Raw genomic sequence first — 72,089 nt, 5'->3', positions numbered from 1 at the left:
TTTCTGACTTTCAGCTACAAGGAAATTCAGGTTTTTCATGTATGTAGGAAAGTGTCACCTAGACTAAAATTTCTAAAGAACTGAAGAACTCTGAAGCACATTTAGGGCAGAAATCTGTGAACAGGAATTTACTGTCAAGAATAGGGGGAAAATACACATGACCTGGAAATTTGTGTCCAAGTCTCAAGTTTGTGGGTACGAGGTCATGTTTAGAGCACTAAATTTATTTGGTAACAGAAAACAGAGTCTCCTTTCGGTGTTCCTTACTCAGAAATTTATCCAGGAAACATCTCTTTTGACTTAAAAAGAGAAAGCGGGACTGTCCTCCTAGGATTGATTCTGGGCAGGGGCTACCATAGCACTGTTCACCTGCACACTCTTCCTCAGAAATCAGTTCTCCTCTTCTAAAGTTGATATATTCCTGTTAAAGAAGAACGCAAATTAAGGAAGGAATTGTGTATCCACATTGACACCTACTCAGATCTTCAAAGCCGAAGACAAGTACATTGTGGAGTTGATGGTAATGGTATTGCTGGTGGTAGTGGGATTGTTTGCAAGATTCAAAACTGTGCTAGTGATATTAAGGGATAATGGGAAATCTTTATATTCCATCTTTGTTTCCCCAATCTTGGTATATAGGTGGACCGTTAGCCATCAAATGAAAAGTCACATTTGGAGAAGTAAAACTCTACTTGAACAACATCTGTAGCAGTTATTTTTTCCCGTCATCAATACTAAAGACATATTTTACTCGTACATTTCAAAAGATGAATTAAACATGCCTCAGTTGCATGTTATACAACCATATAGAGAGGTGAAATAACATTTGTAGAAAATCAATTTCATGAGCTAGGCACTACATTATACGATTCATACATATTCTTTTCTTTAATCCTCACAGCAATCCTATGAGGTTGGAATTATTGTCCTCGCGTCACTGAAATAAAGGTTACAGGTGGGTCACTGAGGGTTCCAGGTGTTAGCAACTTAGCTGTCAGGTATGACACTCAGCCACTAGCTGCAGAGCTGGAATTCAAACCAGATTTGTCTGAGTTAAAGTCTGTGCCTATTTCAAAATCTAAGCAAAAGAATTTCTGAATTTTAACTATGAAACAGAATTCAGTCACCCAGTGTAATTATTTATTTGATGCTTGAATTGCTTCTAAAATAATCATTTTAATTACGCATCAACTGGTGTTTAAAGATTGCTAATGATGAGAACTTTTAAGATCTACTATCTTAGCAACTTTCAAATACCATACAGTATTATTCACTATAGTCACTGTGCTGTACATTGCATCCCCAGGACTTGTTCATTTTATGTTGTGGTGATCATTTCACAATATATACAAATATTAAATCATTATGTGTATACCTGAAACTAATACAATGTTAGATGTCCGTTTATCTCAATCAGAAATAAAAATAAATACAAAATAAATGGGGGACTAAACTTAAAAAAATAAAAGATTGCTAGTAATGAGAAAGTGAGGCCAATTTATTTAGCTCAAAAATTTCTATAGTTGTCCTATCCAACATCTTAGAAGCTAGCCACAGGTGGCTACTTAAATTAAAATTAAATAAAACTAAACTTTAGTTCCTCAGTCACATTGGCCACATTTTAAGTGCTGATTAGCCTCATGTGGCCAATGGCTACCATATTGGACAGGATACACACACACACACACACACACACACACACACACACACTATACTTACCGTAAACAAATTCAAGAGGAACTGTTGCAGTTAGGATCTGCTCTACAGAAGTTATTATCAACATCATTATACTTTTTATTTATAATTATGGAATGTCAGAGGTGGAATGGAGTCCAAGATCACGTTATTCAGTTACCTCATTTTGCCAAAGAGCAGACTGAGGTGCAGTCAGGTGAAGACGTCATCACACTTCAAACTTAACACTTCACTTGTTTTCCCTGTTTGCTTATGCTAAATTCACATTTGCTATACACAGGGGAAAATAAACTGGTGTTCCTTAATTGAAGTGCATGGACTCAGTTAAAAGGAAACAGATCCGCTGAAGTTGCATGTATTATTTTTGTAATTTATGGTACATTATCAAGGGGAATGATCCATAGATCCACATAGAGTTCATCAGACTCTGAAAGCATTTTTGTCATACAACAGCAAGACGAATATGACCCAAATAGTACGTGCAACATAAATTTCCTGCAGAATGATTGCATTTCAGGCTTAAAGGAATTGCCATGTGGTACATATTGAGACCAAAAATACGCAACGGGCAAGCATTAGAATTGACTCCTAAGACAGTTTACTCCTGCAGGAAACTCTTAATTGAATTGGAAACACCACATTAAACTAAATATTTGTGTATTTGATAAAGAGACTAGACATTTTGTTGTAAACACTGTAGAGTACATATAGTTGAGAACTATTTTTAGCATTTAGGAAATAGAATTCATTCTCTTTACTTGCTTAAAATAAAAGCAAAAAGAGAATTGGAAATCCTAAAGCAATTCTTGGCAACGATCAGAAATGTTCTCGAACTTTGATTCTGATGTTGTACGAAGCTCAGAGAACAAAGGATGTTGTGTGAAAAATATGTAAAATGACCTTCATTTTAATCCCCACCGTTGTGGCTATGTAGTAATTCTTTTCATGATTTTCAAGCTTAATTGTTCATAGTTTGTTATTTTGATTTTTGTAATATTTTGTGAAACTTTGAAATATTGATACAACAAAAATGTTATGCCAATATAAAAATTTTCATTATTTCTAACGTCATTTAGATCATGGCCATGTATTTCATGTCAAAAGATTGAAACCTGTTTAATGATTGCTGGATTCTTTCAGTGTTTAGATAATTACCATTTTGAGCTATTATCCTCTGCAGGAATTAAATGCTCTTTACAGTGCACTTCATGTTTTGTTTTGTTTTTCTTCTAAAATGCTGCTTGAAATAAGTTCTCATTATATGAATGGTCTTGAAACAAAAACTAGAACTGCTAAAGCGCAGAAAGGGACATGTCTGACCTGATGTCTTACATGAAACTTTGTGTCTAGCAATGCAGCACCATCAGCAAACCCATAATAAGCACACTGGTCCTGCAGGATACTTGCCTCATAGCCCAAGAGAAAATGCTGCCAAGTGATGAGCATCCAGAACTGTTAATGCACTGCTTCCCGTTACAGGAGGCTGTGAAGTGGCTTTCTCTCACCAAGAAAAACTAACGCAGTTATCAAATTCCCTTGAGACCCAGATGGGAGAAGATGTGAGTCTACACAGGATGATTAGCACACATTAAGTGAAGCAGAGAACTGACTTTGTAGTAGCTGGATGGAATTGGGGACCCTCTTGTATCTGGCAGAGATGGACGACTGAGAGTCCACAGGTCAGCAGCACAACAGTAATGGGACATGTATTCTTGGATAAAATCTGAGGTGAGGTTTGGGTATTTTATCCATCCCTCTAATTAATGATTTATATAAGCTGATTATACCGCAGAAATAGGTGTGAGTGTGTGTTTATACAAACTAAATTTTGCTTATATATTACAAACTTGCCCTAAATAAATGACTGGAATTTTTTTTTTTTCTAAAGAGATTAAAAAGATTTATTGTTTTTAGATAGGTTTAAATACCGTTTCTGAGGGCCACTTGTTGGGTTGAAAACCACTTTGCTCTTCTACACATCCTACTGAATCTCTCACTCTGACACTTAGAGAAATGTTAATAAAGACATCAAATTGTGCAGTAGCATACCTCCAAGGGACATAGAGGCCGGCCACAAAGTGGGCAAAGTTTTTGTTTACTGTCTCACAGTCTTATAATGGCTGTTGTTCTTCAGTGACGTCTGGTTACATAAAATATTCAAAAGAGCTACTACACGCAGTGGAGTTTTCCTTTTTCTGACATCCAGTTCTTTTTTCTTTTTGTTTTTAGTAACAAATGTTAAACCATATTAAATGTCACATGGACTGTAAGAAATTTCTTGAATCAATATTTAATCAACAAATATATTTGACTTAAGGTTTCCTAAGCTTGATTTATAACTTTGTAAATTATGATAGCCCCCAAGATTCCCATTGGCTGCATAAGCCCCTCCCCTTGCATGCAAATGGCGGGGGAAGGGATTACGCCCTCCCCTCCATTATTCCCAGGTACTGGGAATATGATGAGACATCACTCCCTTGATAACATAAGTTATAGGGCGAAAGAGATTTTGCAGATGGAATTAAAGTTCCTAATCAGTTGACTTGAGTTCATCAAAAAAGATTATCATCGATGGGACCTAAACAGGTGAGTGCTTGAAAGACGTAAGACACAGAGGCAGACACTCCTGCGGGCCTTCAAGACAGCACAACCTTGTGAATTGCCTCTGGAAGGCTCCACTAGGGGGCCCCCAGGGCCTGTCCTGTTGGAGAACAGCTCACAACCATAAGAAAACGGAGACCTTCTGCACTATAAAGAACTGAATTCTGCCAATAACCTAAACCCGCTTGGGAGAGAACCCAGAATTCCAGGCGATATCACAGCCCTGGCCAAAACTTTGATTTCGGTCCTTGAAACCCTGAGTAGGAGACCCAGTTTTGTCTTGCCTGGGTTTCTGACCTACAGAAACTGGGCGATAATAAATGGTGGTTGTTTTAAGCTGTGAAATATGGGACAATGCAGTCATAGAAAATGACTACATTCTTATACTATGACTCCTACAAAATTTTACAGTCGTTTTCTAGGTCTTTTGTATTTTGCTCTTATGCTCTTATGGAGATATGCTTAGCTTTATGCCCTATATAGACTTTATCCCTTCCTATTCTGAAAATAAGGCAGGCAGAGCCTTTTGGGACATGAATGTACATACTTGAGTTCAGAAATACCCATCAAATTGCAAAGATATGTGGCCAACTTAGTACTAATGTTGAACCACAATTTGGTGGCACTTGGTAGCTAGTAATAATAGTAATGATAATAATACTGGTAACAGTGACGGCAAACAACTATGAGTATTTCACATGTACTATGTGACACACTGAATATGTAAAAATTCTTAAGCCTCACATGTTTTCATTGTTCTCATTTAACAGATGAGGAAATATCCTTAGAAAAATTGAGTGATTACCGTAGCTCACAGTCACTGAGTGGTGGAATCCAGGATTAAATCAGGGCTGCCTCACTCCAGAGACTAGCTTTTGATCAATGTCCCCACATTTTTTTTTTTTTAATGAAGGATCATTTTTTAAAGGGTGAAACCAGGAAGATTATTATATTTGGAATGCACAGAGTGAAATTCATCCAAGAACAACCAAATTTATTAATCTTAAATATTTGAGAACAAGGTACATTAACACTCAGCCAAAGGCAACTATTTATCAACCAGTTACCTAACCGTTTCACAGACACCAAACTGCCTCCAACCACAGGCCTGGAAATCCCAGTTCACAATGAAATTTTGTTTGAACTACGAACATAGTTAACTAGAAGTTCCACAGAGTAGAAAATTTAAATTAAGATCATCATTATGCAAATTAGAGATATGAATCTTAGAAGACAAAGTGACTTGCTCAAGGTTAAGTACTTTTCCTTCCCAATTACACTTCCTTCAAGAATCAAGAAAAAGCGTAAGAGCTATGGGAATAAAAACATGATACATGAAGCTCACTGATTGCCTCCTAACCACCTTTAGGTGCGCTTCTTGAAGATGGGACATATGTTATCTTCTCTACCCTGGGAAAATTGCAGGAAGTTGTAAAATCAGGTTCACGTGGGCAACAGACAGGCCATCTCCAGCAGAAGCTATGTAAAATCGGTAGGGTTAAAACAGAAACCAGGGACAAGCCAAAACAATTAGTTAGTTCCCAGAGCATAGAATGCAATACATTGTGGGATACAAGACAAGGGCTAAATCGAAAAGTCTGAGTTGTGGTTAGTGTTAAGTGAATATAAAGGTCTAGCTAAAGAAGAGGTAACTCTGAGTGAGCAGTTTTTGAGAGTTCCAGATATAGGGTATCTCTGCTTTCAAGATCTGAACTCCTAGGAAACATGAGGGAATTTCAGAATAATTCATAAAAATCTAATATTTGCTGAGAAATAGGAACTAGACTCTTATCATCTCATAAGCTTTTTCGGATCCTTACATGTTGAATTTTCAAACTTAGCCATATGCTCATTACTGCCTGTACTGTCATTACTTCTATGGTTGTCCCTAAGACTCCAGAAAGTCCCTTATACTCTAACGCTCTTAGTGTCTTGGGAATTTTCTTACAAATTCTAGAAACTTCCCTGATAATATTTCAGATACCATAGCTTCTGCTATATACACCTTGCAAGATACCCACACATGTTTGCACAATTTCCCTCCAGCCCCTCTGGAAAGCCATCAGAAAATAACCGGCAAGGACCGCTGATCTACCAGCCATTTCTGACATCCCCTCCACTGTATCTTGCTGCATGCTGTGTACTGTGACGGGTGTGCATAAAGTGCAATATTATGAATGCCTGTTCAATAGCTCAGGTATCGACTATAAGTCATAGCAAGCAAGTGCTAAATCCATCCCAATAATTTTCCTGCTCCAATCAATGGGCATTGGCTATTTAAAACAGGAATCAATAATAGTGACAGATTTCAATGCTATTGCGAGGAATCTATATTAATATAAACAGCACCCACATTACACTTGACCCTGTGACACAGAAGACAGAAAATCAATACTCTTCTATCCCTGCTTGGACTAAATTCTCTTCTTGGACTATGCTAATTAAAAGTCAACCATTATGCTAACATTTTCTGAATAATTAAGATAATTTTATAAAAGGCAAAATAAAGTATAATGTAGCAAGCACGTTTGTGGGAATTAGTCCCAAATTAAATAACACTCAAATAACCCAATTGTCAATAACATCCCTGATCACAGAAATTACTTATTGTAACCTACGAAGCCAAAAATGTAAGTCAATTTGTTCTCTGCTTTGTGTTGCTATTATCTATTAATAATGAAGTGGTGTGTGTGTGTGTGTGTGTGTGTGTGTGTGTGTTTTAAAATACACAAGCTGAAAATGTGGAAGATTGTGAGGTGTTTTTGTACCTGGATAATGTGTAGGTAGAAAAGCAATTTAAAGCAATAGAATGCATTATTTAATGTCAGTACAGCTTTCAGTGTGACTCAAACTTAATGATTTTTTGAGAGGAGAAATAAATGGGTTGAGCTTCATCGGATGTCTACTGAATTTCACACTGTAGACAGTGTTTTAAAAGAAAATTCACTATGGAAGTTGGAAAAGTAATTACTCTGCAACTACAGAACTACTGTCTTTTAAAAAATGCACGTATAATTTGACCTTGGCCTTAGAAAAGAACAGTCACGATATTGGGGGAAGGATCCACTAGTACAGAAATATCCAGATCTAGAAGAAATGGAAATGACAGACAATTAAGATATACTGAATGAAATACAAAATATCATCATAGGTGATTCAAGAAACCCAAGGAATTTGTGACATGAGTTAGAAATATATACAATCTATCCTAGTCTTTCTTGGATATTTCCAATTGTCAGATACCCTTGATGGGTCCGTTATTATTTTAAAAATATGCTCATTGACAAACAAAACTTTCCTCTCCCTTTCATTACTGTCCTGTTCTTTTACTACTTTGCCAGTGAGTTTCAAACAATGAACTCAATCCTTTGTTTTCAAGTAGTGTCTTCTTCTCTTAGCATAAGACTTAGAAGTGAAGGGCCATCTATTTGAAATGTATGTGCAACCTCTTATGTATGTGCTTAATGTATTAAGCATCCATCCTTAATCTCCTCTGAGTCACTCATCATTATTGTACATGTACCACTGTTTCGGCAATGGGTAAACAAAAAGGAAGCAAACAGCCAAGTGGTTTTTCTTGGAACTTATGTTCGACTGTTTGAGCAAATCTGTCCTTAACAAATTCTGCACCAGTTATCTTTATTCTTTATTAGAACAGACCGTATCTGAGAATCATTCTTGTCTTAAACTTCTGCTTCCGAAGTCTATAGTTTTCACTCTCCAAACACTATTGTTGTATGTAACTGAAGCTGCATGTATTTTGCTCTTGAAAATTTCCTGTGACTCAACCTTGTTTTTTTGTTTTTTTTTGCTTCCTTCAAAACAGCAATCTATACACAAATAAAATTGGTTCTGATGCATTCAACAAAATAAAGGTATTAAAGATCTAATAGTGCCATACACAATTCTAAGCAGTGCAGATAAGAATTGAACAAAATAGACAAACGTCCTTGTCTCAGAAAGCTAACAGATAGTTTGAGATGTATATACAATTTTCTTTGCCATTTGGATAATTACAACTGAAGTAAGATCGTGTGTCTGCGTCTAGAATATTTTCCCATACTCATTATGAAAGCATTGTCAGTGTAGACTCAGTCGTGCCAGGAAAATACATTCTATGTGATTTCAAATCACAAGATCACTAAATATAAAAGGTAAAATAAAAAATTCTAATCAGAGCCAAAATCTATGAATATAATCATGGTAAACTATTTTGAGTGACTTTAAAAATTAAATATTTACCTGGAAATTCTGAGACACAATTAAAAAGTGAATGTAAAAAAAATACTAGAAATAAGGTAGAAATCTACACAAAATTAAATGCACAAAAAAGATGCCATCACTGAATTCTTCCCTACATATTCTTTACAGATCTTTTTCTCCCTGGAGTTTTGGGAACTCCACTAAGATTCCTCTTATGTTTATCTCTCATAAGACAATTAATTATACTTTATTCTCAGTGCAATGCTTTTACGGTTCTCAAAATTAGATAAAAAGAGCTTTTATTGTTTAATATTTATAACTACCTATTCATGACTTTTCTTGACCAGTACTCATTCTATTCCCTACTATCAATTGGTTTTGAAATTCCAGGACAGGGGCATTGCAATGATCAGGGTCCTTTTTATTGTTTTTCAGTGATAATTCTATCTCGATATGTTACCCAATACTCATTTCTTTCCCTAGAATATAAAAATTTACATATTTATTAATTCATTCAACATATTAATTACCCAATGTATGCCATGTAATATGCTAGGCCTTAAGATGTATCAAATGATAAAAAGACCGTATATTAAGTGTTGAGAGCCTAGTGGAGGCCATGGACATAAAAACATGTGTAATACAATGTAATACATTTTAATAGAGATAACTAAGCAAGTAGAGAGCTGGCGGAAAGTGGTTTTAAGATGCAATATGAAAAATGAGGGTTTCAAAACTATTTCAATTAGCTTTATTTGAAAGCTTGGGAGGGCTGTATGGAAATAGATGCTGAAACACCAGTCTACACAATTTATCCCCAAATCAGTTATGCTACTTGGAAAACATGAGATGTCAATTTAGAGAATAAATTCCCATTTTATTGTCATCCCAAACTAGTTAAAAGGGAAGGAATATGAAAATTACAGTAACAGTAGAAAAGCTGGGCATTTTGCATATTTTAATGTGCTTTCTCAGGCTGCTAGTTAACCTGTTTCCTGGAAATGGTCGTGCAATTCATTCTGCTTGGACTTATCTTGCTGCTCTGGACGACCTTCCTGTTTGTAAGCTGTGAGGATGCTAGTTCTGTTTCACTAATATCTCCCAGTACAATACTGTCTCTAAAATGTAGCCTCTATTCTTTCTTTTCAACTCATATTGAATTGGCCAATCAGTCTGCCTGATTGATATGCTTCAGGCAAACCCATGAGTGCTATTTCTGAGAGTTGCTGTGGAAAGAGCTTCTCTGGTCAAAATCCCTGCAAGATCTTGGGTGGCCAGATTCACAGGATGCTCCTCCTTAGGACCTGTTTACCACAGTGATGGCCAGAGTGGAGAACTTTCAGAAAGGACATTCTTGTCAGGAGATTATTCAGTTTTTTCTGGGGTAGGGGCCATTTCTGATTTTGGGGGTGGTGAGGAAGCCTGAGGGTTTTGATAGAGACTTAGGCTACTGCTTCTGGGCTTTCCATTTTCACATTTTATTATGTGTCCCGTTGGCCTGAACTTATCCTTTGTTTGAATTCTTATGTCCCTTCTACCTTGTTTAGTCATTTCGCTAGCTGGGTCCACAATATTTGCTTTTTATCATGTATTACATGGTTATGTAATTGATTTCCACTAGTTATAACTTGTATAGTTTTCCACACCATTCTTTCGGGCTCTTCTTTAAAGTTCTATGCATCAAACATCATGACTTTGCTATTTAGTTGAAACTTTTAATTTTGTACACAAGGAACATAAGACCCACACTAAATGGGAACAAAGCCAACCCCAGGGGATGGAAACTCCCCAGGCTAACCCTCTCATTCCCACTGTACTGCCAGACAGAGGGGACTACACAGTCTCAGCCAGAATTCCTTCATGAACATTACTTAGGGATGAATGGAGAAAGTCTCAAGTTTCAGCAAGATAGAAAGGTCTGCATGACTTTCAACTGTGAAATAAGGATAGATTTGCCACACAATTTAAAGGCTGCTTATAAAATGTGTGTGTGTGTGTGGTCTTGACCCTGTTTTGATTTCTGCCTAGAGATCAGTCAGTTCTCCTTCCTATAGATTAAGTCTACACCCCTCAACCACCTCCCTTATGGCCCCAGGTACCAGACACCCAACTGGGGATAGCCCCTTTGCCCCAGAGCCTGGGACATTATTCAAATTAGCCAATCCTAAACCTGCGAGTCCTGCCCCGTCCTTTCTCTCCCACAGACACTACCAGAAAGACTCTTGTCCAGAGATCCCTCCTTCTCTGTCCCTTGTGACCCATCCCAGTGCTTCTCCTAAGTGGCCGTGCATGGTGTTCTTAGTTCTCCCCAGGGAGCTGGGGATACCCAAACTGTGAAACTCTCTCCTGGTCTCTGGTGCCGCTCTTGTGAACTTCAACTGGCTTAGGATCATCCCTCACCCACGGTAACGTGGTTAAAACAACTTAACATGTTGGAATTCTCGGTCATGTTTCATTTGAAAACGGTAAAAGAAACATCAAATATATGGGTAGAAATGTGGTTAAGGGATAGTTTTACTTCACTCCACACAAATAAAGGATGTTAAAATTTACAAGAGCTGTTACAAGAATATTTGATAGCCTGTGGACTAACATTGCCATCTGGTGGACAAATTAAATAAATGCAAGGAAAGTTTCTCACACACACATACACACACACTTATATCTGTGTTTTATATTAGGAAAGTAGTAAAGGGATTATAGCAAATTTTCACAGGTGAAGTCACAGTAAAATAAAATTTTCAACTGAACCTATAAAAAGATCAGCTCCTAGGAGCCATGATATCTAACCCCCTTCTTACATATATCTAACGAGGTCTACAAATAATTAGTATCAGATTCCTCATTTGTCATTTATGCAGGGTAAACTTGAGCAAATTGCTTAATTTCTCTGAGTCTCAGATAATTTACATCCATAAGATCAGTTAATTATCATAAGAGAACACTGCAAGGAGTGTATTAATATTCTAATTTTTTAACGTGAGAAATTAAATTCTGTGGCTAGAAACGAATTAGGCATTCCATAGCGGTTTATCCTCCTGCTCGTCAACCCTTTGAATACTATTTCAGTTATTAGAATTTTGATTAAATGGCACACAAAAACCCATGGTCTTCTGTTTCCGTAGAAATTTTTATAAATAGAAAACGATTTCTCTTCCCTTTGATTTTACATACACAAAACTATTTCTATAATCAAAGACATCACCGAATGGGGTATGACCTCGATTTGGAAATAGACTAGAATATGAAGCGAGTCTGAAAGACTCTGGAGAAAAGATGATACCTTGTTAAAAATAAAAACAATGGGAAACGTGGAAAACTGCTATTCGCTCTGGCTTGAGCAGGGCTTTCGAGACTATGTCAGTGGAACCTGTATTGTGGACTCTTTTCCTCTTTGTCCCTCAGGGAGTGGATTTCACTGCTCTGTGGGGAGGACAGATGCACCCAGTTGGAACGCCATGTACCATCCTCAGACCCCTCCATGAAGATTCAGCAATGAAGGAGGGTAACCCCCACTCTTCCGAGTGTTTCTCTTCATTATTTTTTACAACTCAGGCTTTTTGAGATATAATTCACACAAAGTGCAACTCGCCCCTATATATTTCTATCAGTTTTAAACAAGTGTATCAAACTCTATAACCACCATCACAACTGAGAAATAGAATACTTCTATTATCCCAAATTTTCCTTTCACCCCTCAATCAGTGCCCTCTGCTTGGCCCCCAGGCCCTGACAACCACTGCTATCGTTTTTGTTCCTATCAATTTTTTTTTCCTTTTCAAAAATGTCATATAAATAGAATCAAATAGCATGTCGCCTTTTGTGCATGGCTTCTTCGACTTATGATAATGCTTAACCGGCTCATTTGCCATGCTGCATGTATCAGTGGTTTTTATTTTCATTGTTAAATGGCATTCCATTATATAGATGTATCACAATTTATTTATCCAGTCATCACTTGGTGGACAGTTTATTGAAAATAGTATATGAATAAAGCTGTTATAAATATTTGCAAACATGCTTTTTGTGGACCTACATTCTCATTTGATTTGGATAGACATCTAGAGGTAGAATTGGTACGTCGTATCTCATATTTACAAATAGAAAATGCTGCCAAAATGTTTGTCAAAGTTATTGTTCAACTTTTTATGCCTTTGTGTCTTCTTTGCAACCTTTGAGAGTTCTTGCTCTTTGATGTCTTGATCAGCATTAGGCATTGTCAGTGTTTTGTGTGTGTTATTCTAATAGGTGTGTAGTGGTTTTCCGTCATGCCTTAATTTACATTTTCCAAAGGACTAAAGATGGTGATATCTTTTCATGTGTCTATTTGCCATCCACGTATCTTCTTCTGGCATGGAGGATCCCTCTCAGGTAATTTAAATCAAATGGTGGTAATGTGCTTAAGTCTTCCTTATCCTTATTGATAGTCTGTCTACTTGTCGTATAAATTACTGAGAGGAAATTGAAATTTTAGACTCAAATTGCATCATTGTATATGGGTTTAATTCTTCTTCAAATCTTATCAGTTTTGATTGTATTTTGTAGGTCCACTGTTAGATGAATACACATAGAGGAAAGTTATGTTTTCCTGGTGAATGACCAATTTATCATTTTTCACTTCTCGCCTCCTTTTTGCAAAAAACTTTCAACCTATCCATGTCTTTATATTTAAAATGGAACATCTCTTTAATTCAGTCTCACAAGCTGTCTTTTAGTTGAGGCTTTGGAGGTCGTCAAGAATCAGTTCAAGACTCTTGTTTTTCCCATTCATCTTAATTTTGAAAATTTTCAAACCTACTGTAAAGAAGAAAGTATAGTACTGTGAACACATGACACCCTTATGTAGAATAAGCAATTGTTATCATTTTGTCATATATCCATTATCTTGATATATATTTACATATATTAGGAGTAAACATATATATATAAAAAATAAAGAAACATATATATTTATATATATACACATTTTCTGATAAAACTATTGAAAATAAAGCTATTATGACATTTACTCCTAAATATTTCAGCATGCACATCTATTAATAATAAAAAATTTTTACATATTGCAAGTACTGTTATCACATTTAAGAAAATTATATTAATTCAATGATATCATGTAGCATAGAGGCCATAATTAATAGCCACAAAAATGTCTTTTTTAACAGGGTTTTTTTATTTCTTTAACAATCCAATTAAGATTTGCACATTACATTTGTTTCTTATGTTTCTAAAACTAGGATGAAGAATTTATGCACACTTATTTAGTCTTTCATGCTATTGAAAGTTGGTATATTCCTGAACTATTTTGAATCTCCCTAATCTAATGAAATTTGAGCTAAATCCCTAAACTGGGAAATTGTACTTGGTCCTAAGTTAATGCCAAATTACTGAGAAATACCCATTCAGCCCTTTCTCAGAGAAATGACAGGAGACTTTTTTCTTGCTCATGTCAACCGGATATGCTGTTTGGAGAATGTACAGGCCAGAGTGCTTGGACATTTTCTGTGGGTCTTATTCTCAAGGTCTCAGCTACTTGCCATCATAGCAACTCCACCCCCCAAACTTTACAAAATCCTTTGCATCTTAATTGCCTCAGGGTAATGTTTTTTGAGGCTGTTCCCCTCCTGTGCAGTGGTAATAAAGAGAAGTCCTCCATTCCTTCTAATCTTTATTTTAACCACCTTGACTTTTCTACCGAGTCTAGGCCAGTTGTTTTCTAGGATAGTTGGCATTTTGTTATTATGTGGTATTTTCTCAGGCATCTGCAAACCCCACAAAGTGGGATGTTTCTTCAGCAGAATCTCTTATTAGGAAGAAGTTGATTAGTCTCATATCCACTCCTGAGAGAATGCACACTATAGTTAAAAACGCTGGTTACTAAACATTGCTTGCTGTGCTGATGTTGTCTTATATAATACTGTGATCATTTCCTCTTCATGTCCCAAAATCCACTAGCCAAGACTTTTGTTTGAATCAAATTTTTACTGAAAGTATTTTAGGTCAGAGTGAAGAATTACATCACAGAACAATTTTAAATTGCATATCAAATATCACTACTCCTGTAAATTCATCGGCCAGTCTCTACCATAAGGCACTTCTCAATGGATGTGTTCTTCACTAGGCACCAGTCTTCTGTTAAGTTACTAGCTCCCCTCTACACTTAAACACTTCCTTCTTTCTTCTGTTTTTTTTTTTCTTCTTCTGTCTCTTCTCCTGTCTCACCTTCTAGAGTCATGAACAGAATGCAACTCCAAACAGCCTTTTGCTTTATTTTGGAGGAAAATTTACCCTTTATCTAAACCTCTCTTAATTAAGTTAAACATCATGGGACCCCACCTTCACTAGTCAGATATACTAGGTTGTTTTCTGAAACAAAGAAGAAATTCTCTGTCCTGCCACTTACATCTGGGTTAATGGTTCAAATTAAGTTTGCTTTTCATTTATTTTTTTCCCCTGGTATACTCATAGGTTAAATATATTGAAGAAATAAATGGCACTCACAGAGGCCAACAACATCCAAAGCAAACTATACTCCACCAAGTAACTACCAAAAATAAACAGTGCTGAACTTAAGGAAGCAGAGCATGTGGGTTCCCGGCCAGAGCCCACCCTGGAAACCATGTGCTGGTGAAGGCCGCCTTTGCCAGCTCACAGACCCACCCTGGTCACCATGTGCTGGTGATGGCCACCTCTGCCAGCTCACAGACCCGCACAAGACATGCTCTATGCAGGACGGCTCTGAAGGACTCCACATGCTTCCTCCATAAATGTATAGCTTCACCGCGGACGTGGGCAGTCCTTCCCAATGAGAAAGTCCTTTCCCAACTAAGGAAAGAAATAGTGAAGCGTTAGAGACGAGCTGCAAGTGGTGTCCAATAAAAAAGATGCCATGTCTCTTTGCTGCTGTGTGATCAAGTTTTTCAATAATTAAATGTACATGAACAACAACAAAAAGACAATAAAAATATTCTGTTAAGCAAACTTACTCTTTACTCTGACCAAAAGAGGAGGAAAAACCACATGCAGGTTGTTGGAGCCTGATATGCTGGGCTCACAGCAAGCCAGAGGTGCAGGGAAGCCAATATTCTCCAGAGCAGCCCTCAACCAGCAACTTGACTGTCACAGTTGCCCAGTGGCTTTCAGCTCTGTTCACTCACAGTGGTGGCTGGCTTGGTAAGGCACCCCTTATGTCTGCCTCCCCCACTCCCCTGCAGGTATTCCCTTCACCTCTCAGAAAAACTCACATACTGTGCTCAGGGTCTGTTTCTGGACCTGCATTATGTATATGCCCTCAATGGCTTTGGAAATATTTATGCTGGCAGAGTACAAACATGGATGCTCTTAGATCTTTAAATCATTCTTCAACACTGTTAAAATATAAATTAAATATCCTTGTTATAGTCACCTTAGGCACCTAAATAAATACTCCCCTGCAAATAATTGATACATCTTTTCCTTTCATTTTCTGGGAAAGGAAAGCAATATAAATCAAATTAATATTTTGTTATTATAATATTAAAATACAACAAAACGTGTCATTTTATACTTTCCCAAAGATAAACAACAAAAATCTAATTTATATTTTCTGTTATAATTTACTATTACTATGAAGAACGTAAAGGATTATAATATTTGTCAGCATAATTAAAATAAGACAAATAGGGTGCAAAATAGCATAGTATAAAATAGACAAATTTCAAAGCAGTTGGAAAGAATAGAGAACTCATTAGTTAATCATATTAAGGCACACATTAAATTTCTTCTTTGTTTTACATTTGAAATCAATAATTGTAGCTGTCTATTATTAATGCATGTCCTTGGGTTTAGGATTAGAAATGCCCATACCACACTGACATGAGTCTGATAAATTGTTAATCAAATAGCACATTCTGATCTTACTCTAGAAAAGAGGTCGGTGAACATGGCCCCTGGCTCTAGAAAAGGGTAAACAGGGTCTAATATATGGTGATGGAAAGAGAACTGACTCTGGGTGGAAAACACACAATGTGAGATATAGATAATATATTACAGAATTGTACACCTGAAATCTATGTAACTTTATTAACAATTGTCGCACCAATAAACTTTAAAGAAAAAAACAAAGAATATGGCCCCTGGGCCAAATCCAGCTTACTAACTGTTTTTGTAAATAAAGTTTTATTGAAACACAGCCATGCCCATTTGTTTATATATTGTCTATGGCTGTTGTTATGTTACAACAGCACAGCAGAATATTTGCAAGATAGACTACATGGTCCTCAATGCCTAAAATATTTTCCATCTAGCCCTTTACAAAAAACATTTCCTGACCTTTGGTTTAGAACACTAGGGCATGAGATGTCTCTAAACATAAGCATCATAAAGTTCAGTAATAGATTGCTTTCTATATATCCTGTAACACTTTTTAAACTTTTATTTAGAAATAGTTTTAGACTTACAATTAGAAAAAAATGGTACAGCTCCCCATAATGTTAACATCTTACATCAACATAGTATAATTACCAAAAGCATTAAAATTAACGTTGATACAAAACTGTTAACTCACCACCTACAAACTGTAGTCGAATTTTACCACATCCCCATGTCCTTTTTTTGTCCTTCATCAATTCAGGATCCCTCATTGCATTTGGGTGTCATGTCTCCTTGGCCTCTTCCAGTATCTGGCAGATGTTCAGTCTTTCATTGTTTTTCATGTCCTTGGCACATGCACATTTGAAGAATCTTGCTGTTATTTGTATTCTTAATAGTAATAAAAGTAATATTAGTATATAAGAAGTAGTAAAGTGCTCTTCAATTTGTTTTGCCTGATGTTTTCTCATGATGAGACTGAGATTATAATTTTGGGGCAAGAATACCACAGAAATGATGTTATATATTTTCTGTGTGTCATACAAGTTCTGATAATTAAGTTCGCAAACTCATCTTAGAAAAAGTACTACGTACATCATTGCTGAATATCACTATGGTCACCTTCGAAGTACTCCCCTTGGGAAGCTATGCACCAATGTCAGTGCCTAGTCCACCCTTCAAAGCAATTTTGGAACTCTATTTCTGGAATGGCCTTCAGAGCTGTCATTGTATTACCCTTCATGTCCTAAATGTCTTCAGAATGCCTTCCTTTCAATATTTCCTTTATCTTCGGGTAAAGAAAGAAGACATTAGGGGCCAGATCAGGTGAGTAGGGAGGGTGTTCCAGTACAGTTACTTGTTTACTGGCTAAAAATTCCCTCACAGACAGTGCCCTGTGAGCTGGTGCATTGTCGTGATGCAAGAGCCATGAATTGCTGGCAAAAAGTTCAGATCCTCTGACTTTTTCACTCAGCCTTTTCAGCACTTCCAAATAGTAAACTTGGTTAACTGTTTGTCTAGTTGGTACAAATTCATAATGAATAACCCCTCTGATATCAAAAAAGTTTACCAAATTGTTGCAACAAGTTTGCAAACTTAATTGTCAGACCTTTGTATATTGATAATATGTCTTATTACTGGTCGTGTTAACTTAGTCACATGATTAAGGTGGTGACTTGCCAGCTTTCTTCAATGTAAAATAATTATTAAGTACATGTAACAGACTAATGAGTCTAGAAAGCAAATTTTATAGACAGATATATTGAATTTAGACTGCATACATATGTGTGTGACTATATGTGTATATATATTTGTGTATATTTGTATATAAAATTTGTATTGAAATTTATCTTCGCTTAAAGTTATAGCATAAGTATGGCATGATTTTAGGAGCCTGAATTATTTTAGAATACTTTTAAGCTCAAAGTAAAATATAAAATCACACACAGTACCTTGTACTCTGCGTAGGGTCTAGTGAAGAAATTAATATATAACCAACCATCGAAACTTTGATTTCAAAGTGAAAATGTAAGAGAACTTTATGTTATGATGTATTTGCATGGGCCACACTGCCTAACTTCTGCTGTTTTTTCCAGTTTGTTTTTTAAAAACCACAAGAAAGGAGCTATCTTTTAGTTTTATCATGCATGGGAGAGTCCTCTTTTATAAAGTGCTTATTATAAAGTCTTGTTTTATATAACAAGTGATTTCTACTACTCGACTCACAATACATATTAATACTGCTTTCTTGCATGGAGTCAACAAAACTCACCTAGCTAACTCTTAACCCATACATGTTTTAAAGATATATATATATATATATATATATATATATATATATATATAGTTTATATATATGTATATATACATACACATACATATATACATATATATATGTATGTGTATATATATATTAGTTCAAGGATCTTTTGGAAAAGCTGCTAAAGCTATGATGATTTTTTTTGTAGTTCTTAAAAATGCACTGTACTTTAAAAGAATGCTTAGCAAGCTTACTGCCTTAGCATGCATAATCAAGTGATTCAATTTCAGTTTTCTTGAAATTTCACGGTGATCACTGTTTTATGAGTTGCATAATTATCTGAACAATGTTTCTAAAGCATTTGAAACACCTAAAAGACAAGGAATTCGTTAATGTGTGAAATAGCAACACACACTATGAATTTTATTAACACTAGAAGAGTTCTTATCTTGTCTTTTTTAGCCTTCAATTTAGCTGACAAACATTATGATTCTAGAAGCTTCCTGCCATTCTATATTTTTATAACGGCTTTACTGAAATATAATTCACATACCATACAATTCACCCATTTAAAAGGTACAATTCAATGGTTTTTAGTATGTTCACAGATATGTATAACCATCATTATGGTTATATGAAATTTTTTTGTAGGAACAAAAACGCATACATTCTCTCACACATAAGTACTTCACATTCAAAAATCTTGAGCCAAAAAAAAAAAAAAATCCTAAGCCTACATTTGAATGTGCACATAATATTAAATATGCTGAATACCATACTTTTTACAAATGCAAAGATAACTTAGAGATTTTTAAATAAATTCTGGTTTGATATGTCAAAGCATAAATTTCACCAAAGTGAATCATGTAAGGAAGACATTATTCAAGACTATTCCAGTAGGTGACAGAGGCCAGAGCTCAGCTGAAATAAAGTTCTATAAGAACTGCAGTGGGGAGATGAAGGTAGGGCCTCTGTGTTTGCTAACTGGCCTGATCCACGGGAAGGACAACTATTCTTATATCTACATGACAGGAGGTAGTTTCACAACGTGGAGCCAGGTGCCCACCAAAGTTAGGGTCCTGCTCTCCCACAGAACCTGGGACATAGAGGCACTGTCTTACCTGATGTTTACATTTCAAAGGCATGGATCCCAGGTCCTTGAGAAAGATGGCCTTGGGTTCTAAAACTGGCAAGAAGTTTTAAAAAACTGTGTATCTCAAAGTGACAGAGAAAGAATTTCCAAGTTGTCTGAAGTAAATACCCAAAGCAAAGGAAGGTCAGGGCTGAGTGGGGAAGAAACCTATTGTAAGTTTAATCAAACCTAGGGGCATAGAAGTAAGGCTCGCTTGGTCAGGCATATGATGTCATGGGGTACTGGCCCCTTCAAACGGAAGATTTCTTTGTGAATACCCTCTGAGTGTGAATTCTGGGTCATATAACAGGTCAGAACAATAGAGGGATTGATAGATCTGCTGCTCCCTGGAATATCAGACCCCTCTTGGCCTCACCACCAATCCACCCTCCTGCCCCCCACACCCCGACCGGCAAAAGAAAAGAAAATTATAAGCGGAGTCATTACATTTAGAAAATTGAGATATTTGACCAAACTCTGACTCTGAAAATTAAACATTTCCCATTCCAATACAAAATCCATATATCACTGCCTTGCCTTTTGCTGACATCTGCTGGTACTTTCATGAAAACATACAGATTTGCCTATTTTTAAAAAATCGCCCCAGAAAAGACAGTCAGGCGTCCACTGTCGGGCCGGACAGAGTAATTGGTACTGTGCTTGTCCTCCAGCCAAGAGTAACCACCAAACTGGGCAGCATCGGAGACAACGGCTCCCTGGCGTTGACCACGGCAGTGGGACCATGGTCCGTGAGAGAAGAGAACCACAGAGCGCCTGGATCACCCTTCCCGATCACCCTGGAGCACTTCCCTGCTGCGGTGTCAGGAGCTGCAGCCCATGGTGAAGGCACAGCTGAAGTTCTGGACTGGAGCAGCTGGGATTCATGCACCGTGTAGCAGAGAAGAGGTCTCTGTGCAGAGGGAGGTTGGGGAAGCTCGCGTGTGGACTCCCGGTGGGTCTCCCGAGCTGAGTTACACATGAGCCCACAAAGACTCGGTGAGACTTGGCAGAGAGCAGCTGCCATGGGACTAACTGCAACAGGAAGCCCCAGTCCAGGCTCAGGGCCGAGACCTTGCTGAAGGCCTTGAGCATTCGGTTGAGATGCCACAAAAGCCAAGTTTTAGGACAAAGGACCAAGCTACAAAATGAAGGACACGTGCCCTAGGACTAAGTGAAAAACTGAGATAGAGCTGCCATGATAACAAATAAAACCAAGCCCGACAAGATCAATCGCAACTCCAGTCACCTAACTGAGCTTATTTATCCTCTCAATTAAAGCGATCGGATACGAAAAAGCCTGAGAGCCCCTCTGCTCGTCTAACCACCCAGCCCCGGGTGGGGAATCTGAGGTCTGAGGTACCAGTTTGCATGAAGTAGCCAGGGAGCAACACTCACAAAATGCTTTAGTTTTGCCAGGTATGGGTGCCCAAGGTCCAGTAATCCTTTGAGGAGCAGAGGTGGCGTTCTGAGAGGCCCACTAACCAAAGTGGGAGGGAGAGTATGGAGATTCTGTGTTGGAGAGACTATTAAGGTGTCGATTGGGTTACAAATTGGAAAGTATAACTGCAAAAATATTCTGAAGTGCATTGCTTTTCCCCAAATGCACGAGTGAGTGAATGGTCATGTGGCCCTTACCTTTCTCACGGAATATTGTCTACATCTGCCTTGTGCCCAGTTTTACCTGACCATGCTAAGTGTCAGCTTGGAGAATTGCCTGGAGGACCGCAAGAGAGCACTAACTACTCTTGTTAAGAGTAGTGAAGCAGGAGTTTTGTTTCTTACTAAATCTCCTGTGAACTGTCTGTCTGGTCGGTATGTAAAGCAGATACTCTGGAGGTTAAGTATGGATGGAGGATGGAGGATTATGTGAGGTGGTATCTTTGATTGCTTCAGCTGTGTGGAACGTGGAAAAGTGTACAGGAAGTGAGAGAAATCAGCAGGGGCCGTACTCCTGAATAGACCTGGCTATGATCCTCTTTTTAATACAAAACTGGAGTCCAGCCAGGCTCAGTTTGCATTCTTTTTTGGATGGAACTCAGTATACATTTACTGTTTCCCCACAGGGGTCTTTGCATTTATAGACATTTGCGATGATTAAGTGAGAATGGACTTGGAAATGAGAAACATTCAGAGCCAATTAGTACATTACATTGATGATATCATCACGATCGTGTCCTCAGAGGAATAAACAGGAGGGGTTAAGAACTAGTCACCTATTGGACAGACACAGGCTAACCTATCAACCAGCTAAAATTCAAAGCACATTGAAACTCCTGAGCACATGGTTTGGGGCAGCCAGGGACATTACCATTCGGTGTGTAAAGGCACAGACTGTGCCCTTAAACCACATATCAACTTGGACGGCTTTATTTTATAAATGAAAAAAAAAAAAAAACTGACAGCTGGACAAGAAATAGAGATAATTAGAGGCTGTGAAGGGACTAAAATTCAAGTTTTCTGACTGTCAGTTTAACTTCCTCAACTTTACCAAAATGAGTTTGTAATTTGCTTTTTAATTATGAAATATTTCTATCCCATAGAAGATATTTTTACAAATATCCATTTATCCATCATGTAGATAAACAATTTTTTTCATTTTTGCTTATACTTAAAGAAATGTAACTTTCCGTATTTTGTTGAAACACCATTTGAATTATTTCCCATCTCATTCCTCTCCTTCCCTTTCAAGAAGGAAATTATTAATCCTAAAATTGGTGTATATCATGCTTGTCCACATTTTTACTTTTTTATTACATATGTATGAATTCTCATTTTTAACTCTAGTCATCTAGTGATATATCATTCTACTCCAGTACCCCACTGTCTGACTTACTCGAGCTTTGCAGAAAGTTTTGCATTCTGTAAAGCGAATTCTTCTTCCTTGTACTTCAAACTGACTTGGCTATTCTTGGCTCTGTATTGCTTTATAAGAAGTTTGAAATCAGACTGTGAGGATGTGAAGAATAAACAGAAAACACCTGTTGAGAATTTGATGGAAACTGCTTTGCATTTAAAGATTAAGAGTCTTTCATTTTATCAAGATATTGAGTCTTCTTTTGGATGAGCATACACTGCTAAATATCATTAGATGGCATTTCATTCAGGATATATACCTCAGTGTTCACAAAGCCGTTTAGTATACAATGTAATTTTACCATACTGTTCAATTCTGGTTTTATTGAAACAAATGTGTGAAATAGCAACACACGTGGATTGGGGAATGTCTCTCTTTCCTCATTGTCTGATAAAGTAGTTTGTACAAAGTTGGGACTCTCTGTTCCTTGAGGATATGGAAAACCCATCTACAAAATGACCAGAGCCTGACGTACACCTCTAGTCATAGTGCAACAAAGTTACTGAATAGATTCCTTTAATGTTTTCACTTTCTTCTCCTTTTCTATTTCTGCTTGAGAAAATGATGGTAATATGTCTTTCAAAATTACTAGCATTTGTTTATGTCTTTGAATATTTTTATGATTTTTTAAATCTCTTAGAATCTATATTTGAAGCCCCACTTCTCCAGTATTAATTTGTATTTCTATGTTTTTATGGATCATTTATTAGAGGTTTGCTTTACTTACTTAAAATATCTGGGAGATATTTCATTTGGCAAGAGAATTTCAGTTTTTTAAAAAATAATATTTAACTCTGTGAGCAACGTAGAAGTCCAATATATTTGGAGGTCAAAATCTCATGTAAATATTTCTTTTTTCAAGGCCTGACATTAGAGTTTTGACCATTAGATACAGATTATACACATTTCAGGTGGCTCCAGTTTAAACTCATTATTTATACTTTGAAAATAGAAGGACATTATCCTAACAAGTTCCTCTAACTGTACTTAGTTTGAAATCAAAGATGGGATTAAGGTAGCTCCCAGTAAATTCTTTCAACTGTTCAAAATAGCTCAAAGGAATAAGACTAAAGGAGCAGCTGTCTCCTTGAAGAAGGATAGTTCTCAGGGACCTGTAGCTAAGTCAGAAGATAGAGACACCTATATCTAGGGAGAGGTTCCAGAGGGAGAATATAGAGAAATATAACAAATCTAGGATGTAGGTCTAGAAAAGATCCGTGAATGAAGCATTATCCAGCACATGACTGTATTAACATATTAAATACTCAGATAATGAGCTCTTTTGGTCAATTGCATACTTTATTTAGGCTCAGGGTAAATATATTTGATCTTTCATCAAATGTTGCGATAGGGCAAAATATTGTATACAGAAAATGGGTACATGTATTCTCTCAAGAAACTAAGCAATTTCTTGAAGGCCATTCTGGGGATAGAATTCAGTGAGGTCAGACGTTTCTATTTAAATTTATTGGCTTATAAGCCAGTGATTCAACTTTAACTGCATTTTAGAATCCCTAAGGATGCTTTAGAAAAAAAAAAAAACACCAATATTCTGATCACAACTTCAGAAATTCTGATTTAATTTGACTGAAGTAGGTCTATGCATTTGTATTTTTTAAAGAAGTTCCCCTGGCAAACCTCTAGATTGGGCCAACATACAGGAGTCATGACCCAGAGTTAAAGAACTACTAGAGACAAAAAAAGGTTTGAACACCTAACGCACTGAATTCCAGCCAAGTAATCTTTCTCTAATAGCGCAGTGTAGAAAACTGCTTAATGATTAAGGAGAATACCACAGAAACCTTTGCAAGATAATGTGTGAAAGGTAATCAGATAAAGTCTGATTTTTCTTCCTCATGAAACACCCACCTAAATCCCTGGAATTCAGGATATTGCATGACTTGTTTAGGATTGTGTCCCGTTAATGAAAGAATTCACTCCTGATTTTAATGTCATTTTTATGTATGTGCAGTTTTAGGTAGGATATGCTCTTTGTATTTAATTATTCTAAACTCCTTCTCTACCATTTCTCTACTATGAACAGGGGATGAGAAACAACACATGGTACATAAAGAATATAGAGATAGTATTATCAAAACCCTGAAGTATTGCCTTCGGACAGCTGAGTGCATGACACTCCTCGATATACGAGGCATCACTAGTACTCCTGTTATTTGCCAAGAATAGAATAAGACGTTATCCCTGCCCCAGACAGGGTTACTGTCCAATGAGAGAGCCAGCTTTCCAAGCATATCCATTCAATGAAATGTATTCAGTGTTATCAATCAGTGCACATACATTAATTGTATTCTTGGCACTCATGTCATTAGCACTGATTATAAAATGGTTCCACACAGAGGCCCTGTCCGTATAGTGCTAATGATGTACTGAATATGAGAAGTATCTATGATTAAAGGAAACCTTATCCTTTGGGAAACATTTTCCTGTGAGTCATCAACGGCTGCAGTGGGGACATATACATAACCAGAGTCAGGAGTCATAGCTCAGTTGATTGTCTCCACAGGTCAGGTAAGCAAGAACTTTCTCTTCCGCTGCAGACAAACAAGCTTCAGGAAAACGTTCAAACTGGTAATCATGTGTACCGAGCACAGCAGTAGCTTCTGCAGTGGAGAACATTGGGGAAATTTATGTGGTCTGAAGAAACGATAGCCTATGAGGATCACTGGATCGAGAGCGAATGACTCACCAGGGTTTGAGATCATAAAAATTGATGGGGTGGTTAGGAGGACAGCTTGCACTAAAGGAGAACTCACTGAGCCTAAGGAGCAATATATGGCACTGTCATTTTTTATGAGCTGTATCATCCTATCAAACATGTGACTGAGTTTCTAAAGAGCCATAATCAATAGTCTCTCTACTTCCACACATCTGTTGTCATGGCAACAAATGTAGAAGACCCACTGAGTGGCCAGTCATTTGAAATTAAGGAGAGAAACTCTGACATAAACTTCTCTCTTTTCCCTTGCCTGAGAAGAATCAGTCAGAAGCCTATTTAATGGGATCCTATTAAACACTAATTTCCCTCAAATTTTTATGACTCATTGTTATTTTCATATTTCAGATCTTCTGCCAAAGTAGAAATTTTCATGTAGCACTAGTTGTAAAATATAGGCTCTTTTAATTCTATTTGTAAAATTTCCCTTCTTGATTTATGTTTATTGAACATGCTCACGTCTATTATTTGTGTCCGTATAGCTTATCATTAGTGACTCCGCTATAAGGAACACCAATCAACAGAAAATTTAAAATTTTGTTTTTTAGCAACAGAAGCAACTATAGACATCTTTGTCCCAAACACAATGGAAATGGCATCTAAAATCCATATTACTTCTTGGATAAATCCATGATGAATTTTTGGATTCTAACATTTGTCTCATCTTGAAGTTTCTGCCTGCAGAACAAAGTATACACAGTCTACCCATGTTACAAGCCACGGCAATGAATTCACCTGGTGAAAGAACTGTCACAACCATGGTTAAGCCCCAAAATTCAGAAGGACCGTGGCATGATAATATTTTTGACACTAGCTCTTTTTCAGGATTGCCTTAGCTGTTCTGGGTTCCTTGCTTTTCCATATGAATTTTAGGATCAGTTTCTCAATTTTTGCAAAAAATCACATCTGGGATTTTGATGGGGTCTGTGTTGTATCTGCAGATTGGGGGAGCATTAGTCTTTTACTGATATTATAACTTCCATTAAGGAAACTTTGATCAGCAACATGGTTTTATTTCTTTTAGGTGCCTAATTTCTCTCTATGATGCCTTACATTTTTCAGTAGACTTGTCTTGCATTCCTTTTGTTAAATTTATTCCCAACGATTTTTATTATTTTTGATGCTATTGTAAGTGGAATTATTTTCTTAATTTCATTTTCAGGTTGTTCATTGCTAGTGTATAGAAATGAAGTTGATTTTTGTATTTTGATCTTGTATTGTCTTTAAATACTTTCAAATCTTCAGTCTTCTTTTAAATAGCTATTGCCTTCTGTAGCTCTGAATCCCAAGTTTTTCTTGGGACTAAGATAATACAAAGAATTCTTTTTAAGCAATTAAGACAGCAATAAATAAACAGTATTCAATTTGAACAGAATGCCTGTGATATTTTGATGTACAGTCTTCCGATGCCAATTTTAGAGCACGTACATCTACGAAGCTTATACCATTCCTAGGAAACAGAAATAACTGATTTTTGTAACAAATTCTAAGGGTCACCAATAAGTAGCAACATTTAGCCAAGTCCCACGAAATTGTCTTTAACTGGTACGTGATCCCATTAGGTGTGTGCCCTATTGTGAGGACTGGTGCATGTGTGAATCAATCACCTAATAATCCAGCCCCTCGCGGCCCTTGCCATATCACATGTCCTACCTGGCCTGAGCCCTGCCTCACAACACTCAGGAAGTCTCCACTTTTAGTGGCCTTGAAATTAGGGAGTGATAGGTATGCAAAAAAATAAAAGCAAAGTGATGCAAAATTGTTCCTCTTATATAAGGGGGGGGAGTCACAGAAATATTTTTAATTTTGGAAATCAAGGAAAAAGTAGAGACCAAATTTAACAAAGCTATAAAACAACTCCATACAGTTGGCATTTTCATATTTTTGTCATCTCATTTCCTGGAGGCATTTATTTTTCAATACTGAGTCATTGTAACAAGAATCCAACACAGTTGAATTATGATAATATATCATCTGTTCACAGGAAATTTTAATTTATAACACAGTTACTGAATGCAATTGCTGTAATTATACAAGGATCAATCCATAGGACTTGAGAGGGGCTGAGTAATGTTGATTTTCAAAGTTCTCCATAAATCACTGAAATAGAGTGCATGTGCTCAAATGAACTGGGTTGAATAAGATTTTTGCACTTTTAATTATGCCAGTGATTCTCTGAGATATGTGATCTGAGCAAAGGGAATTAACATAAACTTTGAATTATGTCATACCTCTCGCTCCTGACTAAACTAAAGATAATTTGGGTATGGCTTCCCTTCTATTTCTATTTACCTTTAAATGAGTTGATGAATGGAAATAAGAAAGCTGAGAATTAGAAATAGTGTTAACTATCTGTGAAATATTAAATGGGTCATGGGAAATTCCAAAGGGACCGCAGTGATGAAATGCCCCCCGACAGGATTGCAGGGTTGCCAAGAGAACATCGGAAACCATGGGAGAGTTCCAAGTACAAGCTCCAAATACATGCGAGATCTCTGCAGCCAAGATTATTCAATCTGCCTGGGAATACAGGACCCACCCCAGCAAACGTTAGCATTTATTGTTTTGACCCAAATGTGTTGATTGCTGTCTCTAAAATCCCCAAGTCTCTCATAGATTTTCCGTTTATCTCTTTATATTGGTAAACATAGGGAGTAGGAGCCTCAAAAATAACCTGTATTCTTCCTGTTATCTCAGACTGGTAGACACTGAGCTCATGGGGCAGGCTAACATGAGAGACACATATGCAAACTGACCATGGATCAAAGATAATTCATGGCTAAACTTTATGTAAAACTTCTTTACCTGATAAGGACATGTCTCTTCCTTCTAGATTAATGTTACATTTTCTGATAAAGTCTGCTCATTTTATCAGAAAGGTAATGTTCTTTGTACTTGGGAAACAAAGTTATAGAGCCAGAGCACAATTGAAATTTTTCAATTTTTTTGGTTTCGTTAAATTATTTGAAATATTTTTCACTTAAGTAATTCATAATCTTTACATCTTTCTTTTTAAAATAGTTCAGGATCATACTTTCTTGACACTGCCACCTGCCAAATTTCTACCCATACTTCCAGGACCAATGATCGCCTACTTCTTCTACATCATGCCTTTACCACCATGTCTTTATACATGGAAGAGCAGAATGACAAACTAGAAAGAATATGAGTTTTGAACAGGGAGCTCGAAAACCACTTTGAAAGTCTGTGATTGTTGTATTAATAATATTAACATGTATACAATGGAATATTACTGACCCATAAGAAAGGATGAAATACTGCCATTTGCAACAACATGGATGGACCTTGAGATTATCATGCTAAGTGAAATAAGTCAGACAGAAAAAGTCAAGAACCATATGATTTCACTCATATGTGGGATATAAAACTGAAGGCAACAAACAAGACAAACAAACAAAAACCATAGACACAGACAACAATTTAGTCGTTATCAGAGGGTCAAGGGGTGGGTAATAGAAGAGGGTAAAGGGGGTCAAATATATGATGATAGAAGGAGAACTGACTCTGAGTGGTGATCACACAATGCGATATATAGATGATGTATTACAGAAATGTGCACTTGAAACCTATATAATTTTACTAACCAATGTCACCCCAATAAATTTAATAAAAATTTAAAAAATAATAATATTAACATGCAGTGAGGGCTTACTACATTCCAGGCACTGTTTAAAGAACTTAATGGATACAAACATATCTATTTACCAATGAGGAAGTACGATGATTATTCATTATAGAGAACAGGAAAGTGAATGCAGAGAGATAGGGAATTTGCCCTACTTGCTTTGCTAGTGAGGGGCGGAGCTGGCACTGGTCCTAGGAAGCCTGGGGCCAGTATCCACGCTCTTAACCCCTTTGTTATACTTTTTATTTTCACCGACTTTGCAACTATACCTACTTTAGAAAACAAAATCAGCAAAAATAAATTAATTATGCCAAAGTGATTTTAAACTGGAAAATAGCTATCAAAGATGAAGTGTATTATTAGTTAGTCTCAGATTTTCAACAAACGATTAAATAGGATTTTCGTAATGCAGTTTACCGGTGATGTAAACTTAGGAGATTGTAGAACCCAATTAGATTATTTGTTTTTATTAAAGTAAAAATAGCAAAAATATTCATAGCTTTTTCAAGGACTGTAGCCTCATAAAGTACTGGTAGAATTTACTGACCAAAGCTAATTTAATTATTTTATAATTAAAAACATGGTAAGGTTTGCAACTAGATGTGCCAAAGCTACTTAAGAAAAGTAAAAGTTATTTTAACAGGAAATTTCGGAATATAAGCAAAAGTTGAGCGAAGATAAGACTGTTAAATATCCAATGAACTACAGATTTTAAGGCATACCTGTGTTCTTTATAAATGGTTGTTTAGTTTGAGAATATATAGATGCGGCTTTAATGGGATCTCTATTATTCCCGTATAAGCTTAAATAACAGATCAGCATAGCCATTATCATAATTTTATCAAGCTTCTTGCAAAGATTTTTTTCTAGTGGGAATGAAGATCACAAAGATTTAACGTCTGTTAATTACTGTGTTTGTGAAGGGAAAACTATCACGGGGACCTAGAGATAAGAAATCTCATATTAGACTGGAGGAATAAATGTCAATATTCTTGTAAAATGTTTATTGAATTTGTACCCACATTCCATACTGGGGGTTTGGATTAGGAAAAAGAATCAGGAAGGCGGTGCTTTGGGTTGAACTTTGTAGAGTAGGTGCACTTTTGATGGAAAGAGTTGGATACCATTCAAATTGCAGCAAACGATGAAGGTGACACGTGAGGCCCCGCCCCCGACTGGGGCTGATATTCTTAACTCCTGATGTGGGCTGGGGATTAAGAGTCTGATGAGCAGCCCACGGGGAAAAGCAAGGGGCTGGTTGGGCAAAATGAATATTAAAAGCTGTGTCCTAGATGAAGCACTAATATCAAAGCCAGACTTTTGAGAAAAAAAACAAACAAAAAATTGACTCTTCAATCAAATGGAGTTTAGGGACCAACTGAGCTAAGATAGAAAAGTGAAGAATCCAAGGCTAGAGGGAAACATGGCTCAGCAAGAGACAGACTGCTAGAGTCAATCCAGTGCCACGATAGCTTTTCTACGTTCCATGCCCACACCTGCACTGCAGGGCTGCACTGAAAATATTTAAGGAGTTAACTCAGACCACTCTTTAAACCTATCTTCTCAGTCTCCTGGTCAGATAATCATTGAGATAATGCAAAGGCTGGCTGTCAAATCAACTGAAATGAACCAGATTTCTGGTCCAGTACTAAGCTTTACTAAGAATTTCAAGGATATAAGCAATCGTAAAGCACAAAGTACGGAGAGGTATTGGATGGAATTGCCAAATTGTTCCCAGGTCCTTTCTTGCTGGTTCAGGATGCTCTATGACCTACGTTAACATATGAAGTCTCTAAGCAATGTGTGATGCTACATTAATGACTCAGAAGAGAGCTTATTCGATCATGAAATAGCTCTACTTTATACTCAGATGGTTACAGAGCTTGTGAGATATTTTCCAGAGCGCTATGCCCTATAAATTTATAAATTCCAGTTTACTTATGGTATGCAAGCTAAACAGACCAGTGGCGTTGTGCTAATGGCTCCCCTTTTGGATTTCTGTGCCAATCAGATCTAACTGTCTCTCAAGCTAGAAATGTCAGGCTCTCTGCACAAAATCTTCCCAGTGCATTTTGGCAATTTTACTTCCTAAATAGCTCTTGATTCTCTATTATCTGGCACTGCTAGGCCCTTATCCTTTCCTGGAATATTGTAATGGCCTCTAAAACTAATGTTCTGAGCTCAAGCCTTCCTCCTGCTCTAATCCATTCTGGAAACTGCCATCAGAATCAATGTCTTTTTCTTCCCCTCTTCAATACCAGTCTCATTATCTTACCCCCTATTAAATTCACTTTACTAGTTTCACATTATTGAAATACTAAATTTAAGGCTTTCTAATTCTTTAGCCACTTAAAACAAAACTCTGTTCCTAACACTCTACTCCAGCAACATCAAACTGTTTATTTAAAGCATTTCTCAGTTTCCACGTAACTTTGATTATCATCGTTCCGCATTATCTGTCTGGTAAAAATCTAAATATTTCAGAACTCCTTTTGGATGTATATACATGTTTCACATTCCCTCTATATGTTGTGCATAATTCTATACTAGCACTTTATATTGAAAATAAAATTTTAAAAAATACATTGTTTTCTTCATTTGGTCCACCCCGCTGTACCCTGAGTTCTGGAGACACAGTCTCTCTGGTAATTATCTCTGTTGGTTAAATGCATGTTCTTCATTGCGGTAAAAATATTTGGTGTTATGTTTGGAAGCACTTCAAAAGAAAAAAAATGAACTTACTAATATCCCTGTAAGACTTTTAGATTAAACTAAGTCTCTTAGCAGCCAGAAAGGACCTGTTGTTATAGAATTCCCATAAGTTATGGAAGGCAAACTCACGCATTGTTCCGTGTGATACAAGGTCAGTGACAGATCCTTGGTTGAGAGAACACAGCCGTGGGAACATGGGAATGGTTCCCTGTTCTGTGGTTAAAATAATTTGACTGGAATGAACTTAAAAAAAAAAATCCATATTGGGGCGGGGGTGATATAGGTTAATGGATATTATTCTGTCTTTAAATGTCATAAATTTTCAACCACATGTAAAATAGGCATCCACATAATAGAAAATGCTATATACCTCAAAGTAATAGCGAGAACAATTCTTAGAGATTCCTTCTCATTAACAGGACACTACTGAATAAATCAGATTGTAAATGTCTAGAAACTCTACATAATATACTTGCTTAATATATAGAATTTATATTGGAAGAAAGTATTCTTTTAACTAGTTTATATAAGCATAGTATGCATATTAAGATAGTATCATGATTTGGTATGTTCTTATTTCAAAGTGTCCATTAAGAAATAAAACCAATACCTAAAATTATGAATATAGGGGCAAAGAAACTTGAGGTGTACTTTTTGATAAGGAAATGTTTAATCTGTCTTTGATAGCCTTTATGTAATGATAGGCTATCATGCATAATGCATAGGGAAAAAACAGATTTATGTTCCTAAGTCTGACAAACCAGATCACGCTCCTCTCTAAAGCAGTAATTCTTATGTAGGCATACATTACACTTAGATAATTCAACTGCTGTTCCCTATATTTCACAAAGACACAGGCTATCAAAGTCTGTAGCATAATAACTTTGGTCATGAAATGTCTTATTTATTTGGTAGAAGAACAATTGAAAAGAATATGCCAATTCATGGGTTTTTTTTTTTTATTTCTAAAATATAGAATTCACACACATTAAACTTGAATGAATGCAACAAAGCTTGGAGAGCAGGAGGGTACAAGTCCTCTGTAATGAAGAACCATGACGATATTCGGTTGTACCCTGAATGATTAATACAGATAAAACCAAAGGTATGGAACTTTTTTACTCAGTATATATTTTTAAATCCCTGGTTCTATTTGACATAGTAAAAAATTAAATATTCAAAATTAACATTAATTACGCACTGAGTCTGTGCAGAGCCAAGACTGTGGTCTCTCATTGGATCTACCTTCCTCTTTGTCTATCCTCTTTTAAAGTAAATTGTTCATAGGCTATAAAGGAGGAGTTACATATACAAATACTAAATTAAATTCTTTCCCTCTTCATGCTTTTCTGTAAATCCAATCCTATGTTTCTCTCTACTTTCAGCTCCCCTTGATAGAACAGAATCATTTGATTTTTTTACATTGAGAAAATGTCTTTTTTTAGCTTTATTGAGTGATAATGAATTGACCTGTGAAATTGTAAGATATTTAAAGTGTACATCATGATGATTTGATGTACTTGTATGCATACATTGTGAAAGGAAAAAACTAACACATGCTGAGTGGTTCAAATTTTCAAAAATATTTAACAATTTTATTTTCTTCTCACGCAACCCTGCAGAATAGGCACAACTATGATTCTCATTTCAGAGAAGAGGAAAGGCATCTGCTTAAGTCAAGTGATTTGACAATGGCTCCCCTGATGCGTAGTGTATGTGAATTGTGCTAGGGCATTTGGCAGATCTTTGTCATACACACTTGAGAAGAGACCTGGCTGGCTTCAAATTTGGGTTTTATAACTTATCAGCAGCATGATGTTAGACACATTATTTAAACTCTTTAAATTGTAGTCTCATGAAATGGAGACAATAAATCATTTAACTCATCGTATTAAAAGAGAACAAAATGAGATCACACAAGTTAAGATGCTGAGCATCCCATCTGATACATGGTAAGTGCTCAGTTCATGTTCGCCATGATTATCTCAAACATGGAGCTGAAAAACGTGAATTATTTCATCAATGTGGAGCCACCTGACTCCATTTTGTGAAATATAGCTAACATACTTTTGGAGACTTGTAAATGGAGGTAGCTGCTTTTGATTTTTGGGGACATTAAAAATGGTGTTTCAGAGGGAAAAAAATGAATTTAATCATTGCATAGCAGCATGGTAGAAGCCATAGCCCCTTTTAAATAAAAATGCCAGGAACAAAAGACTAATACGTTAGACTCTGGCATTCCTTTTTATCGCTCTCTGCTCCAAAATACAGAACATTTTATTCATTTTTGTTTGAAAAAGAAAAACATCTTATATATTTTCATTTCTTAGACCAAATACTATTATATGATACTGAAAATTATTTCAATCCCATAAGTCTTAATTCAATTAATTCAAGAATGCAAATATGTGTTAATTTATTGAATGTCCACAATGGAAATTCTCCTTTCTTTACAAGAGGAGAGATTTTTGTCTTTCATATTTACTTATGCACTCTAAACACACCAAGAAAAGTACCTCACATTTAACAGATTTGCAATATTTTTATACAAATACATGAACTAACTTGAATCTATCTATCTATGTTCAAAGAATGACTCCCTTTCATCATCTTTGATAGCATAAGATAAGAGAGAATCAAAAATTCTAAAAGAGAGGATATCATCTATCTTATTCCTTTCTTATCTTCAGCAGTAGATATATTTTTATTTAGTGTTTATATTTGGTATACAACTACATATGTTAGTATCATAAATCCTTCCCAACCCTTTCAATTTTATCAATAAAATAGTCAACAGCTGTTTGTCTTGTGGCAAGATTGGAAAAGACCATTTGAGAAAAACTTACTTTGCCCCCGCACGGCTGGTAGCTTATCATGGCTGTGCCTTCCCCATTTGTGCTTTAATCTTTGGAGTGATCTGTGTGTAAATGCAAATATTATTAAAAGGAAATTGTACAAGTAAATATTCTAAATGGCTACATAACCATCATTAACTTGAAGTAAATTGCAGGCAATTTAAAACTGCCAGGGATAATTTTTAAGAAGCGGCTTAGTACAGGGAGATAAAGCAGAATACTCTTTCTTTGTACTGTAGCTCTCATTACTCCACGATTCACAATTAACCAACTCGTAAAATATGCAAGTGTGCTAAGAGGCATTAATGAAAGTCATGTGGCATTTCGCTTATATTTATATGGCAATTCAAATAGAAGTTCTGGAAAAGAGATACAATGAAATAGGGAGTGGAAAAAATAGCATACTTTGGTATTATAATTTTCATTATTTGAAATTATACATCTTGAGTTTTTCTACAAGGTCACTGTTTGGCAATAAAACACAGTTTCTTTGTAAAATTCAGAGACATATTCTGTCTGTTTGCCTTGGACAGCTCCTAAAGCAACACCCCACACATGACATTGGATCATGTTAGCACATTCTTGGGCCATTATTATAGGGCAAAGAGACATGCGGGAAAGCCAGAGGAGCTCATTCGATCAATCCTTAACATGCCCCTCTTCTCTAAACTTCTGCTTCTACACACAGTTTACCTTTAAAATGTCACAGATGCCATCCGTTACTTAACTTCTTACATAATGGCAATGCAGAAGCAAATATAAATATATATTCTCTTGTTAAGTCCTAAGAGAAAATAGAGATTTTTTGTTTGTTTGTTTTGATCTTTGCTTTTCATAGTAATCCTCATTTAAATATTTTATGGTTTGGGACTTAACATATGTTCTCTTTTAACGGTCAGACATTTTGTTTAATGTCCTTCCCTATTTAATATTTTTAATTAATCAACAGGACCATAACAGGACCAAGAAACAGGATATTAGATACTGCCTGCAATATTTTTTAAAATTGTTTCCGAACCCTCTCGCCTCCTTGCAGAGCCCTAAAAGGGACTGCTCTCTGGTGGAGGAGTTGGTACCTCCAGGGGCCAGCTGCTAAGTCTATAACTCTCAGCTGGTGGAAATTACCTAGTTGAAGATAGCGCTGGTATGTTAGACAACGCTTGTATGTTTACAGTGGCCAAGACATGGAAACAACGAAAGTATCCTTCCATAGATGATTGGATAAAGAAGTTGTGGTGTATATACACAATGGAATACTACGCTGCCATAAGGAAAGATGAAATAGTACCATTTGAGACAAAACGGAATGATCTTGAAATGATTATGCTAAGCGAAATAAGTCAGAAAAGGTCTAGAACTATATGATTTCACTGATATGTGGAATATAAAACTGAAAACAACAAAGGAAAAAGACAAACAAATGAAGAAACAAAAACTCATAGACACAGACAATAGTTTAGTGGGTAAGGGGGATGAGGGGTGGTAGACGAGAGTAAAAGGGATCAAATATATGATGATGGAAGGAGAACTGACTCTGGGTGGTGAACACGCAATGTGATATATAGATGATATATTACAGAATTGTACACCTGAAACCTATGCAACTTTACTAACAAGTGTCACCCCAGTAAACTTTAATTAAAGAAAAGAAGAAAAAAATTAAGAGTGTCTCTTAGTACTTGTCTCAAACCATAAAATATTTAAATGAGGATTACTATGAAAAGCAAAGATCAAAACAAACAAACAAAAAATCTCTATTTTCTCTTAGGACTTAACAAGCCTAGTGAAATTTTCTGATAATATAAAAAGCTGATGTTCTTAAACACTGATATCAGATGGTTTGTGTTCAACTTATCCTAGGGTTTCTCACATTGCCTGCGATAAGTGGTTGTGATGTTGGCATAACTCAAAGTGACGGTAATATTATAAAATGTATACATACGATGCATGCTTAAGATAGGTTAAAAACTTACAATAAATATATGTGATAAAGATCATATAATGGTGGTGATCCTCCTTATTTTAATATAATTATTAAGGTAAAGATGACATTCCTTTGGATTTTTTTTCAGGGTTGTTCATTGATCTGTAATAAAATGTCTGTTAGACTTTTGCTTCGATAACCTTATGATAAATATTTCAAGCTTGATAACACTTCTCTAAGTATCTCCGCTATTGCTCTTAGGAATTGGAATTATTTACAGTTGTCTTCTCTCCCACTAAGCCTTCTAGGCAACTTAGAACTAAGCGTCTATCTTATGCATTTTATACCTCTGGAACAACTGGTCAATATTAACTGATGAATGCATTAACAAAGAGTAGGAAACTCAGCTGATTTCATATTAAAAATCCAATAAATATTTTTCTGTTATGTAAAGGATGACTGGATTAATATGCAAAATGACTAAATCCTGAGATTTCACTCTGCTCCATACAAGTACTAAAACAGTGGCTTGGGACCACATGAACACTATCTACTGACCAATCAAACTAACCAGACACATTATTTAAAAGGCAATATTAAAATTAAAAACAGCACACACACACACACACACACACACACACACACACACACACACTTATAAACTTACTTTTTGGAGTTCTTGATCTCTTGCAAAACCTTTTGGGATATGTTTAAGTCTTGGTGGAAAGTACCAGAAGCAGACATTGGTGAATTCTGGCTAAATCAAAGATTAAAATTTTACAAGTATCATTAAAGCTCTACCTAATTCCTTAATTATTTCAGAAGTATGTTAATTAATTTAATGTTTAATATATTTTAAAAATAGGCCTAATACATGACAGGCACTGGACACAGAGATAAAAGAAATAGTCGCTGTCCTGACCAAGTGCCCAGTCTGGCACAGGCTCTTCTGTCTTTCTCCAATACTTCTCCTATTATATTTCTTAACAATTTTCCTATCTCTGTAAGTCATCTTCCCCGTGCTCTGGTCTATCAATTTCTTCAAAGCATCTTTCGCCAGTCATCCCACCACCATTCCTCAAAATATTTAAACAAATAAGGTGGGTTCCAGTTTTATATTTGTGTAAGATTATATTAGGCTGAGTACGGATGATTGATTAGCGGAGAGAACAATTGAAGAGAGAATATTAGTAGATAAAATATTATCGTAATTCAGGAGAAAATGGAGAGGACTTCACTAAAGTAACGGCTGGGGCTACAGACAGGAGGGTTTACATTTCCAAAGTCTTCAAAGGACAGAATTGATCTACTCTAGGCTTTCACGATGAGTTCAATTCTCTCACATACATAAAGGGCGTCAAATATATGGTGATGAAAGGAGATTGGATTTGGGGTGGTAAACACGCAAATGAAATATATATATATATATATATATATATATATACACACACACATACATACATATATATATATATGATGTACTATAGCATCATACACTTGAAATCTATATAATTTCATTAACCAATGTCACCTCTATAAATTTAATAAAAACTAAATTAAAATAATATGTTTTTAAAAAGATATATAAGAAATTTCACTTAAATTATAAAAGCTCATTTCAGAGAGGAAAATTAACTATCAGAGAATGTATATAGTATTAAAAACAAACAAACTCCTTCTCATATAGTTTCCACTTAAGACTGAGGGAGACTCACAAAAACTAAGATAACAATATAGTCAGAGGGAGACAACTTAGAAGATAGATAAAGCATCTTTATATCCTAATAGGTACTTTTATTAGTATGGTTTAATGCATGCATTGGATACTTACTGGGCCTTGAAGAGTAAGATGGATATAATGTTAGCAACAATCTCACTATTTTTCATTAATATCTATTAATACTTAGTGCCATAATAATGATTTACCAAAGATTATCATATAATTTAAAGCCTGCCAGTGTCATATCATCAACTGTCTAGAAATCCAACTGCATGTTTTAACATTGCCAAAACCAAAATCTAAGAACAATTAAATTACTCTTGATTCAGTGCCAGAGAAATCAAAAAAGCAATTATAGCCAAATGTTTTCATTGTCTTAAAAATTAAAAGATTGAATATAATCATCCAATTAAGTCTTTTGGACCCTTGGCTTATAAGACAAAGAACTTAAATTAAAAATGTTTTTAATCTAAATGATTGCACTTAGAGAAAATCTTCATGATAACTGTTAAGTATACTTTTTAAATTATCTCAAAATATTAGATAGGTGATAGATTCAGGTATTAATACTCAGCAAAACAATTATGTCATAAAGAAAACAGCAATAACAATAACAAAAAGTAAAGTCCTTGCCTCTGTATCAAACACAAGCTTAAAGTTATCTTTTTCCTTTAAAACACCATAGCAGTATTTTGCAAGTTCCATATATATGTTAATCTGTGGTTCAAAACCACAGGTTCCCTATAATTTAAGCAAATAAAATTAAAGTCTCCATTAAAGTAAGTTCCTTTAAATTATGTTGAAGAAATTCCTAAACTTTATTTAAATGTACTTATTTTAATAAATAATATGACATTATCTTACTACTAGTAGGTGTTATCTATTATCATTTTTATTTCTATCTCCTCAAACTGCTTTTACTCCCTACTGTCTGTAGAACTCGAGGCAAATTATTTAACCTTTCTAAGCTTCCATTGCCTAGACAAATGCTTACTAAATATTTTGACATGAATTTTTTACCTGCCTAGTATGTGGAACAAATTTTTTAAATTATATAATGCACAGAATATTTTAACACTACATATCTGGTATATATAGCAGAAGTTCAACAATTGGTAATGTTAAAATATTAGCTTTATACACTTGGTTTAATTTACTTTTAAAAGAACCCTATAAGGTGGGTAACTGAGGCACAGAAAAATTGGCTAGTCTTTGTCTCCATTTGCCTTCTTTCCCTTGGTGATTTCTGTTGTCTCATGGCTCTAAAAAGCATGCTTTTTAGGTTGATGACTCTCCCACTTATATTTCCAACTGAGACCTTATCTCTGTAGCTCAGACTCATATATTCAACTGTCTATTCAAATCTCCACTTAGATGACAAAAAAAAAAAAAATCTCAAAATGATATGTCCAAAACTGGACTCCTGATTTTTCTGTATAGACTTGTTTTTCCCAATCTCAATAATATATCAGTTTTATCATTCAGTTGCTAAGGCCCAAAAACATTAAATTTTTCTTAGCCTTGACCTTCCTCCTTTTCTCACATTCCACATCTGATATTTCAGCAAATTGCATTGGGTTTACCTTCAAAATGTAATTCAAATCTAATATATCTTAACCTATTCACAGCCACTATGCTAGCCCAATCATTCCCTCCTGATTTATTGAAATTACTTCCTAAATGATCTCTTTGTTTTTTCCTCACATCTATGTCCATGGTGAGGGTATGCATTCACAGTTATTCTAGGCTTGTGTAATGTAGAGACTTTACATATGAGGTGGTACTTTAGTGTATTCTCAATTAATTCTCTACTTAAGCCTTTGTGATCAGACCTGGCTTCATTGGCATAAAACCTGTACAGTCATATAGGGCCCCATACTCAGAAGGGTTTCATACTTAATGTAATGCTAAATTTATCTTGGACTTGCGTGTTGTAAATAAAATCTAATGGGATAGTGGATCATGCATGTCAGCTAAAGAGATGCAACATACATGTCTTCCATTCTTGGCCACTCCATGCACACATAGCATTTGCAGTCGACAATGAGCATAGAATTCCACTGGACCTATAATATATATGAGTTCAGTGACACTCAATGCAAGTACAAGGTAAAACGTTGTATCTACAACTCAATAAGCCAAATGTTAAGAGCCCCAAGAGGCCATACTTTCTGTTTAAATCAGAACTTGTTTCCAACAGAGACAAAAGGCAATGGTTCTAGGAAACATTAATAACTGAGGAATGCTTTCATATCCTATCTCACATTATTTCCATGTTTTAAACAGCTCACTCCACTCTACAAGTAACTGCATCGATCTCCTTGTAGTGTCTTCACAACAGACATGCTTCTGTCTCAAAGCTTTTAAATTGAGTTTCCCTCTAACTGCACTTCCCTCTAACTAAATATCAGCATGTCCCCCTCTTCATGTTCTTCAGTTTCTGCTCAAGTATAACCTGCTTATTGACAATTATCATCCTATTTAAAATTATAAATACTTACCCCTAGTACTCCTTTGTTCCTTATCCTTTCTCAATGCCTTATGTTTCTCCACAGGAAATATATATATGAATCAAAATGTGAAAAAATTTTCATTATACTAACATATGATCAGATCTGTCAAGGCTCACAATTTTAAACAAATATTGGTTTGGAAAAAGCATTGTTAGTCTTCGATATGCTTAAGAATAGGAATGATTAAATATCAATGGATTCATGTATTGAGATAAGCACTTTATTACTTTAGACTATGCCAAATATTTTTCTTTAAGGGTAATCTGGTTCAGGGGAAGCTATAAGTTGTAAAAACCAAGAAAATCTTGCAGGAAAGTTAATTGAAATTACCGATAAAGAATATTCTTATTCTTAATTCTAACAAAGAGGGCTAAGGATCACGGAAGTCGTAGGCATAGAGCTTATTAATCTCCACAATCTTCCATATAGAATTTTTGGTGGCATTCATGCATAGTGAATTGTCAATTTAAAATATCAGGACATCTGTCCTTATTGTGAATGCATCATTAAGTTTCTTGGAAAAGTACAAAGATTGAATAGTAAAGACAATAGTACTTTTCTTCTAAACCTTATTGGACTCTGTTAGCCCCGATCCTCCAAAAATCAGACACCAAGATGGGATTAAAGGTGGAAGGGTTTTATTAGTGGAAGTACCTGCATGAAAGACAGTGGGAAGGGCAGTTAGACAGGGAGAGCCATCAGACTGTGAATAAGCGTGACCCTAAGTGAAGGGGAAGAAGGAAGGTGGAATAGAAGCATCCTAGACTACCATGAGGTCCAAGGAAGACTCAGAAAAGTCATTGGGGAATCTTCACACCAAGTCAGCAATCAGAAGAGTCTCCTGTGTCTCAGGAATAGGATGCTTTAGAATCCCTGCCATGCTCAACCACTGGCTGGGAGAAAACTTTCGGAAGCATAGCCTCGGGGCAAATGTAATTATGAATTTAAGAGAAGCAGATGGGCTCTTGGACAATTAAGCTCCCTATAGCATTTTCATGGCCAAAACATTCATTTTATGAATCCAAAGCCAGCCCAACCCATGTAGAAAATTCATCTAAAAGGAAACTTTTGCCTTATATTTGTTTTTGCATATATAATCAAAGTTTGTAGAATCTAATGTTATGATTTTCTCCTTAATTATTTTGTAACCTATCACAGTATTTTATGTCATTAATTTTGTTTGTAAGAAATGTGAATTCCATTAATGATGGCTCCTCTTTCTGCCATCCATGAATTATTCATTGTATAATTATAGTAAATAAGGAAAAATATAATTTTTTTCATTTATGTCTCTAGACTTTGTTCCTAATGCCCATTAGTTTCTCAACAGTACTGATGGAGGACCACATATGAAATGTTTAGATATTTAATAGCTATACCTCATACTACAAACTTGCAAGTTAACTCCTCCCATTCAAGCCTGCCATGGATATTTACCTGAACGTAATTTCTGGTGTATAGAAATGTTCTTTAGTGGGGAAAAGCATTCCCATTATACTGAGTTTTTGTCCCCTAGCTCCAGGAATGGCTGTGCTTATATATAACATCTGTTTAGGCCCCATTTTTATGAAATATTATCCATGTGCAAAAGATGATGAGCCTGCTTTCTCATCACCACCCTATGTGAATTTTTGGCATTCCTGTTGTGCTATGAATTATATTAAGAAAAACAATATGGACTTATAGAAAAAAATGGATTTTAGATTTAGGTGAGTGGCCAATTCTGCTTCTTAGAGTTAGTTTTCATCCATCAACAAGCTACTGTTTCTTTACCTATTTAATAGCCATAATAATACCTACCCAAAACAATTGTTGGGAAACATAAGCTAGATAACATATAAAGATTCCTAACCTGATAGACATTCAATGAATGGTAGGTCCATTTTATAGAGTTGATGCTGTCTTTATTTCAATGCCTTACTACCAAAAAGAATTTAAGGTGAGTTATCAATGTATATACACTATTAGAAGTGTTTTTAAAGCCTGTATTAGAACAGGGTAAATAAGGTTAGGAAAAAGTAGTTGATAAAAGATAAAGTTAGAAGAGAAAATGTGTGCCAATATCCTATACACTAAAGAAGAATCATGAATTTGCCTCTGTGATTCATGTTAAAGAACATATTTTCCCATTTGCATTTTGTACGAGGAGTTCCATAACCATCCGACAAAAAGCTAACCAATCATTCTGGAGAAGTGTACCTACTCTGGCACCGACACCTGAGGGAAGCCCCTTGAGATTCACAGGGTGGCAAGTGTGTGGAGTGGACAAGGTTCTCGAGGACATGCCCATAGTAACTTAGCTCACTCTTTGGGGCTTGTCTTCATATGTCCCTCAACATGGAACAGTCAATGAAATAAAACCTAGAAGCACTTCCGTCAAAGTAAGGAAAATATTTTCATATTTCTGGATGAGAGCTTGCTGAGCAAAATTACTGTCAAACTTGCATGAATGACAAAGAGTCTTGGAACTTAAAGGTACAGAATGTCTCCTTTTTTACCATATCTATTTATTTTCCACATTCTAGAGGTATTAGACTTGCTGCTGGCCTCCTGTGTGGTATAACCATCTGCTTTCATCAAAAGGGCAATGAAATCTTTCTTATCTCCCCAGGAGTCAAATGCTTTCATTCTGGGTAGAAACCTCTCTCTCTCTCTCTCTTTCTCTCTCTCTCTCTCAGCCCAGCTCGTATATAAGATTCCAGTTTCCTAATTTCCTTCTCCTATAGTATAAATCCCCTTTGCATATGTAAAGTGCTATGACATATCCTTATCATGTTGACCCAAGGGAGAAATGTGATGTGGGAAATTGACACTGAGATATTCTGTAAGTAAATAATTGATCTTCCTCTAACCCAGAAACCTTATGTTTGCTGTAAGGATAAAATAAATAAATACAAATACTAAAAATTCATCAGTCCAGTCAGTTTTACACAAGGCCAAACAAAGTAGTTCAGGTATACAGCTCTCTGATGTTCTGGCTTAATTCAGGCCAAATGAGCTTATCTGTATCTTTTGATCTGCTGGTCATAGCACATTAATGGATAGTTGAACTAATTAAGTGGATCACAACCAGCTCTTCTTTAAATGAGATAGAGTAAAGTAGAAAATATTAGAGAATTTCATATGTTATAAGGTTTTTTTCATGAAATTTTTGTTTTAATTACTGTGTGTGTGTGTGTATGCACATTATTTGCAATTAAAAATACAGCATTTTCTTTGAGAGATATTTAGGAAATAATTAGGCTATAATTTGGGGGTAGTAGAACTCTAAAAAAAAAAACAATAGTCTATACTTTGTATCTAAATAAATAGGACCTAATAAAAGAGATGGCAATTCCTACCTTTGCTTTCCACATTAACCATAGCTTAAAGTCGTCAACGTGTTGGCCGCACTGAAGAGTTTTATTTCCAGTGTCAAAGTCAATACTGTAGTTTATCTGGTTGGAAAAGATATCCAGCTTGCATCTGGTTGCATGCTTCCAGAAGACCCTAAAAGAGGAATAGTATATCTAATACGTAAGTCATATACATTTGGAGAAGAAACCACAATTTTTTACTTCAATTCCTGTTTCTCCTTTACATGTACATTTAAATAGGATTTTGTTTCTTTTATATAAAAATATATTACTTTCTTAGAATTTTACTATATTCAATAATTCTTTGAATTTAGCTGGAACAGCAGGTGTTATATTTGAATGGCTACTTTATTTTTCTTTAATTTTTCTTAAAAGCCTTGAGGTTTTGCTGTTCTTTTCAAATTACGTGACTATTGTGTATTGAAGCTAATCAGAAGTGTTCGCTTTGACTAAACTCTAACATGAATCAACAGTTTGGGGATCAGTCAAATAAACTGCTCTGGAAGCCACAATAGGTAAAGAATAAAATAATCAATTTATTTAATTGTGTGCTTTCCTACCCATTTCCTCTCATATAGTTGATTTAAAAAACATTCCTCCTTATTGGAGAAGAGAAAATTTGCTTTATGTGGTTGATAAATAATCATTAGACAAAAGAAACGTTTTTCATCACTCAGAGACCCTTTTCTCAAAGGGTATGTGTTGCTTTAGCTAACGAACGCTAAATGTGTGCATTTACAGGGCAGAGCTTAACTATATACCAAGCATAACTTTTTCTATAAGAAGCAAGTAACCATATATTATGTGTTTATTATATGCTGGACACTTCACAAATATTATATCATTTGATTCTCACAGAGACCTCATAGCACAGGTACTATTATTCAATCAGTTTTACAAATGAAAGAAACGAAAACTTTTATATCTTATGTAATTTTCAAGATCATATGTCTATACAGTGATGAATTCGAGAGTTAACAAACCAGCAATTTTTCTTAAGAGTTTGTGGAAATCCAACTTTCAAAGCAAGAAAACTCATAGTCTTTTTAGGATAGGTTTATAGATCTAGGAGGAGAACCAGAATATGTCGTAGGGAAAATGGAATGAAAATGATACCTTAAAAAGGAGAATACTTCATGTATATGTGTCTTGAGTGCCCTATTTACACATGTAAATATTTTCTCTTTAGTCTACCTCAAATCCCCTTTTAATCTTTTGTTAGCTAAGAGTTGGAGACTACTTAAAACATTTTAAAACAGTATAATCAATATGACTAGTATCTATCATTTCTAATGTGATGATTAAGCTACAGTTAGGCATTAAGGTAACAAATATTTATAGTACCTACTGTCTGTCATACATTGTGCTGGGACAGTGGATTTGCAGTAAGGAAAAGAGTGGAAGAGCTCTGCCCTCATTGTGTTTACAATCTGTTGCAGGTGGTAGGGTGGGTCAGGTCACAGATAGACACTAAACAAAATATGGTATATATGAAAGTAAAATTGTACCATGAGACATGCTATGAAGGCATTTGATGGTGCTATAAGAGAATACTCTGTTCTCAAGGTCAAGGATTTCACCTAGTCTGAAGGTCAAGGAAGTCTTCTGGGTAAAAGTCATTCTTGATATCAGTAGGAGCTAAACAAGAAAAATGTTGGGGGGAGGCTATTGTGGGAGTAAAAGTAGAACCAGACATTGATAGGCAGGAGAAGCATATGCCAAGGTCATAAGGGAGGGAGCTGCTCTACACCTTCTTGGAACTAAAATGTCCACAGTTATGAATGGCAGAAAACAAAAGGAAGCACAAGATGGAGTGAGAATGCAGACAGTACCCACCCACCCCCACCTTCCCCACCTTGTAGACCAGGTCAAAGATTTTAATCCCCAACCTAAAAGCAGTAAGAAGCTACTGAATGTGTTTAAATTTTACATTATGAAAAGGTACTTCTGGATAACAGAGATTGATATGATTAGCATTTCATTCCAAAAACACATAGTATTTTTCTCTTTGCACAATTAAATAAAGGATATTTAAAATCAGTTTATTTTAGCAAAACATATGTACTTATTATCGCCTTTTCAGCATCAGAAAACATGTTCATTAAATACTGAATATCCTCGGTTTGCACTGCTCATTAAGACATGAGTCAAAATGGGCTATATGCAACCTTGGGTATCAAAATGGCTTAATAGATAAGAGTCAAATGTTCCACTTAATATAAGGCCACACCAAAAGAAGCTTGTTTTCCAAAGATGACCTTAAAAAAAAGTAAAAGCTTAGTGTTTTAGAGATTCTTCTCTATTTCCACTGACCATCTGTTCATCTTTAGGAAAAAGACAAAAAAAAGTGCAAAACAAAAAACATTTATTTCTTTGAAAAACAACTGGTAAGTCATTAGGTAGGATAAAATGTACTATTTCAACATATTCATTATGGATGAAGAAATCAGGGGAGACTGCAGAAAATTTGCATTTGAGTCCTAAACATAAAGGTGTCAGAAATCTGAAAGTTGAATATAGACCTGTTAGCACAGGGGACAGAGAACAAACTCAAAACTTCTTAAAAAAAAAAAAAAAAACAACGAGTACCGCCACATTATAATTTCTGGGTGCTGGTCACACATCAGTGGAGAGGAAGGATTAGCCTGCTAACCTGCAGGCTTCCAACACACGGCAGCTGCCATGTTATTGATGGAATAGTGGAGGGACGTCACTGTCATAGGCCAAAGGATCTTAAAATCTGAAGCGGAGCTAATGGTTCCAGCCAGAGTTGATGAGAACGACCTGACCTGGAAGAGAATAAAGATTCTCTCAGACGAGAGGAGAGGATGATGACACGGGCACGAAGTACTCAAGAGTAAGCAGGAGGGCCAGCTAAGGAAGTTAATAATAAGAAGACAGCCGCTTTATGTTTGTACCCAAACCCTTTGGAATGCTTGCAAGAGAGAACAGAAACTAAGCTGTAAATGATAGCTACATAAAATGTGTTTGCGTCTCTGACAACGAACAAGACACACGAATTCTCAAGTTGAACTTTATAATTGTATCTCTCCTTGTAGGAGATCGTAGGGTTATATAGCATCATATTTACTCATGATGGAAATAAAATACATACATATAAGTGGAAAAGAATTTCATACAACCATCGATTTGTACTTTCTACGCTAAAACTATATGACAGTTACTCATAGTTATCCACACTTAAAATGCGTCCTAATTTTGGCCCTACACTCTGAGATGACAAATTGGTCAGTAGGCCAGATGTGACCCCGGAAGAGAGGGTTTGTTTGTTCGTGTGTTTTTAATAAGTGAGACATGAATGATCAGGTTTTCTACAGACCTCATTGTGTCCATCGTCTCACCCCAGATCTTGTCTACACAGAGTTACTTATTACCTGAGCTCTATAATCATTCGATTTTGTACCCAGTGGCTGCCACTGAGAGATCAAGGGTGACGGTCAGTTTTCCTCAGTAGGGAAAATTATATTGCACTATGTTAATTCAGTGAGGCCATCATTATTTTGGTTTTAAACATTCACAGTGAATCTAGTCATTACCAAGACATCCAGCATGTCACTACTTAAACATAGAAATCACTTACTTTTTCCTGAATCAGGATAGCAGAGCACTGAAGGGGGATACCCATGAGTTTATGTGGATTCCAGGTCACAGACTTGGCTCACGGGGACAAAACAGCTCTAATTAGCGGAAGAGAAGCCTAAACAGGTTCTTTTGCTTTCACAAGCAGTGGCCCAGGTCTCACCTTTCAATGCCACTGAGTTTATAGGCATGTTTTCTAGACAGCAGCAATCTACCTCCCCACGCTGCCTACAACAGATACAAAGAACATGTGTTCTTATATGATTTCTCTTTAAATAGCATTGACTACTTTTTCTGAAGTTAAATTTATTTCCGAAGTTGATGAAGATTTAATTGCTATGCTAGATAATTATAAACTTGGCTATAATTATCCTACTTTTAAGAATAATGCATTTTAAAATCTCCTCCTATGAATTCTCATTGTCTATTCATGACACAATTAAGTTTTCGGTTCCTAATTAATTCAAACAGATACCTTCTGTATAATTTTCAGAGACAAGATAAAAAAAAGTTGGCATCAAATTTGGCAATAGTAATTAAAATCTCTACATACAATATAACTTTAAATTTGTCCAACTCTAATTAAAGCCAAAGAATTTTTTACCCAAAGTTATCGTACTAAATTAATAGCATCAAAAGTTTTGATTTCCTTAACAGGTATTAATTAAGTAACATATATTGGAGAAAATCATTTGATTTCAAATCGGGTTTAACTATCCCTTCAACTTGATTTTCTACATTTTTGGTTGAATATTGATAGAGGTTTTGACTTTTTAAAATCACTTGATACATATGTATTTCTTTCCATGATACTGTATTAAGTCCATGAAAAAGTTTTTACGTAAATAAGACTATTCTTTCTCTATATTTATTCATTACAAAAATTAAATGACGGAGAAATGTTCTTGTCTGTAATGCCAATTCAGAGATGTTAAGGAGTGTACATAGGACATATATTTTTAAGGGAAATTAGGAGCCAGACTAACGGATGTGACTTACGTCCACATGCATCCAGAGTCTGTGTGTGTCACGAATATCTGTGCATCACGGAGAAGGTCAAAGGCCCCAAACACTGCTGCCCACTGTGGTAATGACACAAAAAGGAGTTTGGGCCAGGTGATGACAAAAGCTGAATCATTCTTACAATCTCATGAAGCCCGGAGGAATGCTAATATTGTTACTTAACCATCACATTTCTGTACATCAGGAAGTTGGATAACTCTGATTAAGGACATTAAGTACCTGACAATTTCAGGTACTTACAGGTACTTACAGGATTGGAGAAAGAAGCTTCATCATACAATAAACTAATATCACTGCTTCTGAGTTTCATTTATTATTACGACTCTGTGAATTTATTTTCGGAAAAGAACACCACAAAATTAGAGATGACCAAATTCCTTTAGTTAAGAAATATCCTGGTAACTTTTCTTTTGATATTTAACTAAAACAAAATTATTAAAATATACTGCAACATTTCCTAATTATTTCACTTTAACATTATTTTAAAACTTTCTACATTTAGGGATTATTTTACTTCTTTTAGAGGTAAAATAATCGATAAAATCTTATTAGTTGTTTTCCACTAATGAAAATAAGTAAAAAAATAATACAGATGCATTTGCACGTTAAATATGAAACTGTACAACACACCTTTCTTTTAGTTTGTAATGTATTTTTCTGTAACTCAGCTGGAATCATCTTTCCCCTTAAAAATACAAATCCACACTGACTTATTATGATTGAATAAACATACCAATTCTACCAATTAGAAGAACAAACGATGTGCAAGATTTTTTAAAAATTCATTTTTAGTAACTCCCAGTTATTTATAGCTGTATAAACACGCATTAGGTAAATGTTCAGTTCCCTAAAACTGATATTAATTATCACATTGTTTTAGTTAAAGAATGCTTAATATACTACTCAGTCATCTTAAAATTTGCATTATTTACTAATCAGAAGATTCTGGTCTTTCTGAGAAAGATACAAAATGATTATCTTTCTTATCTTCCCTCCCTTCCCCTCTTTCTCCCTTCCTTCCTTCCATCTTTTCTTCTATCTTTCCTTCCTTCCTTCCTCTCTTTCTTCCTCTCTTCTTTCTTTTTCCTTCTTTCTTTCTTTCCTTTCTTCCTTCCTTCCTTCCTTCCTTCCTTCCTTCCTTCCTTCTTTCCTTCTCTCCTTCTTTCTTTCTTTCTTTCTTTCTTTCTTTCTTTCTTTCTTTCTTTCTTTCTTTCTTTCTCTCTCTCTCTCTCTCTCTCTCTCTCTCTCTCTCTCTCTCTCTCTCTCTCTCTCTCTCTCTTTCTTTCTTTCTTGTTACTAAACTTTAATTATTAAGACCTCTTGACATCAAGGTAGAAAAATCAGGTATCCAAGTTGAGGAGGAGGGGAAATTGGGTGACATGAATTCAGGTGGCCTCATGTTTCTTCACAAAAATTTCTGAGGAAACAAAAAATAGTCAATATTTTTCTATTCTCTACAGCTATCAGATGAAAACCTTCCATGCCTATTGATGATTCACTAGACACATTCCTGTTAAAGTCAGGAATAAGGTAAGGATGCTCACCACCATAAATATTGCAGTATTTTTTTCCTAAAGAAATAATCTATTCGTTAAATAGATTAGATACATAGATAAATAGACAGATAGATAGACACGAATAGATAGACAGTAAAATAGGGAAAAACTTAATTGGAGTATATATGGTTGTACACCTGAAATACCTAAAATTGTTTATTGAAAAACTTGAAAATAAGAATGTTGAACAATTGAGTGATTACAAAAGTAAATTATGTTTCTATTGTTAAAAACTAATCATTGTGAATAATATAATATATCCTATTCATAATAGTAAAAAAGATGTAAGATATCCGGGAGAGGGATTGTCAGGAAATGTGCAAGGACTATATATACATAGAAAATCAAACAGCTTGAGATAAACACTGTATTGAATAAGACATTTATAAAATGTATTTGTAAGATAGTTTATATTCATATATTTTATATTTCAAAATTTCTAAATATGTAAAAATTTCTTACAAGCCAATAAGAGATAACAAACTACCAATAAAAAATGAGCAAAGAGCAAAGAGTATATTCATGATAATATACGAGTACAATTAGCTGGTCGGTACATTAGAAGATTTCCATTGCTTTAAACAACGAAACACCATTTTTGTCTATCATAATTTTCAAGTATAAAATTATTCATAATATTTAGCTTTCATGTAATATATAATAAGGCTGTCAATTAACTCAAAAATGTTTGAAAGGCAAATGAAAATTAAGAAAGCAAGTTACAGATACCACACAGAATTGATATGCATGAAAATGATCTTCCAGAATATACGTAATATTTATAATATTGTTTAGTTCTGAGAAGTAAGATTCAAGACATATGGAAATATATTTTCACTTTTTAGACTTCTAATGCAGTTGAATTCTTTATGTCGAAGCATCAATATATTGATAATTCAACATACTTAAAATAGGAAACGGGTAGCAATCCCACTTCTATGAGATTACTTTAGTAAAGGAATTTTAACAATAGAATAGTATAAATTTGGTGCTTCTTTCACAATAACTTTTAGTTAAAATTTATTGAAACTAATCTGGGAGAGTATTCTTGCTAAAAGTTGAAATAATAGGAAAACAGGATTTTAATCTATGAAGCGTAGAACATTTTTGCATAGACAACTCTTAAAAACATCTTTATTACATGTGTTTTTATTTTAATTTTTATTAAAATATATTGAGAATATATTAAGAAACATACCTTTCATCACATTTCACTTCAACTACATTATCAGTTCCAATACCAAGGATTGCTGCAGCTATTTTTACTGAAAAATGACCCGTGAGCAAAAATGAAAATAAGAAAGGCATTAATTTTTCTGCATTGAATCATCATTTACACTAGTGCATTTGGGGGCATATACACATACTTTGAATAGGTTTACGCATTTGTATGTGTACTCATATATGCACAAGTACAGATCTCAAGGCATATTTCCAGATCGTCACTGTGACCTTTGTTGAAATGAAGAAGGTTATAACACCTCTTTCTGGAAGGCACTGTCACAGAACACAATGCTTCACAAGCAGTGGGAATATTAATATTTTAGTTCTCTGTACATACATTAAGTCATGTCATTTACACTTGTAGTGCTAACATCCTCCAGGTAAATCCTTACCATTCAGAAAAGCTGTGATTCTTGCATTACAGTTTTTTTTTGTTTTTTGTTTTTTTCAAGAGCAAGGCCTAGAGAAATGCAGTGATTTTGATGTCTACAATTCTTAATTCTGACTTTAAACTTTGATTTCTTGCCGTCAAAATAACTGCTATTTCCTTGTATCATTCTTCCTAATGCAAATATCAGTAAGATAGTAGCAGTTCAAAAGATAAACTTGGTCTGGGTTATTTTTAGTTGCCAGGAAAGACAAGATAGATACATAGATACATAGATAGATAGATAGATAGATAGATAGATAGATAGATAGATAGATAGATACATACATACATACATACATACATACATACATACATATATACATGCATACTTACATACATACATAGATACATAGATAGATAGATAGATAGATAGATAGATAGATAGATAGATAGATAGACAGATAGATAAATAGATAGAGATGATAGATAGATAGAAACAGAATATAGAAATTTAAAGTCCTAACCATGCTTTCATTTCCATGGAGAATACACAAGTTAAATAGGAAGTGATTTTTAAAAAATGTGTATCATGGAATTTCAGTTTATTTACTCATTATATTTAAAAAGTATATGTCAAATGATCAAAATGATATTGTAAATAAGCATCTTGTTATATTAAGTTTTATAGTAAATTACATAAAATACGCAGCAGAGGTCTCCAACTTGATAATATGCATATAAAACACCATTTTGAGCTTGGCAGTGGAAGCATATTACAAACACAGGGATACTTCAAAGAAAATCCAGTGTTTCCAGGTACTTTTAGATAGAATTCTCAAACTAGGACTACTATTACACTTTAAGATCACAAACATTGTGTGGTAGAAAAGGAAAACGTGACCAGATTTATTAGAGGAATGAATTGATTTCTTTTTAAAGAAGTTTTGTTGCTGTGAACAAAATTGGAACATTAAAACCAAAGGAGACATCAGTGACGCCATTGTCAGTATCAGAAACACTTGGTTGACGACTTAGTCTATAAAACTGGAGCTGTCTTTTCAACTCATTCGTTTGGTCCTAAGTGGAAAAAAAGCAATAACAACAACAACAACAACTATATATATCTTTTTTATTATATATATATATATTCTTTTATATACATACATACATATATATATATACATATATATATATATATATATATATATATATATATTTTTTTTTTTTTTTTAATTGGGGAATACTGGGGAACAGTATGTTCAGTGTGTTTCTCCAGGGCCCATCAGCTCCAAGTTGTTGTCCTTCAATCTAGTTGTGGAGGGCGCAGTTCACTGGCCCATGTGGGAATCAAATTGGCAACCCTGTTGTTCAGAGCTTGCACTCTAAACAACTGAGCCATCCGGCCGCCCCCCAAAAAATACATATTGATCACATTATTTTTCTCTTCATTGAATATTAAAGAGAACCAGTACATCTGTAAAATTTTTATGGCTTGATTTTTTTGGTAAAGATAGAAGAATGTTTTATATTTTAATCCTATTTTTTCTGTTAGTTTCTCATATGTTGAAATTAACTTTTAATCCTGACTTATGTGTATTGCTAATCTATAGAGCCTATATTGACTAGAAAGTTGTTTTTTTCACTTTCCAATATCAATATGTAAATAAAGACAGAGATGACTGAATATATTTAACGTAAAGATGAAGGCACTGTTCTCAGTCTTTCAATTACTTTATCAGTTTATCTTAAGAGATTCTTAAAATTTGGAAAAATCTATGCGTGATACTTTCTTGTTCCAAAACAAATAACACAATGCATGGCAATGCAGTCATGCCCTTTGTTTTTATTGCTGGATATTGTTTATAATGGTCTACTAATATGCCATGGAGGTTTGATATACTCCCACCTATGGAAGAGAAATAGTAACTGTTAACCTAATTTCAAAAATCAGAAATGTCTTGATAATTTGATAGTTTTCTAAAAGAAAAGTGGTGCCAAACCACTGATGTTATTTTTAAAATATCCTTCCTTAAAAGTGTTGAGGGAAAGATCAAATAACACAATTCATAACTTTTAGATTTCTGGAAGCTTTGTAATTATAACCAACACAAAGGCTTATGAACATTTATCTCTCAAAAAGAATAGTATTCGTTGATATATATTCTGAATGTCTTCCTAATATATATTTCATTTAGCTTCTAGAAATGATTTCTTGCTTTTTCTTACCAGGTGAAAATATTCCATCTGCTTCTGTTTCTTCCTAGGCAATAATTTCATACATTTTCTTGAGAAGGATTGTCTCCACAGTAAATACTGGGGCTATTTCATATGTTAATCTATAATACATATACAGAAATTCTGTGGATTATATGAAAGAAGATAAATAAAATCATGTGTGAGATAAGATTATGCAGATTTTTGTATTTTATAGTAGATTATCCAAGAAATAGTTAAATTTTATACGCTCAAATTGCTTCTCCCAGATTATGAGTAAATTATTTCTACAAAGAAAATCACATGGCTTCCATTGTTTTGTGCAGTAGCTGAGGATTTCTTTTCCAACAAAAGTAAATTTGAAAGCAGCTCCCATCTCCTCAACACACACACAATACTGCTAGAACCAGAAACTGCCCACTTAGTATCATGAAAACATATAAGCCATGTAAGCGCATTGTGGAAAGCTCACGAACTTAATTGTCTGACTTCCCAGTGGGCAAGTTATATAGACACATGTGTAGAGCTACAGACAATGTTTTGCAGAACATGAAAGAGGTAGAAAAAGCCTTTTCTAAAAATTTATTGATAAATGTTTTCTACGTTAAGAGTGTGCTTTAGCAAACAACCAAAAAAGACTAAAAGCCTATATTTTCAATAACAGCTTGAAGCAAGTAGATGGATCAAGAGAAGAACAAGGTGGGAGCTATGGAAAGGAATTCAGAGAGGACCACTATGGGGACTCTTCTCTAGGTCACACTGTGTGGTCAGAGTTGGTTTCACAGAAAGAAGAAATTGGAAATAGAAAGGAGGCTGTGAGCTTTTCTCTATATATACCATATATAACAAACAATGACGTATTTACAATGGGTTCTGAAATCAAAGAGTGAGTGGGTTCAGTTATTTTCAAGAAACCTTTTTATTTGTCCTCAGAAAATTTCTTAAGGACTTCTTTAAGTGTTCTTATGTAAATGGTATCAGGTACCATTTATGTGCCACTTCAGATGCCCTCAGCTTGCTCTGTCTCTAAGGCCTCCGGATAGCATTCAGGTCCAGCCACCACCATGATCTTTCACTCAGACACACCCACAACCTGACAGAAAATTACCCCCCACCTACACTGCAGTCATTGACCTCCAACCTGGGGGCTTCCGTTTGGCTAGACACCATAAGTGATGGAATTAGCTCAAAGTCCCAAGGGTGCCCAAGCATTGTGTATGAGGAAGTTAACATACCACAGTGCAATTCTTTGGCCATAGGAGACCTGGTTGGGCATAAATCCTTCCCCTTCCTCCCTACAGATGGACTGACCTTAGAAGCAGTCACTTACAGAGGGCAACCCTCTTGTTATACTAAAGGGGTCTGTAATAGCTCCCACATCACCCTTCTGCCCTGTCCTGACACCCTTCCTTCTTCCTCAGCCCAGCCCCTTGAGATGGCATGCCCTAATAAGGTAGTAACATAAACAAAGACCCACACTAAGAAAAACCATTGCCTATTTGAATGAAGATTCTAGTTCTAAGAGGAACAAAGTAAGAAGCATGCCATACACACTTCTATTTCAACAAGGCTCATTTCTGCCAGAATGTGCCCTTTCAATTTCAGCTTCTACACACACTAACTTTTTGATCCTATTTCAGTTCCATGGAGTAGGCATTGTTATTTTCAGACAACAGAGACTCACTGAACTTCACGGCACCTTAGAGCGGTAGAATTAGGACTTGAATCTGGTTCTCTTTATTTCCACATCACATTCTTTCCCACACTCTCAAATTATGGCAAAAGATATCCAACCATTAAAAATGAGGAAACTTCAAAGTTAAAGAACCCCTCTCAAATCCTTTCTCTTTGCATCGCCCATGTGTTCTTTTTGCTATTTCTCTGTTTAAACCAAGAATCAATAGGTTCCTCACACAGAGGATAATTAAGTCTCATAACAATGGGATTCCAAACAATGGAGTAAGATTTATAAATTGATTTTTATGTAACAATTTATATAACATACAGAATACATCATATTGTCTTATAAGATATAGTTTTTTAAAAGTAAAGTATTGCTCTATGCATGTTTAAATGAAGGGCCATCGTCAGGCAATAAAAATTTAAAATAGCTATAAACTATGTAGGCCATTTCTATTTGCATTTCCCATCTATAAAATGCTGATTACTGCTATGAACTATGCATCATTAAAATCCCAGTGATAACCAAACAGTTAAAATAAACTTCATTTTTCCACATAGCAAAGCAGTCTCTCCTCATAAATGTTTAGTTCTTGGTTTTAAAGTTTAAATTTCTACTAGCTCTCTCATTTGATTGCTAGTTAAATTATATTAACATCTGACACAGACTGTTTCTTTCAATTTCCTTTCTAATCACTTCCCGATCCCTTTTAACGATGAAAATTATTGCCGTAAAATTAACTTGACTTTAAAACACTGCAGCTGTGTATCTAATTTTCGTATGACCAAAAGTTTTACTGTGACAAAGGTCAAGACTTTAAAAGAATCATGCTGGAATTGGATATAACTTTTCTTAAAAGATTCCTTTCTTCACCTTCTATCAGATTGAGGTTCTAATTTATATTCAGGAAAAGTTCATACACTTGAGTGTCTTTTAGACTGCTATGCACTGTGGGCTCTTCTGTGTCCTGCTGAAATGATTCTAATCCTAGAACTGGACTCCTAGTCAGCGTACTAATAATTCAGCCTAACCAAGTGATGGTACTACTTACCAGGGAATTCAGATCCTGAAAGTTTCTAGAGACTGTCCAAAGGACGAGGTAAACCACAAATATGTCACCCAGGGAACAGGTAGAAGCTTTTTTGCATTTCTCTCAGGGTACAAATTTGTGGTTTTGATACAGCAAACATCATATCCAGCAAAATGTAACTTCCACAATCGACATCTGCACTCTCGCTTACATAGTCTCACATTCCTTCGTCCCAGAAGGGTACTCACATTTTGCTATTTGCAGTGGCTGTCAACCATTCCGCTGCAAGTGCAACCACATCCAGCCCACTGGAGAGCTGGTTTCAAAAGCGAAGATGTCCTGGAAAAAAGACAAAATGGTGAATGGGCCAAGATGAAAACTCAGGGCTAAAAAGTGGTTAAATTTGATAGCAGCTTCTCAGTTAACAGGTATTCATGGATCAAACATAACTCAAGTAATTATTTCATTTAGTGAACATTACTGAGCAACTGTCCTATGTAGAAACAGGTGAGCATAGCTGCTACCACATAGATCTTCCTGACTAAGAAAAAGATATCAACCAAACAATGACACAAATGTGTTTAATTACAGTTGTGAAAAGCATTTCAAAGGGAAAGATCAGCGTGCTACAAGACCATCCTAAGGGACTCAAGGCAATGAGCAGAGCTGGGAGGCACTCTTAGAAGGGCTGATCTATCAGGGAAGACCTCAAGTGTGTGTTCTGACAAAGAGTGAAAAAGGATCATTACAGTTGTGAATAGTAGTTTAGGAGAAGACCTTGAGTTGAGAAAGCTGCTCAATGGTGGGGATCCCATCCTGTGTCTCAAGTAGAAAAACCAAGGATGAGGTAAGCATAACTACTTCAATGAATGGGGGAGGGACCACCTAGAAGATTAAATAATTTTCACTCAAAAGGTGCTTATATATTTTTTGGAAAAAATATCAGGTTCCTCTTACAATGTTTTTTTTCCCCTCAAGATTTATATTTATAAAGAATCATCGAGCATTACTTGTCAAATCGAACAATCAATATTCAACTCCATGTAAATTAATAGTCCTCTTCTGAGCTGCAAGATAGATTGTTCTTTGCATTTCTTTTAAAATATACCTTAAAGATGACGTGCATCATAACTCTTGGTGGACTCTTTGTCCCTCTAGTAAGTTACCCACGTTTTCAAAGCCCCCAACTCTGAGCACTCCCATATGGGAATAGAGGCTCATAAGTGTTCATTAAATCGGATGGAATGTAATGTTTGGAAGTTGTGACTGTGTTAGCAAAGTCTTCCTTTTTATTATTGACTTTTCACTTTCTGAGCATCTTTGCTTTTTTCCTCTGCACTTGATATCAGGAAATGCAAACATAGAGGCTGGGGCCCTAGAGAGTCAGTCTACATTTGCAAAGCTACTTAAGGGAAGGAAAAAGAATTTGATCTGCATCTATCAACAGTACTTCCCAACAGCCCCACTATTTTTTAGAACTTTCTCTTGCTTTTTTTACTTCTAACTAAAACTTGTATCAACTTCACGTTAACTTTGTGTGGTCGAATTTGGGTTTTTAAATATGCCTTTCATTTTGGAATCTTATGAGGCTTTCTTTTTGTCTTATTTAGTATTTTTTTTGGTTGGAAATATACTACAGGTTATAGAAGTGCATAGAATAGAGAACATTATATACAGAACAGTATTTTTCTATGCGTACATACAGATTATCTAGGTATTTACCTTTCGATTTATAATAAATATATTTGCAAGATATAACTGAAGAATGTATTTATTATAAATAGGTAGTTTTATGTGTGTGTACATTTAAACAGTTTCACACAAAATTTAAAATATAATTACATATAATTAAAATCATATTGAGCATATTATTTTGTTGTGTAGCTTTTTAAATAATTGAAATTATACGAGAAATTCCTTATGACTATCCTAGGACTTTAAATGTAATCCTCTCAAACGATATCCATAGTTTACATAAGATAAATGTCAAAATAAGGATCCTTCTGTTTTTTATTAAAATTAATGCGACAATGAGCATCCTCAAATATAAGTCATTTTTGTTTGTTGGCATGGTTGATCAGTTTGGTTTAAAGATAAAATATTTGTGAGGTTTAAAGTTTATGGGATGTCAATAATTCATTATTATAAGTGTCCATTTATTTGATGTCTATCAAATACAAGGCAGGGGATCATATACAAATAATTTATAATTATTGAAATACTTCATAAAATATTTTCCAAGATCACATAATAAAAATGAATAATAAACTCATGGATACAGGCTGTATTTGTATTCATTTTTTTGTCTCTTTTTAAAGATTATGTTCTTTCCAATATATTAGTGTATGTTTAAAATTTTAGGAAGAGGGGTCCATCGAGCCTATTTAAGCATCATTTGCTCCTGGAAGTATCATTGCTTTAAGTGGTTAAGAATCAGGTCACAATGCAGTTAATTTAATCAGAAAACAGTTCCTAAAATTTAGGATGTATATATAATTATACATACATATAATTTTAGTGCTATATATTTTATTGATGTAGAAAGGTAATCAACTGAGCATCAATAATGAATATGATCAAATGAAATAAATAAAAAAGGTAAATAAAAATTGTACATTTAGTTGTCATTGGGATAGCTCCCCAAACCAAAATCATTTAATTTATTTTTTTGTTAATTAGTCAGCAAATTATATATGATCACACCAATTTTAAAATATACTGAATAAATAATTTAAATGAATAAAAATGAACCATTTTTCAACAGAAATGTAAACTCAAAGTTATTTATTAACTCTTTAGTTTAGGCACACCAATTTGAAAATCACCTGTTTTAACACCGTATTTTGAGGTGTCTGTGCAATCAACCAGTAACTGCTCCAGAGTCAGAGATCAGACAGCTCTAAGTTAAATCCATCCAAACCGTCAAGAAGTTGATGAGGATGATGAAAGTGCAGTATTGTACTCTTCCCATCAGAGGTTTATTTGAAGTATTGCAGAAGAATGTTTACCACTTGTAGCAGAAAACATTTTGTTAAATCTAGAGGAAAAATAAACAGCAAGATCAATAACTAGAACGCCAAAGAAAATGACCATGGAATAGAGTTTTAATCACTGGAAATTAAAGATATTAAAAAGGCGGGACAGAAAGCAAGTGCAGTAGCATTTGTCCAAGTCCTTTTCATCACCTTCTTTTAAAATCCCATTGGATAACAATTTTCACCAAAAATAAACCATTTTAGATTAATGCCATTGATAATCCACCCTTCATGGTGTCCCAGACAGACCTTATTTGATTGCCTTGTACAAAAACGAGCTGGTAATTGTTTTTTAAAAGTAAGTCAAAGGATCAGATCTTAAGGAAATTATAATTGCTTCAATAAATATGTAGACGACAGAATTTTTTTAACGGATAAATCAACTTTTGCTAATGACATCCATACCTGAAGCAGAAGCATTTGATAAGTTAGTTGATAAATTTTCCCTGTAAGCATCTTTTTTGACGTCTTTCTCAGTTGATTGAAAAATATAAACAGATTGTTTTCTTCTTTGTCCCTTATATAAATTGAAAGAAGAAAATATTTTGTGATTATTAAAACATACTGGTAATATGAACTTACTGATTTTATCTGTAATCAAATAATGCCTCCAAGGAATTCATAATGATTGAAATTCTTTTTTTTAAAATTAAAGTTTATTAGGGTGACAATGGTTAGTAAAGTTATGAAATTCTTATTTAAATTCACATGTGATCTCTGGTGGGTAGTTTTAACTGGAGAGAAACACTAATTCTACTGAAATTATGTGATTATTTATAATTATTTATAACCACATAGAGAGCACATGATATAATTCTCGATTGTTAGTTTTATATCAGTTTAGTGTACAGGATTCGGAATTTAGTACTAGTTAAGACTTATCGTCTTTAACTATAAATAACAATGCCTACTACATAGTAAGATCCTGCTATTAACATTTAGCTATATATAACAATGTCTACTCTATATTAAGAGCTCTAAGTGCCTTGCACACATTTCTTTTTTTAACTTCCTTTTTTTAAAATTAGTTTCAGGTGTATAAAACAATATCATAGCTAGACATTTCACACCTCATAAAGTGATAAACCCCCACCCCCAATCTATTGCCCCTCTGACATTATATATATCTATTACAATTCCATTGTTTCTGTTCCCTATGTTGTGGTCCATGTCCCGTGACTACACATATATGAAATTATAGTTGACATGCAATATTCAGCTTCAGCTTTAGGTGTACAGCACAGTGGTCAGGACTTGCACACATTTTAATCCTCACAATAATCCAACAACATTAGGGCATTTTCCCCAGTAAGTAGATAAAGAAACAGGTTTAAAGAAGTTATGTAATCATACTAAGTAACACTTTCTTAGCACATACTGTGGCCCAGGCACTGTTCTAGTATCTCACATGTATTATTTTATTCAATCATTATAACATAGGGTCATGCTGTAGATACTATTATTTTTAACAAAAAAAATGGCTTTATATGGTGAAAGTAGAATTTATAGATTTCTGTTTGAATCTAAAGACCAAAGATAACTTCTCTAAAAATTAATATTTGAAAATAGAAAGTCCTGAGGTCCTCTTCCATAAAACCATTAAACCAAACATCTAAGTGAACAAACAAGTCATTCGTAAATATCTTTTACTGTTCTGCCTAATGTGGGAGGGGGGAAGGGTAATACAAACTATAATTCATAAAATCAAGGTACTTACAGTTATATAGAGAAAACATGAAGCAATCAGAAAATGATTTATGGCTAACTTTCGTAGTTTAGATTTTATAAGCTTAGTAATATTAATTGTTTCCAGTTGTAATGGATTTTTCTTAAAATAAAGTAAGCTATTTTCCTGTGCATTCCAGATTGCTTTTGTTAAGACCGTACCAAGATTACTTTGGTTTAATTTTTAAGCATTGATACAACATTCAAGCACTTCTAAGTGTTTATGTTTGACAGATAAGAATGTTTTATTGCAGTTTTTTCCATAAAGAATTAAATCCTACATGAAAAATTGTACATAAGAAAAGACTGTATAAATTACAAAAAGGTGAGATTTGCAAAGCATGCAGTGTACTAAAAACGAATTCCCATGAATATTTAGACCCAGTAGACATATAGTAGATTATTCTTTGTGCAATTTTTTCCTATAGGAAAACTGCTTTTGATTAAGTTTCACTGCTGTAAACAATGAATAATAATTTATAAAAAATAAATCCTAAAGGGACTACAGGTTTAGAAGCATCTCTCTTTTTAAATATACTGAAAACAAAAATCACACACAAAAAAGTGAAATTAAAAAAAAATTCCTATACATGAAACAGTATTACAGAAAGTTTATAAAGGAATTATGTAGAAACTGAAAGATTTGATATATTGACATAAGAATTATATTCCATTAGTAGTCCTCTACATCAACTCTACAACCTAACACTATGTTAAATTTGTATTTAATAACAAAATTATTGTTTTAAACACATAAGTAAGACAAAGATTGCTGATACGCTTCTATCAAAATAATGTTAACGATTAGTAATCATAAAATAAGCAAGATTTGTTTGACAGTCTGTAGCGCTTGACAGGTAACACTCAAAAGCCCACTCTCTTAGCTAATAATAACTCCCATTTAATTCCCATTTCTTCTCACAAAATTTCAACTTACTTGCCAGGCTATATCCACACTCCTTGAAATCCATGTACTGTGAAAAAATAGCATATGCTTTAAAAGAATACCTGGAGCTAGATTGTATTTTTATGCAATGGAAAAGAACTTGATCATCAAAGATGTGTAACTGCTCTAATTTATAATACAGACTTTTTTAAAGTACTTTTTTGATGACACAGAAATTTAAACAATTCCATTATTTGTAAAAAGGGCAAGGGATGCAATGCCTTTATTTGTTTAGAGACTTAACTGACAGATGATTGTATCTGGGTTGAAACATCAGTGCTTTTTAAAAGTAAGATTTAATGTGAAAAAAAAAGTGGGTTTCAACTTTCCCTCTGACAATTACAATTTTCATCTGCAGGACGAAGTGTTAGGTACTTAATAGTAACATTCTAGAGTAGAAATGAAAAAAAAAATGCATGGCCATATTAATAGTACAATTGACAGTCTTGTAACACAGGAATTAATTTTTGCTTTTTGGATTGAATAAGATATAAAATAAATCAAAAATACATAATGATCATCATTTCTGAGTCCCATTTCCAGGTACACATTTTCTCAAGAATTTATCAAATGTCAATTTATGCCTTGGGATTATAACTATTGAATCGTTTGCTGATCAACATTATTTGTCTATATTAAGCAAGTTAAGCATGTTAATGAAAGAGCGTGAAAAGACTGATGATTCACATAACAAAATCACCTGGGAAAACACTGGCCTCTATTCTTACATCACTCTAATAATAATAGAAAAAAAATGTTGTGGATTATCAAAAGCCATCAACAACTTCCAGCCTAATTTAGGCCAGTTATTACAACTTTGTCCTCATTAAGGTGTTCACTCAAAGCCTGTAACAAACAAAAATATAAATAAATATTTGATGATTTGACAACCATTTGTTCCTTTCCTTTCTCCTCTGTGTATTGCTGTCCAGTGGAGTTGACTGATGATTGTGGAAGTGACGTAGCAGAGGGAAAATAGAAAAGTCAAGCTCCAAAGAGCCCACCGTTGTTTTTCCATTTCCTTCAATGATCTGTAGAGTTTCTTTGCTCTAATAGTGTCACTACATCCACAAAGAAGATTGTCCCATTGTCCTCATTCAGAAAAGATGAGATCTTCTCATGACTCCTGGACATGTCCTCTCCTCCATAAATACACCCACCCACATTCTTCCACTGCTGCATGGTGAGACAACCATCACATACAGAGCTCATCCTACAAAACTCCCTACCCCCTCTCTTCACTGTCATTCAGGCCACTCCTTTCTCACACATTATAACCACGAGCACTCTGTGTTCAAAAGGACTCAAACAACCCCACTTCTGAGGAAATGGGTTTCAAGCCATAAAGTACTCTCTAGCTATCATTCCATTTGTTTTCCCATCATGTCCTCACTCCTAACAATTAGGTCTTTATTTATAGACATGCTGAGCATGAAACGACGCTCTCCAGCCCTAGCGGAAATTCATGATTTTTAAAAAAAATTTTCACTTTAGCCTAATTTATACATTTGTAAAACACATAAATTGAAATTCAAACTCACAATTTTTCTCTAGAAAGCGTGTGAGAGCTTTCTTACATGATACTGCATAAGATAGGACTGAAAAAGGGGAAAGGAGGATAACAGTCTCCTCCTAGGATCGATAATAACACTAAGAATAAAATCTGTGGATTTCTCTCATTGAGTCCTCACTGCATTTCATAGTGTTAAATATTTTTTATATGTTGTATCCTCATAGAAGTCCTATGAATAGGGAGCATCATTGTCTTTTTTTGTTTCACGTTTCCCTTTACTTCAGTTCCCCCAGCCATAAAGTGGGTATTGATTGTAATGACACCTACTCATGGGTGTATGATAACAAAAGAGACAATGCTTCTGATGTGCTTATAACAACCTATGAATTCTTTATATCATTCTTTTCTCTGGCAATCCGTACAGACAAAACAAAAATAAACAAAAATAATTTTGATAATGCCACTGCTCTGACCAAACATTTCTAATGAATTCCCATCCACTGTATTATAGTCCTTAAGTTGACCCTTTCCTTGCTTTACCTCTTACTTCCATCTACAGGACCTTTCTGCATCTCAAAAGTACATTCATTCATTCTCTCCCGTACACTTTACTTTTTCTTGCTTCCCTGCATTATATCTTGTGAAATCTCATCTGTTTTAAGTGCCTTCCTTCCTTCTTTCTTCCAGTCCAAGGCCCACATTCTACCACTAGGAGTATTTGTTGAGTACTTACCATGTGCCAAGAGCTAGATTCATATTAACTCATTTCATTCTCCCTGCAACTTTATAACACAGCTATTTACTATCTCCGTTTTACAGATGAAGAAGCTAAAGCACAGAGAAGTCACATTATTTCCCTAGGGTCACACAGCTAGTATGTGGCAGATCCAGGATTGAATCCCAGCCTTTCTGTCTCTAGAGTCCACTCTCTTATAACCCCCTACCCTGATTTCCACCTCAGAACATGCAAGTCCATAAATATTTCCAGGAGCTCCATAAATATTTCCTTACCTCCACTACTAAGTTGAAGCGATCTTTATTTTCCTCTGAATTCTTACACCAAATATTTGCCAATTTTTGTATAGTCTATTTGGCAGCTTAATGCATTTATTAGAAGTTGTCTTGAGGTAGGAGGGGAGGTACAAAACATGCATTCAGCATTGCCCTTGAGGAAGTTACAACTTAGCAGAAAAGAGAGTAATGGAGACAAAAAAGGAGTCATATTTTCATAATGTGAAAAATGCTACATTTCAAATAAGATTATGATCCTAGATTCCAGTAGACACATGGGACAGGGTGGTATGGGAGGGTGCCCCCAAGGTGTTTTGAGAGCATTCAGCAGGAGACTAACACAGTCTGGAAGACCATCTAAAGCTCTCTAAAGAGCTTAATATGTGAACTGAAATATGAAGGATAAGTAGCATCTAAGTAGATGGTGAGGGAGGAGAAGCATATTCAAGGAAGAATCAATCAAACGCACAAGATCTTGTGATTCCAATTGAGAAAATAAGAGAAATTGAGAGTATGGAACATTCCGGAAAACCAACAGGGAGACGTTATCCTGAGAGGTGGGAAGGGAACATAAAAGTGTTTGGTGTTTATCCTTAGAGCGACAGAAAACGGAGAAGGGTTTGAGCTGTGGAATAACACGATGGTGGTTTCCTTATGGTTGTAGAAACAGGTGAAGAATAGTGGTTGAAAGTATACAGTGTGTTAGTTAAACTTTGAGCAACAGTTCTTTATCATCTAGGAGATTAACAGAGATTGTGGAACAGGAACATAAGCTTTCCGATAAATTCTTCAAAGTGAATTCCAACTTAAACACATGAAACTGAAAGATGATGGCACTATATTATACAAACATATAAAATGATATAGAATTACAAGGGTAGAACATTTCATTACAATTGCGAGATGTAATAGGAATGATAACTTACAAGCATTGAGTCTTTAGTACGTGGGATGCTCTGTTTTAAACACTTGATGAACATTAACTCACTTAATCCTCCCAACAGCTCCGTGAATGAGTTTATTAAATAAAATAGTGCACGGCTGCTTTAATATTATAGAAACCAAATAAGAGTGACTTCAACCAATTAGAAGACTTGTTTCTCTCCTACATAGAAGTCTGGTAGGTGGTCCAGGGCTGTCACACTGTTCTGCTCCCTGAAGTCATCCAAAGACCTGGGTTTCTTCTAATCTTGTGGCTCTTCCATTCCCTAGATCAGTGCTATCTGATAGAAATACATGGGAGTCCTCTGTGTAATTCAAAATTTTCTATTAATCACATTTTTAAAAAGTAATGGGTGACGTTAACTTTAATAATACATTGAATTTAACCGAACATAGCCAAAATATTATCATTTCCAACACACATCGCATCTCATTTAGGATGCTAAATTTCACTGGAAATACTTGGCCCACATCTAGATTTCATAGTTTTTTCAGTTGAAAAAATAGATTAACTTGTGAATGTGTGAAACATACTTACAAGTTTTCCAAAAGGTAAACTGAGTGTCTTTTCTTTTCAAATTGGATTAATTAAAACTAAATACAATTAAAAATTCATTTCTTCTGTCACACTAACCACATTTCAAGTGCGCATTAGCCACATGTAGCCAATGGCCATGAAACTGGATAGCATGGATCAAGATTATTTTCACTCACCTGTTATCCACAAAGCTAGCTCACTAGCAGTGTATGTGAATGCTAGAGTAAGTAGTGGAGGAAAAGAGAAATGAGAGAAGTCAGCCTACTACATTTAAGATGTGACCTAGAACTTGTGGGCATCCTATGAGCCAGAATATAGTCTTGTGGCCAGACATAGCAGCCATGGCCAAACAGAGCTGCTGGGCTAGGATAAAAACCATAGTCTCCTGCTGGGTGGACATCTTCCTTAACACTTTGTGGATGAGGCAGGGAAGAGCAGAGCAGGAGAGGGGTGGTTTTCCATTACTAAAACAAAGATGAAGAGATGGATATTGGAAAAAATTAATAATCTATGCCAAGTGCAGATACTACTGTAGCACTATTTTTCAAATAAGAGAAGCACAAACAGTTTATGGACCTTGCCCACATTGTACATTTATTAACTAGTAGATTTGAAAATTTCTATTTAGAGCATGATGTAAAGGCTGTGTGGAATTTCACTATGTTGTTAAACTGTAGGATTGTGGCTATTATTATCTAATGATTTATTACTTCTTAACTTTAGTTTTGTTGATACTCTAGCTCTTAGATTATATGAACTTTGAAGAAAGGAAAAAAGTAACATTAAATTCTTTATATACTTTCACAGGGCCTAACATCATTCAATTTTTGGTGCAACTATATAATGCTTATTCGCACTGTAAAATCCAAAGAATTAAATCATCCTTTTCACCTAGGTCATATTATTACCTTTTCTTTCCACATAATTTCTGATTATCTGGGTTCACATAGAAAGATAAATTTGAAGGTAGGGTAAATAACTAAATGTGTGGAACAAAAATGATACGATAACTCGATAAACACCCAGAATTGATATGTGTTTACTTGGTAAGGTTTGACTTCCTCTGTTTTCATAAGTCACTGATCTCTTCTGGGAGAATTTCTTTTCATCTTTGAGAAATTGTTTTTTAACAATACCATGAAAGACGATCTTCTAAATACATAAAGTGCAGAGAAAATAGCTCATGCTATGTAGGAATATCTGGTCTGTACATTCATGTGATTCTTTCATCTTTCATTTTACTTTAATTTTCCCAGATATAAGCACTTGCAAACTTATTGGTTACACATATTGAAAGCAGAAAATATCGTAATCACATAACATATTTGAAACTATGCTGCCCTTTGTAGTGTTTTTGTCTAGACTTCTTTCTTTTCTTAGCTTGGTCTTCTTTCTTTTCTTAGCTTGATCTTTTAAAGTTTTTAAAAAAGAGGCATTTTGTTTTGTTTTGTTTTTGTAAATCACCATTTGTATCATTCTGATATATAATTCTAACAAAATATCTATAGTGCAGAAACTATTTTACAGAAAAGTTAGAATATACCCTACGAAGTACAACTAAGCAACCACCAGTGGGAAGATTTGATCCCAGACCAACCTTCATCTCTTCATTTTGCTTAAACACAACATACCAACTATTCCTTCCCACCTAGTGCCTTTCTAAATAGATTCTGTCATGTTATCAATATTTAGATTGTTTACAGGCAGCGTGTGTTTTTACTTAAACACAATATATTAATATGTAAAGCAGAACTAACTCTTTGCTTTTAACATTGATGATTCCAATGATGTGGGCTTGTGACAACATTTCTTAAGGGCTCTCTACATTGATGGTATTGAATGGCCATTCATCACTCTCCATTCTGCTTGTTGGGACATGAAATTTCTATTTCTTTTCTCAAAAGTTGCCACATTTTCTCAAAGTCTGCCTTGTGGAGAATGATTTTAGAATATGGACTAATAAAGACAAATAGTTCCAAGTTGAATTTCTCAGGTTTTAATGTAACCTGGCTTGAACCACAGCTACGTCAGTGCTAGCTGGCTGCCTGAAGCTTTGAAAAATCAAGGCAAACCTCAGCTTGCCCCAGTTATGTAAACCAGAAATCAGCTAAGTAGTATCTAGTTCATTACAAAAAGTTGTTATAATGAGGCAACTTAATCCAGTAACTGAATGAAATATATACGTAATGGTTGGTTATCAAACCAAACACTTTCTTGGTATTTTATGAAGTAAGGTTGTGACCAGGTCATATAATCTGGAATTAGTCAGTCTCTCCCAGTCTAGCCAAATCACCAAAGCTTGATGGTACTATGAAGCCTACAAACAAGAAATAGAAGAAAAAATTTTAAATGACTATTAGGCAAATAAAAAATTATTCATTTCAAAAGTAATCAAGGAATATCATATAAAATATGACTAACATATTCTTAACATTTTAATAGTTGATACATCAATTGAAATTAATACATTATTATTGAATAATTAATATTATAAAGGTGTTGCCCATTAAATTGGACAAAAAGTAGGGTTTACTTACATGAAAAACATAGTCCTAGAAAAAGGGATGCTCTAGACCTAACAATGCTTATGAACGAGACTTGAAAAGATAAAGCTGATACACAAGTTAACAACCTACCAAAACAGAACTCAACACATTGAAGGATGGTAATGTCTATATACAAGATAACATAAAATTCACTATCTTCAGCATTCAATAAAAATTACAAAATATACAAAGAAGTGGTGGGGGGAGGGGAGGAAATGTGATTCTCAACCAGGAAAAAAAAAAGGAATAAATAGAAACAGAACCAGAAATGACAGAGATGATGGAATTAACTAAAATGATGGAATTAATTAAGATAAGGACTTCTAAAACATCTATTACAACAACTATGTTCAAGGATTTAATGAAAATATGAACACAATTTTATTTTTATTTATGAACACAATTTTAAAATGGAAACAATAAAACTAAATAGAAATTCCAAGACTGATAAAATAAAATATCTGAACTGAAAAGTTCTCCAGATTGGTCTTGTAAAAAATTAGAAGTTATAGGGAAAAAAATAAAATAATAAGACTAATAAATTTGAAGAAGGGTCAATAAAACCATCCAAACTGAAGTACGGGGATTAAAAAAATAAGATCAGAACCTACTGATATGTGCAGCAAAATAGTTCTGTTTAATATGGTGCTTCCCCAAAAATAAGACCTAGCTGGACCACCAGTTCTAATGCATCTTTTGGAGCAAAAATTAATATAAGACCTACTCTTATTTTACTATAAGACCTGGTATGTAATATAATATGATGTAATATAATGTAATATAATGTGATATGATATAATATGAATGATACTGGGTCTTATATTAACTTTTGCTCCAAAAGATACATTAGAGCTGGTGGTCCAACTAGGTCTTATTTTGGGGGAAACACGGTATACCCTTAATTGGAGTTACAGAAGGAAAAGAACAACAGAAAAAGATTTGAAAAAATAATAGCTAAAAAAATTCCAAATTCGATGGAAACTATAAATCCACAGATCCCAGAAAACTCAATGAAGTCCCAGGTGAATAAACAGAAAACCACACTATGACACATACCGCAAATTGCTGAAAGCAATTTTGAAAAACTTTTACAGCAGCCAGAAAAAAGGATGCATTCTGTACAAGGGATTAAAGTTAATAGTGACTAAGGACTTTCCATCAGAAATAATGTAAGTCAGAAGGCAATGAAAAGATTTCTTTCAAGTGCTGAAAGGAAACAAACACAGAAAATTAGAATTCTATACCACAGACAAAAGTGAATTTGCTGACAGCACCACAAGACACATAAAAGGACGTTCTTTGGGCTAAAAAAAATTAATAAAAATGTTTTGTAAAATGCAGCTTTACTCAAAGGAATGGAGGATGTTGGAAATGATAAGTATGTGGGTAAAGTTGTCAGGTAATTTTTCCTAGTTCTAAATTATTAAAAAGAAAACAAAAAACAATTTGTTGTTTAAAGGAAAAAAACAACTATTTTTCTCCTCAGATACAGCACAGAAAACCAATAATATAGGGACATAAGGACAAGAAATGCCTGTTGAACTTGTCAGTATAGAGACCATTGGTTGTGTTTGCTTAAAAAAAAAAATAAAAAGTTGCAACGAAATATTAAGAATAGAAGCCAGTCTGTGGTAGATTGACTAGTGAGCGGTAGTACAAATTTTATTTCGGTTTGGGAAAATAGAATTATTTTTTTGATAAAAACCACATTCTTTATGTAATTAGTTTATAGTTGTTATTTTTAAATAAATTGATAAATATTTTTAAATTTACCAATTTTAACTTATAACATTTTAATACAGCCAAAATTCTTTGATATAACCCACATAAAATGAGTTATTTGAGGTGCTCAATAATTTTGAAGAATGTAAAAAGATTCCCAAGACCAAAAAGTTTAATAGTTACATTATAAAATGCTGCCTTCATAAATATAGATGTTATAGATACAAAATTGTTCTGAGGTAGAAAATAGGATTCCCAGTGGTATTGTCTTATTTAATAGGAGGCAATACGTTAAATTCTTTTTCTTATGGAGACTTATTATTCATTTTTTAATGATATACGTGCATGACACTATACCTAGTGTTTGCATTTGAATGTCAGATAATCATTACTGAATACAACGAGGAAAAAATTAACACCTGGATATCATAAAATCAACCAATAACACAAATTGGCTTATAAATATTTAATTTGCATGTTAATTCACCAAAAGATAAAAAAGGACTTGCAAAACAAATAAGTAAACTCATAAATATTCCCTGAATTATTTATCTATTTAGATCTTTTATAGAAAGTGTACTATGCAACAATTTTGCTCTTTTAAATGAGTGACATTTGCCTACTTGAAGAAATGCTCTCCCATTATAATCACTGGACAGTGGTATGCTACTAAAAGCAAACTGAAAGATGGAGATTCACAAAACTGAACACAACATTGAAAATGAGACATTAGCTTGATTCTTGTTTATACATTAGAGCACTTCAAAACTGTCAGAGATGGCAATGATTAATCAGAAAAGAACAAAGGATTTACCTCTCATCTCTCTAGTTTTCATGAGAGTGACGATAGAGTTCTATTCATCTATTAACTCATTTTTAACTCTTTCTCAATACCATAAGATGAAATAATTTTTATTTCCTCAGAACTGACAGAATATTTCAAGTTTAATTCTAGGTTTTTATCTGAGAGTGCTTATTATATAGCTTGCAATGCGTTTATTTACATACATTCTACTTTATTAATTAGATTATCTTTTCTTTGAAGTAAACTGGCATTGTCTTACTCAGCTTTGTCTGTACTGACCTGGTGCAAAGCTGAGAATTTAGTAGATGGCTATTTTGTGTTAACTGGAGTGAATTAAACAACCTTAGTAAGTTCAATCAGCTCAGCTCACATCTCCTGGTGTGAGGATCAAAAGGTAAACTTTATACAAGGAAAGTCAAGCATCAAGAAAACCATCTTCATATTTTATTTATCATTATTGCATATTTATGCAATACCTTATTTCCTATTTCAAAAGGAAAACCATAAAACCTATGTGTTTAAATCTTGGGATAAATGCTAAGCATAGTCTTTTATTAT

The 72,089-nt window shown here is 34.8% G+C and overlaps 1 pseudogene; it reads right to left on the bottom strand.

Moving 5' to 3' along the window:
• Positions 1–21,053: 21,053 nt before the first annotated feature.
• Positions 21,054–62,479, bottom strand: LOC117011692 (glutamate decarboxylase 1-like; annotated as a pseudogene).
• Between the last annotated feature and the right edge of the window lie 9,610 nt (positions 62,480–72,089).

This window comes from Rhinolophus ferrumequinum, chromosome 19 (genome assembly GCF_004115265.2).
Source record: "Rhinolophus ferrumequinum isolate MPI-CBG mRhiFer1 chromosome 19, mRhiFer1_v1.p, whole genome shotgun sequence".
Lineage (NCBI taxonomy): Eukaryota > Metazoa > Chordata > Mammalia > Chiroptera > Rhinolophidae > Rhinolophus > Rhinolophus ferrumequinum.
Note: the sequence above shows the minus strand (reverse complement) of the source record. Positions and strands in the feature narration are given on the sequence as shown.